The following is a 70,548-nucleotide window of genomic DNA, read 5'->3' as shown; positions in this document are numbered from 1 at the left end:
GGCATAAAAGGAGGCCTCCTGATCCCAGGAACCAGATCTGCTGCGGACCTTTGTAGCAGAAGAACCAAGGATGGAAGGGTTTCTCTGGAAGACTTTGCTGCTGGTTGGGGCTCTCTCAGCCTCTGGGCAGTCTGCACCGTCACCGAAACTGCTGACCTATGACGAGGCCGTGGTACAGGCAGTGGTCAACTACAACGGCAAAGCAAAGGAAGACTCCCTCTACCAGCTGTTGGAGGCTGCTCCTCAACCTGATTGGGTAGGTACCCTTCACTCCGGGTCCATGGTGGACTTGACTCTGCGTAGAGTAGACCCATCCCTTGTGGGGAGCGATTCCGAGACTTCAGGGGAGCTGAGATGAAAGGTTCTGCCCATCTTGTTCTCCTAGCTTCAATAGCCTCCATCTATGGTAGACCCAGGGAAGCGGCTCTGAGGCTGTTGTGGAGCTGGCTGGAAAGGGGGATCCATCGCTCCTGTTCTCCTGGCACAGAGAGAACTTCAACAGCCTCCATCTAGGGTCAATCTGGATGATGGGCCTTGTATGAAGAAGATCTAGAACCTCCATGGACTCTTCTCTGGCTCCATCCAGACTCATTTGAGAATCGATCCCAGCCTAAAATGGGTGGGGGGAGGTGTAGGGGGGCTTCAAAAAGTAACACCTCCACTTGGCCATATCTTCTTTCAGGATCCCAATTCTGAAGGGACCCAAGAGTTGAAGTTCACCATCAAGGAGACGGTCTGTCGAGCAGAGGAAGAAGTTTCCTTGGATAAATGCGACTTCAAAGAAGACGGGGTGAGTGATTGGTGCCAGTGATCCATTGTAGATGGAGAGAGGGCCAATGGGACCTCTGTGGGACCTTCCTGGCAGAGCTGAAGCTGGTTGTCCATCTCCACTGGGGTTTGGGTTGAAGAAAGAGCCTATCGAAGACTGCTTCTTTCCCTTCCACCTTTGTCTTGAGGGACAATATTCCTCTTGGTCCTCCAAGTCAATTCCTGGACCAAGATCCACAGATAGAGAAACGACTCAACAGTTGAACCTTACAATAGTTGTTTCCTTTACACCAAAATGTGCGTGGGGAGGTTGATCCAGCTCAGTTCGTTCAACATTGCCCTGGAAGGACTTGGTTGAAGCAACCCCAGTGGCTGATCCAAGATCTTTCCATCAAGATGATGATCTCCATGGAATCAATTCTGGGTGACGGCTTCATTCTCAGCATGTTTTTATTCCTCTGCAGGTGGTCAGAGATTGCACAGCCACCTATTTCCTTGGGGAGAAGACACCAGTGGCTTTTCTTGATTGCAAGGCGGTGGGGGAAACAGAGGAGGAGGAAGAAGAGGTGGAAGAGAAGGAAGAGGGGACGGAGGAGGAGGAGGTAAGAAGGTGTCTGGGACTTCTGGTGATGGGCCCCAAGCCTAGAAAGGGGTGTTGAACCATTTGCCAGATGGAGGAGACCCCCTCTCACTTGAGGTCCTCTGTTTCCCACATGTTTTGGAGAGGAAACTCCAGACAAAAATTGTATCTCCCAAGCTTTGGTTTCCCCCTTAACCAGTAACCTGCCTGCTGTTGAGATATGCTGGAAACATAATTTGGAAGCGGTAGGAATTTCTCCTCCTGCTTCTTTGGGGTTGTGCAGAGCCTCCCCTCAAAGGGGGTCAAATGCCTGAAAAGTCCATTTTGAGAGTTTCAACAGAGGTCTTCTCCAGAGGGGAGGGACAAGGAGGACATTAAGGGGAGAGAAATAATCACTCAATCCGAGATGCTACAGGGGTGGGATGGGAGAGGAAAGACAGTTTGATTTGCAAGGTTACGGCCAAGAATTTCCTCCTTGCTGCATTCCAGTTTCTGAAGCTGAAAGTTTAAGTGTTGAGTTAAAGTCACATCCGCCACTCCCCTCAGCTCCGAAATGGACAGAATCTCCTTTTCTGCTGCTCCCAACCCTTCTCAATCAATCAATCAATAAGAACAGAGCCGGAAAGGACCTTGGAGGTCTTCTAGTCCAAGGATAAGTCTTTAAGAAGATGTTTGATAGGCATTTGTCTGGAACGGTAGAGGGTTTCCTGCCTTGGACTAGAAGACCTCCGAGGTCCCTTCCGACTCTGCTATTCTATGTCCAGAAATGCCACAACTTCATCCTGAGTTTGACCCCGGAAGAGCATAGAAGGAGAAAGGGGAAGAGGCTGAAGGGCCCAAGGGGTGCTTTTTGGGGACGAGGCCTGCTCAGTCACAGATAGACCTTTTTTCCACTCTCTAGGAGTCAGCCGAGCGTTCGAGAAAACGAATTAAAATACGTCGGCCCATAAGGGTGCCGGGAAAGGTGTGGATAACATTCAAGGTCATCATCATCACTAGGAAATGATTTGGAAGGACCCAACCTCCGATGTCCGATCCGAGAAAAATCATTTCCGCAGAAGAAGATGTCGATTCTCCGGTTGTCCCGCTTGGATCAGATCCAGCCTTTCTAAACGGTGGGGCCAATCTGAATTTGAAATAGAACTTGAACTCAGAACCAAGGCGGAAAGGGGAATATTGTGGCATGCAGAAGAGATGCGTTAGGGGGAAAGGGGTTGAATGCAGTGGGAAAATGGGATATATATATATATTTGTAAGTCGCTTTAAAAAAAAGATAAATAAATGCTGAAAAGGGAACGAGTGAGTCTCTTCTTTGCAAAACACGGATCTTGTTGAAAAGGGGGGGGGGAAGTTTCTACATCCTTTTGGGAACTCCTTCCCTATTTTACTTGGCAAAATTCTTCTTCTTCTTCTTCTTCTTCTTCTTCTTCTTCTTCTTCTTCTTCTTCTTCTTCTTCTTCTTCTTCTCCTCCTCCTCCTCCTCCTTCTTCTTCTTCTTCTTTTTCAATATGTTTCAAACGGCTTTTCCTTCATCCTCAGTTGTGTTTATCGAAGCTGTAAGGTCATTTTTCTCATCCTTCCTCATTCTCTTTCTCCTTCTTTTCTGCCCGAACGGATTTTGCAAGGGGAACGCTTGGCCTCTTCTGTTCAAGTCTGGGCACACCCTGAACCTCCCCAGGTGGCTTAAATCGTTGGAAGAAAATGACTGATTGTCGAATTGTTTTATGTCCGAATCTGGAACTGCTGAAAAATTACCCGGGTGCCTAAGCCAACATGAGACCAGGAACAACCAGCTACCATCCACAATTTCTCTATCCGTGGCCTTTCCCAATTTCCTCTAATCAATCAATGGATGGATTGGTTGGTTTATCTGTCTTCTGCCTCCTTTTGCCTCCTGTTTTCTCTGATCTTTCTTCTCTCTCTTGTCTTCTACTTTTTCTTTTCTCTCCAGTCATCTCTCTTCTTTCTTTTCCCTTCTTTCTTTTCTCTTCTACTATCCTCCCTCTTTTTTCTTTTCCCTTCTTTCTTTTCTCTTCTTTCTTTTCTCTTCTATTATCTTCTCTCTCCTTTCCTTCTTCTTCTTTCTTTCCTCTTCTTTCTTTTCTCCTCTTGTTTCTTCTATCTTCTTTCTGCTGGCTTATTTTGTCTCTCTTCAGTCTCTTCTCTCGTCTTCCTAATTATGCTCCCTGAAGCCTTTGTGGTTTCCGAGTCACCACCTGAGTTTCTCCGTGCGGTTAGTTCACCCGAATGCATCTCTACAGCAATAATTGGCAGCTAACCAAGATAAACCTGATTAAAGCCACTAATCGGCATAACAATAAATATCAGGGCAGCTAAGGACAACATGCACCATAGTCCAGTAGCAAGTCATTAGAGGTTTCCATAAACCTTTATTATTGCTATTAATAACTCAAGGCAGCAAATGTGCCTCACGTTGTTTTCCCCACAACAATCCTGCGAGGTGGTGTAGGAAGTTAGCACCCACCACCCCTCTCCTAGACAAATGAAATATCCTGGGGAATATTGAAGAGGCAGAAATGGAGAAACGTGTTTTTAGGCAGGAAACAGACTCACTCTTAATAGCCGCCCCCCCTTGGTCAATCTGCCATTTAAAAAAGAAGAAGAAGAAGCCAGAGCTGGTCTACTCTACATAGCAAAGGTGGGATTAGCCTCCCACAGAAGCTGGGAAAATTATATCAGCCAAGCAAGGCAACCAAACCGGGACTCAAGAAATCCTAGAGAGTTGCCCCTGAATGGCCCCGTGGGAGTCTGACAGCCAATCAGAACACAAGCTCAAGACCAAAGGCCAGAGAGGGCATAAAACCAGGGACTTTCAGCCTCTCACGCTGTTTTCTCTTTCTTCACCCAACGTCTGATTCCCCCTTTTCTGTGCAGCAGCCGCGTGGTCCTGTCCACCATTAAAATAATATTTCCAAGCAGCCTCCATGTTTCCAGGGTCTTCTCCCCCAACTGGGAACCGAACCCAGGTGGCTGTTTCTTCCAACAGTGGGTTGGGCTGAGAGAGAGAGAGAGAGAGAGGAAGTAATCCAAAGTCACCCAGCCTGCTGAACTAGAACTCACCGCCGGGCAGAGCTGCCTCCTTCCAATCCCTAGGAGAGAAAAGGGGCTTTGTAAATTTAGAGAAAAGGTACTTTCACTGGGGAAAGAACTGGACGCAACTGGGGCCAGGAAAGACTTGGACCAAAAGTGCACACGAAGCGTCCTATGGAAACAAACCGCTAGGGCCGTGACGGCCACCTATGGCATGCGTGCAACAGGTGGAACACGGAGCCATTGGTTAGGGCACGCGAGCCCTTGCCCTGTCAGCTCCAGTATCCATGCATGCCAGGGGTGGGTTTCTCGCCCCGTTCCAACCGAACCGGTTGGAACGGGGCCGGCGGCGTCCTCGTGCACGCGCGCAGTGCACGCATGCGTACTAGCGCCTGTGCGATGCTCCAGCTGCTCCTGGAGGATCGCGCAGGCGCTGTATGCGTCCTGTGCATGCGTGGAAGCGCAGAACTCGTCAAAACCGGGTAAGAAAGGCGGGCGGGCGGGCGGACCCTTCGGCGTTCCCGGAAGTTATTTATTTCCGGGTTCGCCGACCAACCGGTTCACGGGGACCGCCGCGAACCGCCTGAAACCCACCCCTGATGCATGCGCTGGCCAGCTAACTTCAGCCTTCCTTTTCGGCTATTCCTTGCCCCCTGGAGGGTTCTGAAGCCTCCGGAGGGCCTCGGGGTGGGGTGGGGAGGCTGCTTCTGCCCTCCCCAGGCTCCTAGAAAGCCTCTGGAGCCTGGGGAGGCCGGAAAACAGGTCCACCACAGGCCAAAAGCAGGGGGGGGCTGTGTTGCATGCGCATAGGCGTGGGAGGTCACGCGCATAGCGTTATGGGTGTGGGCATGCCTGTGCATGACCCCCCCCCTGCACCCCACTTTTGGCACAGGGTGGAGAAAAGGTTAGCCATAGGACTACACCCCACCCCACGTGTAGCTAGGCAACCGGAGGGCAAGCACCGGCCAGGAAATGTTTTGAGGACAGACTCCTGGTGATTGGCCCACTCATCTGGCTCTTGTGCCTGAGGCGGGACTAGGACTCCCCGTCTCCTGGGGATTGGCCCACTCATCTGGCTCTTGTGCCTGAGGCGGAACTAGGACTCCCCGTCTTCTGGTGGTTGGTCCACTCATCTGGCTCTTGTGCCTGAGGCGGGACTAGGACTCCCCGTCTTCTGGGGATTGGCCCACTCAGCTGGCTCTTGTGCCTGAGGCGGAACTAGGACTCCCCGTCTTCTGGGGATTGGCCCACTCAGCTGGCTCTTGTGCCTGAGGCAGAACTAGGACTCCCCGTCTTCTGGTGGTTGGTCCACTCATCTGGCTCTTGTGCCTGAGGCGGGATTAGGACTCCCCGTCTTCTGGTGGTTGGTCCACTCAGCTGGCTCTTGTATCTGAGGTGGAACTAGGACTCCCCGTCTCCTGGTGATTGGCTCACTCAGCTGGCTCTTGTCCCTGAGGTGGAACTAGGACTCCCTGTCTTCTGGTGATTGGCCCACTCATCTGGCTCTTGTGCCTGAGGCGGGATTAGGACTCCCCGTCTTCTGGTGATTGGCCCACTCAGCTGGCTCTTTGCCTAAGGCGGGACTAGAATTCCCCATCTCCTAGTGATTTGCCCAAAGTCCGTCAGTCGGCATTCATACCTAACGCGGGACTAGAACTCCCAGCTTCCTAGTTTGTAGGATAGCATTTTTACCAATATATGTAGAGTAGTCCTCAACTTACAACCATTTGTTTAGATGCCTTTCAATACTACAACAGCCCTGAACCAAGTCACTTACAACGGGTCCTCAGACTTACAACCTTTCAGTAGCCCCCAATGTTCACATGATTAGAATGAAAGTGACCTATATTTATGGCGGGTTGCCGTGTCCCAGGGCCAGGCGCTCAGAAGAACAGAATAAAACAACTGGAAGGGATCTTAGACGTCTTCTGGTCCAAGGAGGAGGAAAATGGAAGAAAGAAGATGACAAAAGAAAGGAGGAAGACAGAATATATTTAATTAATTTATTTACTTACTGGTTTACTTATTTGTATATTTATTTATAGGGAATTTATATTGCCACCTATTCTCCCATGGCAAGTCAAGGCGGCTTATGGAATATAAAACCTCATTTAAAAGAACAAAGCTAATTAAAAAAAAGAATCAAATAAATTAATACAACAACGCCGGTCTTTAGCGGCTTCCGGACGCGTGTCAGAATGGGGGCCGTTCTAATCTCGGGGTGGGGGAGAATGTTCCAGGGAGAGGGAGCCACCACAGAGAAGGCCCTTCTTCTGGGTCCCACCAGATGTGTCTCCCTCGGGGATGGGAACCCGCAGCGTTCCCTGCCTCCCCGCTCTGATGGGGTTGGGTAGATATGACCCCCGCAAGGGACGGTCCCCCAGCCATGAAGGGGTTTATAGGTGACAACTGGCACCTTGAATTGCACCCAGAAGCAGATCAGCAGCTAATGCGGCTCCCGCAGGGGAGGTGACATACATACCCGCACATGGGCTCTTCACAAAACCATGCGGCCCATTGCATTTTGCACCCACTGGAGCTTCCGGATGCTCTTCAAAGGCAGCCCCATGTAGAGCACGTTGCAATAGTCAAGATGGGAAGTGCCTAGGGCCATGACGGGGAACCTCTTGGCATGCGTGGCACAGGTGACACGCAGAGCCATTTTTGAGGGCAAGCAAGGTGTTGCCCCGTCAGCTCCATCACACATGCATGCACTGACTAGCTAAGTCGTCACTTATAAAGCCCTTCATGGTATTGGACCTGGGTACTTGAGAGACCGCCTGCTGCCAATCACCTCCGCTAGACAGATTAGATCCCACAGATTAGGCCTCCTCCGAATTCCATCCGCCGGCCAGTGTCGACTGGCGACCACCCGGAGGAGGGCCTTCTCTGTGGCTGCTCCGACCCTCTGGAACGAACTCCCCGTGGAGATTCAAACCCTCACCACCCTCCAGGCCTTCCGCAAAGCCGTTAAAACCTGGCTGTTCTGACAGGCCTGGGGCTAAAGAGCTGTTGCCCCCGTCTTGAATGGTATGACTGTTGTGTGTTTTTAAATTATGTATTGTTATGTATCGTTTATTTTTTATTTTTTGTCTGTACCCCCCCCCCTTCCCTGATTTGATTTGTTAGCCGCCCTGAGTCCCCTTCGGGGGAAAACGACAGCATATAAATATAATAAAAGAAATGAATGAATGAAATGAAATTTTGGGCCGCGATTTTCAGCCATTTTACCTCCTCCGGAGGCTTTCCTGAAGACTCCAGAGGGCGAAAAACCGCCCAATGCATAAACCAGAAGTTCAGGAACGGACTCCCGGTTTGCATGTTGGGCTATTTTTCGCCCTCTCCAGGCTCCAAGAAAGCCTCCGGAGCCAGGGGAAGGCTAAAAACCGTGACCCGACAAAAGGGCAAACGACAAAACTGTGCTCGACTAAACTGTGTCGCTAAAACTGCGACATCATCAACGCGCTGACAACAGCACGGCGACAACAGCGCGGAGACAACAGCGCAGAGACAGAAGGGCGCTTTACAACAGCGCGGCGACAGCGATTTAACTTAAGGTAAGGTTTAGGTTCAGGGTTAGGTTTAGGGTTACGGTTACGGTTAGGGTTAGCGTTACGTTTAAGGTTAGGTTTAGGTTTAGGCTTAGATTTAGTTTTACAGCGCGCTTCTGTCGCCGCGCTGTTGTCGCCGCGATTCAGCGCTCATTCGTTGGAGCGCTTTAGAACACGCGGTTTTGACACCGTGGTTTAGTTGGGCGCAGTTTTGTCGTTCGCCCTTTTGTCGGTGAACCGCTAAAAACAGACCTACTGGTCTGAAAAGTCCAGTAACGGGCCGTTTCCGGTCTCCGGAGGGCCCCGGGGGGGGGAGGCTGTTTTCGCCCTCCCCAGTCTCCAAGAAAGCGGTGGGTGCATGCGTGGGGCAGCAGAGGTGGGTGGGGTGTCACACGTACATGTGCGGGGGGGCATTAAACTATGGGGGTGGGGACGTGGGTGAGTGTGATAGCGCGCCAGTGTGCTTTTGGCACCCCAGGCAAAAAAGGTTAGCCATCACTGGACTTAGGACCCCGCTGACTGTGAGTAGGGATTGTCGGTCCAGGAAGGTGCGTTACTGGTGCACAACCCGTGGTTAATTTCCATCCATTGCTTCCTGTCCTGCCTCCAGCTGCTTTGGGGAACAGGCGGAGAGCCCCTTCTTTCTTTGGGGGGGGGGCTGCTGCCCCTGAGACATCGGAACGCTGCTCCCAGATCCCTCCCAACTCTGAGATTCTGCAAACCAGCGGTTCATTATTTAATCGATGTTTCGATCCCTTTTCATCCTTTATTTAGAACAGTGTTTCTCAACCTTGGCCACTTGAAGATGTCTGGACTTCAACTCCCCAGAATTCCCCAGCCAGCGAAATTCGCTGGCTGGGGAATTCTGGGAGTTGAAGTCCAGACATCTTCAAGTGACCAAGGTTGAGAAACATTGATTTAGAACTATCGCTTATAGTTTTATCAGCATTGTGTCTTTAACAGCAACGCCGTATTTTATTTGTTTTTAATGTTCTGCGGAAGCCACCAAGCTGGCCTGTTATAATCCATGGGGTTACAGGTAGCGCTCAAGTTACAACAGTTCATTCAGTGACCTTTCAAAGTTACAACGGCACTGGGAAAAAATGGACATTTTTTTCACACTTAATGACTGTTGCAGCCTCGCTGTGGCCATGTGATCAAAATTCACACTCTTGGCCACTGACTCGTATTTATGACCGTCGCAGCATCCCAGGGTCACGTGACCCCCCTTTTGCAACCTTCTGTAGAGCAAACGTCACCGGGGAAGCTCAGATTCACTTAACAACCTCGTCACTAACCGGCAGTGGTTCACTTAGCAACGGTGGCGGGAAAGGTCGTAAAATGGGGCAAAATTCACGACCAACGTCTCACTTGGCAACAAGAATTGGGGGCTCAATACTGGTCGTTAAGCCAAGGGCTACCTGTACAGGTAGGTTTGGACAAGGTTGGATTAGAGGATCCCCAAGATCTCTTCCAGCCCTTGGATTATTTTTTTGACTTTTAATTTTGATCTTATTCGAAAGATTAAAATCCAAAGAGGGAAAAATATGAGGCAGAAGCAAAACAAAACTAGCACAAGCATGGGGAAAAAAAATACGAATTAAAAGGACAAGAAACAGAAACACACATTATCTCCCTTGGTTGAATATTGAATCAACAATAACAATATTATTTCAAAACGGGTTCAAAATGTATAAACTTCTAGATCGATTTGCAACCCGATTTGACCTGCCATCTATTGTGTATATGAAAAAAATAATAATAGTGACCTTGTTAAATATCAGCAGAGTTAAAAGTTCAAATGTTTTGAACTTTGTTAATAAATCTGTTATTGCATTTTATTCAGTTTTTTAACCTATCAAAAAAATCACCACAATCAGCTCATTATCTCTGACCCATCCATGTTCAAATACACGCAGTCCTCAACTTACAACCACAATTGACCCAACCTGTTGCTAAGTGAGGCCTTTGTTAAGTGAGTGTCACCCCATTAGATGGCCGTTCTTGCCACCGTTGTTAACTGAATCCTGGCAGTTGTTAACAACACATGGTTGTTAAGCAAATCAGACTTTCCCGTCTACCGGTTGGGAGGTCGCAAGAGGGGGTCGCGTGAAACCAGGAACACTGCGACCGTCATAAATACGAGTCGGTGGCCAAGCACCTGAGTTTTGATCACGTGTCAATGGGGATGCTGCATGGCTGGCTGGGGAATTCTGGGAGTTGAAGTCCACAAAGTGGCCCACTTTGCAGATTCTGCTCTACCCATTTCAGACAAGTGACTGTCTGTTTTTAAGACTGCCTTCTTAAAAACCATAATTAATATAATATTGCAAAACAATCACCCAGATAAACAGTTCACCTCGATCATAAAATCCGGCAGCCTTTTCTCTTCTTAGAGGAGCCAATGATAAGTGATGAATAGCAAATGTCATTTTGGAAGAAAAGAATATTTTAGAGTTCAGAGTTGAACTGTGGGGAAAGGCACTGGTCCTAGAGGGAGCGTTTGCTGCCCTCTGGTGGCAGCTCTATGTCATTACTACGACTTTGGTTGAAAAAGTTTATCGAAGTTCGAGATAAACACGTGTAGCGACTTTTCCGACAACTCTAGCCGTTTTCTTAAAGCTTATACCTAGCTTAAACATAGGCATTTTAACCAAGCTTACCAAGGAACATACCTGATTTATAGATTTTGAAAGGAAAAAAAAGGCAAACCGGCTTCCTTAAAACGCTAGTCCCTGTTGTTATAAGACTGGCGCCCATTTCTTTTTAAAATATTTTTTATTCAACATTTTTTAAAACATTAAAATCACAGTTATACTTTTACAGCTTCCCGTTATCGGTATTCCCCCCCACCCCGCTAATTTTGAATTTTCCATTCTAAGGCCTATTGTCTTATACGTATACCTCTTTATTTCATATTTAGTCATTTTTATAATATATACAACAATTACATCTCTGTTACTTTCTAAATATATACAATTTCCTTTTGTTATACTTTCATTATGCATTAATTTTACATCTCTTTTCTAGCCAGTTATATACCACCTATTCCATGTCTTATAATACTGTTTCCTCTCTATCCCTTATTTCCATTGTTAATTTATCCATTTCCACGCATTCTAGCACCTTTTTAATGATCTCTGCGCTTGAGGGGATGTTTTTTTTGTTTCCAGTTTTGGGCGAATGTAATTCTGGCTGCGATTGTTATGTGGAGCATAACATATTGAATTTCTTTACTTATATTTCCTTTTGTTATTCCCAGAAGGAAGAGCTCTGGTTTCGTATCAATTTTTGGTTCCGTTACTTCCCTCCAACCATTTCTGGATTTTTATCCACTACTCCCTAGCTTTGGGACATGCTCACCACATGTGGTAGAAGATCCCCGCGGCGTTGGATAAGTGTCTTTCAATCTTGCCGACTTTTAAGACTTCAACTCTCAGAATTCCCTGGACACGCATACATTATATTTCAGCTTTCCAAATCCTACATCCAGCCTGTGTGGACTTCAACTCCCAGAATTCCCCAGCCAAGGTAATGGACTTCAAGTCCTCCAGCTGATCGGATTCCTACTTGAGCAGAAACTTTCTGGTCTACAATTCCTTTCAATAATGAATAGGAATATAATCATAGGGTTGGAAGGGATCTTAAAAGGTCTTCTAGTCCACAGGTCACCAACCTTTCGGACCTCAGGGAGCACTAAATTCACAATTTTAAATCCCGCGGACCAATAATATGACCTGCCTAATAACCGGCTGGGTGGGCGTGCCCAACTCAATGTCACTCATGTTGAGGGGCTAGCCTCTACTCGCCACTCCTTGCCCGCCCTCTCCCCTCCCACCCCCCTACCCCACCCAGGCTTCTTAGGGCCCCAACAGGAAGCCATTGGTGGAGCTAAGCAGCCACCGTGAGAAAGGGTTGGCAAAACAGCTCAGTTCAAATTGGATCTGGCCGAGAAGGAGGCTCAGCAGAAGCACCTCACTGAGGACTAGGAGCATGGGCTTTCCAAGCAGAGGGAAGACCTGTAGGAGTTCAGGGCCAGGTGCTGGTGCCTGGAGGCTTAGTGGGCTAAGATGGTCAGCCAGTTCCAGGCCATGATGCAGTCCCACTGGAACGAGGCCCTCCAGCTCTTCACCCAAATCCCGGCACCAGGAGGCCGAAGCAGACCCCAAGTTGGGATTTCTGCCCCCCTCTGACCCACACAAAAAGACCCCAAAGGGGGAGACTCTCTGCAGCAACACAAGCGTTCATTGCACGTATCAGGCCCAGGGGCCATACTTTCAGGACTCCAGATTTAATGCAAAATAAAAATGCCCTTACTAAAAATGTCCACATCGTCTTTAAGAAAGTCCTTTTCGGCTTCTTGCAAAGCTGGGCTTTTGCTGATCCGGCAGCGGCCATCTTTGAAACTGGAATGTCGTTTCGAAATGCCTCCCGCTCAGAACCGAAGCCAATTAAAACGAGAACAGGATGGGGGTTAGGGGTCCCCTCTCATGCTGGCTGGGGAATTCTGGGAATTGAAGTCCAGCCTTCTAGATTAAAGAGTCCAAAGTTGAGAAGCACCATTGTAAGGGGTCAGGAATAAAATTCACTTTCCCCCAAATTTTAAACCTCCTTTCAGTCAAAGGACAAGAACTGATCCTTGTGTTATTAAACTCTCTGTTTGGAGCCCCAAAAGTTTCAAAGTTTAATAACATTTCTTTGCCACCCAATCCCTTAGGACTCCGGGCAGCTAACGATACAAATAAATCAAAAGAAGGGAAGGAAAGAAAAGATACATTTAAAAACACGCCATGCACTCCATTCTGGACCATATTTTGGGGTCAACAGCCCCAGGCCTGCCGGAACAGCCAAGTTTTAGTGGCTTTCCGGAAGGCCGAGAGTGGGAAGGGTCCAGATCTCTGCGGGGAGATCATTCCACGGGGCCAGAGCAGCTACAGAGAAATTGTCCGGTCGACGGTACCTGGAGGAGGCCCAGCCTGTGGGATCTTATGGGTCGTTGGGAGGTATGTGGCAGGAGGCGGTCCCGCAGATATCCAGGTCCCAAGCCATGTAGGGCTTTAAAGGTAATGACCAACACCTTGAAGCGCATTCGGAGACCGATGGGAAGCCAGTGCAGCTCGCGGAGGATAGGTGTAACATGGGTGTACCGAGGTACACCCGATTATCGCTCGCGCGGCTGCGTTCTGGACCAATTGTAGTCTCCAAACACTCTTCAGAGCCGAGGTGGCGCAGTGGTTAAATGCAGCACTGCAGGCTACTTCAGCTGACTGCAGTTCAGCAGTTCGGCTGTTCAAATCTCACCGGCTCAAGGTTGACTCAGCCTTCCATCCTTCCGAGGTGGGTAAAATGAGGACCCGGATTGTTGTTGGGGGCAATATGCTGACTCTGTAAACCGCTTAGAGAGGGCTGAAAGCCCTATGAAGAGGTATATAAGTCTAACTGCTATTCAGGGGCAGCCCCAAGTAAAGCGCATTGCAGTAATGAAGCCTAGAGGTGAGATTACTGGATTTATTAATATGGCGCCGACAGTGAACAATTCACTGAAACCATCCACTTTTTTTTACAGCTGACAGTTTCAAGGACAATCAAGCCCTTTCCACATCCTTACAATTTTATTTTATTTTTTTCCTCTGTTTCACCAGATTTTTTTTTTTAAATTAATTTAAACGCTTTTATTAATTCTGCGCTTCCATGGAAAATCACCGCGGATTTAGAAAAATAAAGGGGAACTTTTGCAAAGGTTCTGAATTCACTTTTTAAAGATTTTCTATGTTGTTTTCTCGAAAAAAAGCACCCCGGAATGGATAGGATGGATATATAGCCAAATAAAATGAAATGAAACTTAGCAAGGAAGGATTCTGCTCTTCTTTTCTCTTCTGCTTCCTTCTTTCGTTTCCTTTCCTCCTTCCTTCTCCATCCTCTGCTTTTCCTTCCTTCTCTTCTACTTTCTCTTCTCTTCCTTTTCTTTCCTCCCCTCCTTCTCTTATTTTCTATTCTCTTTTCATCTTTCCTCTTCCTTTCCCTTCTTTCAGTTTTCTCTCCTCTCTTCTCCCTTTTCTCTTTTCCTTTCTCTTCTCCTTCCCTTTTCTTTCTTTCTGTTCTACTTTCCTCCTCTATTTTTTTTCTTATCCTTTCTTCTTCCTTCTTTTCATTTATCTTCTTTCTTCCTGTCTCTTCCCCCTCTTTCTTTCCTCCCCTCTTTTCTTTCTCTTCTTCCTTCTCTCCAGCCACGAACCCACCCGCCCACCCGCCCACCCCCTCTGGACCAGAGTCTGAGCGCGGACACCCTTTTGTCGGAGTGCAAAAACTTGGGGAGAAAGTTGGGGGTTCTTGCAAAAACCCAGCTGAGTAGCCCACCCCGTGCACGGCCCTTGCAAGAGGCGCGCAGGAGCGCCACCCCCCCCGTGGGCTCCAGCAGACGGAGGGCAGGGCCGGGGGGCGGGTAGCCGGCTGGGGCCTCCTCTTCGTCGCCGGGCGGGACCCGCAGCCATTCAGCCCCCGTTGTTGCTGCCGACCCAGCCAGAGCGGGACTACCAGCCCAGCCTCAGCAGGTAAGGCGCGCTCGGACGCCAGGTATTCTTCTGGCCGGAAGGGTGGGGCAGATCTCCGCGCCCCCCACCCGCTTTGGGAGTGTGCGAAGGGGGCTCCCCTTCACCTTTGCAACCATCCCCGCGTTTTGCACGGAGGTGCGCGCTGCCCGGGCTGGGAGCGCCGCCGTCCTTGCTCCGGAGATCAGCGGGCGCATTTGCAACCCGCCCTTCCCCGTTTGCATGGCGAGGGTCCTTTGTCCTTGGGTGGGGGGCTTTGGGGGTCCCGAAGCGGAAGGTGGAGCGGGGCTGCAATGCACCCTTCGGCTAGCTTCGGGTTGCGTCCCAATTCACCCCATTCTTAATTTGGGGGGTGCAAGACGCCCCATCTTCCTCCGCAATGAGTTTTGCAATGAGGCCAGAGCCGGGAAATTCTCGCATCGCTCGAGGCAAAACCCGGTCGCTGTATTCCCGCGAGCGGGGCAGGCCGGAAACGGATCCGGCGCTTTCACACGTGCTACCCGCAGGCATGCGCCCGGAATGCGGGTCAGCGCGTGTGCAAGCGTGTGGAAGATTCCCTCCCCCTTTGGCGTTGGGAATCAGGCCGGAGATGGGTGTTTTTTTCGGATCCTGTGAAAAAGAGGGAGGGAATGGGGATCGTGGGGAAGGGTCCTGTGTCCCCAAGATGAGGAATTCGCGTGGAAATGCATCTTCCCGGTTCGTTTCGAATAGATTTCTCCTCGTTGTTTTTTTTTCCCTTTCATCGTTACCCTTGCAAAAAAAACCCGGATGGTTTGGGGAAAAGCGCTTAAAATAAAGCTTGAATTGCATTTAAAAAACTGTTATTTTATATATAATTTTATATTTGATGCTTTAAAGCTTCGAGGCATGCAATCTGGAATTTGCAATGAGAAGCCAAACAATTAAAATAATTTCATGATTTTGGGAGATTAAAAAAGAGCCAAAATGTTCCTAACGCAGTGTTTCTCCTCTTTGGGAGATGTGTGGACCACAACTCCCAGAATCCCCCCTGGCTGGGAGAGGATTCTGGGAGTTGAAGTCCACACATCTCCAACCTATGTAACCCAGCACTCTCCTAATAGCAAACAATGTCATTCGTTAAGCCAAGTGATAGCTAAGTTGGTCTTTGCCCAGTTTTATGACTTTCTGCCGTGGTTATTAAGTGGATCATGCAGCCGGCTGTTAAATGAATCCAGCATCCCCGCCATTGAGTTCACTTGTCAGAAGCCAGGTGGGAAGATTGCAAAGGCCAATCATGTGACCAAAGGATGCTGCCACAAGAACCAGCCATGAGCCACATTTTTTTCAGTGCTGTACCTTCGAACGGACACTAAATGAATAGTTGTAAGTCAAGAACTATCTGTGCATCGATTTTTAAGCTTATTACGCCCCAGCCCACCCCCATAACTGAGGTGAGCATCCCCTAACAGAGATTGTTCAGCTGCCTTAGACTATTGTTCTCAAGATCCCATCAATTAGAATTCTCTTTAGAGGGGGGACCCTAGAGGTCATCTAGGCTGACCCCCCTGCTTATTAGTTCTAGCCTTAACCCTTTTCCTTGGAGCTGTAACTTAAGACCTAAAATAATCAGGATTTATTTATTGTTTTTCCTAGGTTCCCCAGGTGAAAAAAAATTTTTTTAATAGTTACAGATAGTTCTCGACTTACGACCCCAATTGGACAGTAATTAATTCGTAATTTAATGATCTTATATGCTGCCCAATCCCGGAGGACTCCGGGCGGCTTACAAATGCGAGAAAAAACAAAAATAACAATTAGGGGAGAGAAACGAAAAACAGTTTAAAAACACAACATACATTCAGCTTAGCTGGGGGTTGGACCTAATTTATAGATCAACAAAACCAGGCCTGCCGGAACAGCCAGATTTTGGTGGCTTTTTGGAAGGCCGCGAGGGTGGGAAGGGTCCGGATCTCTGCGGGCAGATCGTTCCACGGAGCCGGAGCAGCTACAGAAAAGGCTCTCCCCCAAGTGGTCGCCAGCCGGCATTGTCCGGTCGACGGCACCTGGAGGAGGCCTAGCCTGTGAGTTCTTATCGGCCGTTGGGAGGTATGCAGCAGGAGGCGGTCTCTCAGATATCTCTGTGGAATGATCTCTGCGGGCAGATCATTTCACAGAGCCGGAGCCCCTACAGAGAAATTGTCCGGTCGACGGCACCGGGAGGAGGCCCAGCCTGTGAGATCTTACGGGTCGTTGGGAGGTATGTGGCAGGAGGCGGTCCCGCAAATATCCAGGTCCTAAGCCATGTAGGGCTTTAAAAGTAACGACCAGCACCTTGAAGCGCGTTCAGAGACCAATGGGGAGCCAGTGCAGCTCGCGGAGGATAGGTGTAACATGGGTGTACCGAGGTACACCCGATATCGCTCGCGCGGCTGCATTCTGGACCAACTGTAGTCTCCGAACACTCTTCAAGGGCAGCCCCATGTAGAGTGCAAGGAACTTCCATCCCTTCAGTGATGTGTACGTAATCCTTGACATAGGACTGCAATTCAGCCCGAAATTTCTGTGGCTAAGCAAGGCAGTTGTTAACCGAGATTTGCCCTGTTTTGCAACCATTTTTGCTACTGTTGTTAAGTGAATCAGAATCACCGGTTTTCCCCCATGCTAGTCGGAAGGCCACAAAAAAAGGATCCCATGACCCCCGTGGGACCTGAGTCTGGATCGTGTGACCCGGGGCTGCTACAACGTACGCACATCTGTTCGAAAATCACTTTTTTCAGGGCGGTTGTAACTTTGAACGGTCACTAAATGAGGGCTTGCAATGCAGACAACATCTTTTTGAAAGTTTGTCATTCTTTTTCCTCCCCCCCCCCCTCCGCGTTTTGCTAGACGTCCTCGAGATGACACTGCGCAACCTTGGGCCACAACTTTAGTCGGCCGCAAGTCAGAAAACACCGCACGGACCGCCGAATCCACATGGTCACCCAAGCCTTAAACCCCCACCCCACTCTTTCCTCCACCTGAATTTTCACGATCCTCCATGCAAACCGTTTCAGCCCAGGACTCCATGTTTCCCTCAGCCGTGGCGAGCGAGCAATGGGGCGTCCAGTTTGACCCTTCCCCGTCCACTTCGTCCGCGGCATCCCTGGACGCTGCCCCTGGACGCAAACGGAAAGCGAACTTCTCCAACGATGAAACGGAGGCCCTGGTCTGGAATGTGGTCCGGTATTTTGGTGCCTTGTACGGCACGGATACGTTCCGGGCGCACCCCATACGCCGCAAGCAGCTCTGGAGCCAAATTCAAAGCCACGTCAACTTTCTCGGCTACACTGAGCGCTCGGTTGACGACCTGAAGCACAAATGGCGGGATCTGCGGCTGGATGTCAAGAAGAAGATCACCACCAAGGAGCCCCTGGCCGGAACCCCCTACGGGCAACGGTTGACACCCCTGGAGAAGATGGTGGCTTCCACGTTCCTTCAGCCCACCCATGATCCGGAACCGGACATCGTCCTGGACCCCGGTGAGTGGGGAAGATTTGGGCCTTAAAAATTGAGAGCTCCATTTCAGAAAGGTCTCCCAGAATTCTCAGTCAGTATCTGGACTGGGGGATTCTGGGAATGGAAGTCCTGTTAAAGCATGCTGGTTGGGGATCCTGGGAATGGAAGTCCGTCCCTCTTAAAACATCCTGGCTGGTTGGGGATCCTGGGAGTTGAAGTCCACACCTCTCCAAGCTGCCAAACTTGAGATGCTAGGATCCAGATAGTTAAGGAATCAAATCGACTTTGAAGGGGCCCTTGAGGTCATCTAGTCTGACCCCTTCCTTGGCAGAGTTCAATGTCACTCTCTAGTGCCCATCCTCGTGCAGTGAATGCCTTCCGCATCCTGGATTAGCCATTCCACTAGCAACTGCTTTTGAGAATCCTAGAATGGGAAGTGTTCCCTGAGGTCATCTAGTCCACCCCCCCCCCAAGGGATTACAGCATCCGCAAGGGGTGACTGTCCAAGGCAGTTTCAGTGAGGGGGAACTGCTGGGCCTCGGGGGGGGGGGGAGAACCCCTGAGAAGTGTGTGGAAATATTGGGAGTCCTTTTTGTTTCAGTTTCAATTAAGAAAAGTGGGAGGAAATGTCATTTCCTTGATTTTAGCTGAGGCAGAAAGCTGTGAAAAAGGGAACGAAGAGGGATAAGCAGATAGTTGTCCTCAACTTACAACCGCAATTGAGCCCAACAATTGTTGCTAAATGAGACCGGTGGTTAAGTGAGTTTTGTCCCCTTCCGGAACCTTTCTTGCCACCGTTGTTAAATGAATCCCTGCAGTTATTCAGTTAGTTGTTAATTGTCCAGTGATCGTTGTGAAGTGAATCTGGCTTCCCCACTGACTTGGCGTGTCTGATGGTCACAAAAGGGATCACGTGACCCCAGGACACAGCAACCGTCTTTAAGTACATGCCAGTTGCCAAGCATCTGAATTTTGATCACCTGACTCTGGGGATGCTGCAACAGTCGTTAAATGCGAATAACACTAGATGAGAGGGAGGGAGGGAGGGAGGGAGAGAGATGATAGATGGATGGATGGATAGAGAGATAGATGGAGAGAAGGATGGATGGATGGATGGATGGATAGATAGATAGATGATAGAGAGAGAGAGATGGATAGATAGATAGATAGATAGATAGATAGATAGAGAGATAGAGAGATAGAGAGATGGATAGATAGATGATAGAGAGAGAGAGATACAGAGAGGTAGGTAGGTAGGTAGGTAGATAGATAGATAGAGAGATAGAGAGATGGATAGATAGATGATAGAGAGAGAGAGATACAGAGAGGTAGGTAGGTAGGTAGGTAGATACAGACAGATAGATAGATAGAGAGAGAGAGAGAGAGAGAGAGAGAGAGAGAGAGAGATACAGACAGATACAGACAGATACAGACAGATACAGACAGACAGATAGATATAGAGAGATAGAGAGATAGATAGATAGATAGATAGATAGATAGATAGATAGATAGATGATAGATAGATAGATAGATAGATACATAGATAGATAGATATAGATAGATGATAGATGATAGAGAGAGAGAGAGAGAGAGAGAGAGAGAGATACAGACAGATACAGACAGATACAGACAGATACAGACAGATAGATAGATAGATAGAGAGATAGATAGAAGATAGATAGATAGATAGATAGATAGATAGATAGATAGATAGATAGATAGATAGATAGATAGATAGATAGATATAGATAGATAGATAGATAGATGGATATAGATAGATGGATAGATAGGCAGTCAGGCAGGCAGGCAGGCAGACAGACAGATAGATAGACGAGAGATGGATGGATAATAGGAGGGAAGGGATGATAGAGAGAGGGAGAGAGAGAGACCATATTTTTTGGAGTATAAGATGCACATTTTTCCCTTAAAAAAAAGGCTGAAAATCTGGGTGCGTGTCAGCTGCAACTTAATTTAATAATCGGGAAAGAAACCACTCCATTTGTTTGAAATCAAGTGTACTTTTACTAATTATAAACGGTAGCAAAGCTAAGCCGATTCTGGTTAATTAGGCGCGAAAAGCGAATAATATCATGTATAGTTCAACCCCCTCCCCTTGGCACCCCAGTCCATAGTCCAATTACAATGCACCCAACTGTCAGGTGGGAGATAACTTCAAAAGTCATCACCAGGATGGAATGCCGGACAGTTAACCTTGGCAGGAAACTCCCTTCCTCCACACATGCGCAGTAAGGTGGTTAGGTCAGCGTCTAGAATCTTCCTCCTGCACATCATGATTCCCCTCCCAAATACCATGCCCCCCCTCCCCGTTTCAATGGCAGCCGAAGCAGCAGCAAAGCAGAGGCTGACAGTGCATCTTATACACTGAATGCAGCATTTTTTTGCCTCCTGAAACCCCCTCCCCTTTGCTAAAATGGCTGTGCATAGCTTGTAGGAGGCTTTCAGATAGCTCCTGGGGGCTGGGGAGGGCAGAATTGAGCAAAAAATGGGCTTGTTTTTTTCTCAATTTTGCTCCCCCCCCCCCAGCACCTAGGAGCACTCTAAGCTTCCTAATGCACTTTTTTTGACAAAAAAACATTTTTTGCTCGTTTTTGCCCCCCCCCCCCCCCCAGGAACACTCTACAAGCCTCCTAAGGGCTATTCATGCCCTGTTTTTTTTTTTTGTTTGTTTGTTTTTTAAATGGGCCCGTTTTTGTGAAAAACAGGCTGTTTTCGGGAGGTTTGCAGAGTGCAAAAACTTTTTTTTTTTAATTTGCCTCTTCAAAACCTTGGTGCATCTTATACTCTGAAATATACGGTAGATAGATAGATGATAGATAGATAGATAGATAGATAGATAGATAGATAGATAGATAGATAGATAGATAGATAGATAGATAGATAGATAGATACATACATAGATACATAGATAGATACATAGATAGATACATAGATAGATACATAGATAGATATAGAAGATAGATGATAGGTAGGTAGGTAGGTAGGTAGGTAGGTAGATAGATAGATAGATAGATAGATAGATAGATAGATAGATAGATAGATAGATACATAGATACATAGATAGATACATAGATAGATACATAGATAGATACATAGATAGATATAGAAGATAGATGATAGGTAGGTAGGTAGGTAGGTAGATAGATAGATGATAGATAGATAGATAGATAGATAGATAGATAGATAGATGATAGATAGATAGATAGATAGATAGATACATAGATAGATACATAGATAGATACATAGATAGATACATAGATAGATACATAGATAGATACATAGATAGATATAGAAGATAGATGATAGGTAGGTAGGTAGGTAGGTAGGTAGGTAGGTAGGTAGGTAGGTAGGTAGGTAGATAGATAGATAGATAGATAGATAGATAGATAGATAGATAGATAGATAGATAGATACAGATAGATACAGATAGATACAGATAGATAGGTAGGTAGGTAGATAGATACAGAGAGATATAGATAGATAGATAGATAGATAGATAGATAGATAGATAGATAGATAGATAGATAGATATACAGAGAGATACAGATAGATAGATGATAGATAGATAGATAGATGATAGATAGATAGATAGAGATATAGATAGATAGATAGATAGATAGATAGATAGATAGATAGATAGATAGATAGATAGATAGATAGATAGATACAGAGAGATATACAGAGAGATATAGATAGATAGATAGATAGATAGATAGATAGATAGATAGATAGATAGATAGATAGATAGATATAGTAGATAGAGAGATGATAGATAGAGATAGATAGATGATAGATAGATAGATAGATAGATAGATAGATAGATAGATAGATATAGTACATAGATAGATGAGAGAGAGAGAGATGATAGATAGATATAGTAGATAGATAGAGAGATGATAGATAGATAGATGATAGATAGATGATAGATAGATAGATAGATAGATAGATAGATAGATAGATAGATAGATAGATAGATGTAGATGAATAGAGAGAGAGAGATAGGTGATAGGTAGATGTGAGAGAGTGAAAACTGTCACTAAACAAATCGTCATAACATTGGTGGGCCTGCCCCTTGTTGCATCATCCAGGAGTCACGTGATCCCCATTTTCGACCTTCCCAGCCGGCCTCCACCCAGCAAACCCTAATAGAGGAAGCTGGATTCCCTTAACGGCCGCACAATTCGCTTTAACACATGCAGCGATCCACTTTACGACCACGGACAAAGAAAGAGGCGTGTAATGTTGGGCGCGCCTCCCTCAATGACTGCCTTGCTTAACCGTGGAGATTCTGCTGGCGATGACGGTCGAGGTCTCCCTGCGTTGCAAGACGCTCAGATTGTAGGCGGATGAGAAGTTCGCAAGAGATAAATAATGTGGCGGTTGTTGCAAAATAACAGTGGTGGTGGGGAAACCGGGGGGGGGGGGGGGGGCCGAGAAATGGTGGATACCCCTAAAATCACAAACACGGGGTGCCAAGGTGGCACAGTGGTTAAATGCAGCACTGCAGGCTACTGCTAGATCAGCAGTTCAGCGGTTCAAATCTCACCGGCTCAGGGTTGACTCAGCCTTCCATCCTTCCGAGGTGGGTAAAATGAGGACCCGGATTGTTGGGGGCAATATGCTGACTCTCTGTAAACCGCTTAGAGAGGGCTGAAAGCCCTATGAAGCGGTATATAAGTCTACTGCTATTGCTATTGCTATCTTGTTTCACAGAGATTTACTTCCCGGTAACCTCCCAACGAAAGCTTGGGCCCATGGAGCCGGCATCCAGCCACTCCGGTATTTATATCAACTCCAGCGGGGAGCCGTCCACTCAGCCAGAAATGGAGGGGTTTGGCGGACCCCACCTGAGCCTCCACAGTCCGGAGCCGTCACTAATTGGAGACTACAGCAGAGGTGAAGAGCAGGGGAGCTCTGGTAAGTCCTCCAAGGCAACTGGATGCTGCCTAGACTGTCCCACCAGCGAAAGTGAGGCTACTGTTCTAGGATCATGTTTATGTTTAATTTATTTGTATGCCGCCCTTTTCATAGTGTTTGAAGGGGATCTCAGAGGTCATCTAGCCCGGCGGGCCCCAATCTTTGTGGCTTGGCGATCTGACTGGGGGAGGGGGGGGGAGAGATGGAAACTGGGCCACATAAGTGTTAGTCTGGTGGGCCTCTGCATGCAGATCAACTCGCATGAACGGTGGGCAGGTATATGCATGTATGCGCCTTGCCCACACGTGCGCATGCAGCTGCACAAATGCAGGTGGCCCAGTTCCTGATAGGCCGCAGCCCGCTAATGGCGTGAGGCTTGGGTTAGGGTTAGAGTTTTAGTCCGGTCCTCTGCTTATTACAGGCCCTTTGCTGGGATCCAGCCCAGTGGTGAAATTCATTTTTTTTTTTAACTATTGTTTCTGTGGGCGTGGTTTGATGGGCATGGTGTGGCTTGGTGGGTGTGGCTTGGTGGGCGTGGCAGGGGAAGGATACTGCAAAATCCCCATTCCCTCCCCACTACTGCGGCCAGCCAGAGGTGGTATTTGCCGGTTCTCCGAACTACTCAACATTTCTGCTACCGGTTCTCCAGAACCAGTAGCAGAACCTGCTGAATTTCACCCCGATCCAGCCCTCTTTTCTTGGCCTCCCCCTCCCCACTGTATCTGACACAGAGACATCGGTGAAAGTGATGATAATGACATACTTAGAGGCAGTCCTCAACTTACAACGGTTTGTTTAGCAATCGTTGAAGGTTACACTCAGAGAACATGAGGCCAAAGTAGAGACATTTGGTTTTTTTATTCCTGTATCGCCTTCATTATTTTCACAATGACCTTTGGTGAACAAATCCAACACAACTTACCCCTCTGATTTCCCCCACAACAACAGCCCTGTGGGGCAGGTTGGCTGAGATAGAGTGATTGGCCCAAAGTCACCCAGCCAGTTTTCATGCTTAAGGTGGGACTAGAACTCACCGTCTCCTGGGATGGGAGCTGCCGATCAACCTTGTTTCCTTCTCTCCTCTAGCTGACTCTGGTCCAGAGGTCCAGATTCCCGAAACATCGACTATGTCTCCCCCAGTGAGAAATTACTCCCTGGTTTCCTATAGTTCCGAAGAGGAGGAGGAGGAAGGCCCAGACGGGGATGATGGTCTCGATCTACGGTTCTCGGCCGAGGAAAACCAGGAGTTCTCCAACCAGCAGGCGATGCTTCTCGATCACTGCAATTTGCAAGGATCGCTCACATCTGAGCCAGAGGACACACTTACTCAGGCGGGTGGTCACTCTGAGTGGGGTCATGGTGGGTGTGCTGTCCAGGGACCCCAGGCAGAGGAAGAAGAGTCAAGGCCCCCCAATACTGATCTCGGCTCCTTCCCACAGGGACTGATGGGTCCGGCGTGGGAGAAGCAGCCGTACGAGGATCAGCAAGGGCAGCCACCCATATCTCCGCTCGGCACAGGAGAAGTAACGGAGGAGTCTCCACCTCCTTTATCGCCTTGCGGAGATGAGGTATCTCCTTCACACTCCTTGCCGTGGGGAATCGGGGGCTCCCACCCGCGGGAAAACCACCGAGAACCTTACAGGAGCACTCTCCATCGCTTAATGGAGATGGAAGACCAGTGGGACCAGCTCTACCACCAGGAGTTAGCCATGTGGCAAGGGGAACGAGAACAACAACGGCAAGAGCAGTCTAGAGACAGGGACCTCCAGCTGCAGCTCCTGTCTGTCCTCACCGAGATCCGCGATGAGTTGCGGTGTTTGCGGCAGGAACGGGCAGCTTCTCGCCAGGAGCTTGCTTCACAAACCTGCCCGGAGTTCACCTCACCTTGTCTGTGTCTGAATCCTGAGATGCCGCTTCCCAAGCCGTCATCCGAATATGTCCCACTGTTCTACCCTGGCAAACCCGAATCGTGCCTCGCGGAAGCATCTTTCCTGAATGGTGGATGGGGAGAGAGGGGTATTGGGCTCAGAGGTCCTCAGGGTATCTTCCGGCGGGGCAGAGGGCGTCCCCGAGGGTCCGCATCTCGTCACAAAAGGTTGTTGATGAGCAACAGATAGGTGGGGCAAGTGCTTGCAAAGCCCAGGATTAACAGACATTTAACAACGGTGGAAAGGTCGCAAAATGGGGCAAAGCACATTTAACACTCTTGCGTAGCTGTCGAAGTTTGGGAAAATTGTGGCCGTAAGTTGAGGACTATGCCGAGGGAGAATAAGGTCAGTTGTACCCCAAAAGTATGCCGATTTCAAAGATTGCCAAAGTGTGACATATTTTGCACATCTAGTAATTTTGTCTTCGAGAGTCCGTGAAGACACCGTGAATATCACCTCGGTCAAATAAAACAGGGGAAGAGATGGCATAGGTGGGCACACATGGATAGGCGTGTCAGTGGATAAAGGTGTCCCTTCAAACAGATCTGCCGTTCCGTGTCTCTCCACAGCAGGATAAATTCTTAATGGGTGTTTTGAGAAAAACTTGGCGCTACAGAGGTTCATTCTTCCCCTCATAATTCTTCATTTAGTGAACTTTTTTCCTCCATTGGAAAAAAAGTGGGTTACAACCGGTCCTCACACTTATGACTGCTGTACCATCCACACGGTCGGTCACATGATCAAAATTCAGAAGCTTGACCAATAGCATGTATTTATGACAGGGGCGGCTTTCTGGGGTATTTTGATCGCCATTTTGTGATCTTCCCAGCCACCTTTGTACAAGCGAACTCAATGGGGGAAATCTCGATTTTCTCAGTGACCTGAAATTCACTTAACAACTATGGCCAAAAAAAAGATAAAATCAAACAGGGATCATTTAATTAACAAATTTTGATTATGTGACCACGAGGATGTCAACGTGAGAAACAGTTCCAAGTCACTCTTTTCAGTGCTGCTGTAACTGAACCGTCATTAAATGGATGGTCGTAAGTCGAGGACTGCCTGCACCTGGAATGAGAAGTATGAATGCCGTTTCTCTAGTTATCCATTCCATAGTGATAGCTAGTTCTTAGCTCAGCCTGTCAACTAACAAAAAAACGCTTGATTTCTGAGCTGGGTGGGGTCAGACTAAATGATCTCAAGGATTCTAGGGCATTACTATCATTTGTAGGTTAAAAAATAAATTATTGTAAGAAAAGTCATGGAGCCAGCAAATACAGATAGTCCTCGACATACAAACATTTCACTTAGTGACCATTTAAAATTTGGACGCTTGGCAACTGGTTCATATTTATGACGGTTGCAGTGACCCAGAGTCACCGCAGTGATTCACTTAACAACAGTGACACCCACCCACCCCTTTTTCCATTTCCGGACCTAAAAGAGGGAGAGGGACTGTGGAACTCTCCCTCCATTTCATCATCATTGGTTTCCGACCGCCATTTCTGCACGAATCCACTTGAGTGGTGTTTTTTTTTTTTTTTTAAAGATCTGCGCAATTCCTTTGTGTGTGGAGTGTGTATAGTGTGATTGTTTGATAAATGAACCCACCTAATTTTAACTATCTTTTTTTATTATACTATTGTATTTTTATATGTTTTAATGGACTACAGTGTGGTATGTGACTGAGAGTGCATCTGAGAGGACTGAGAGGGCGCGGCCTGGTGCCTCCCCCACTGAGTGCATAAGCAGAAGTGGTAGGGGGGCCCAGGCCTACCCCTCATCCTAGAATGAGTGGTAGATGCGGCCTGCCAGGAAGAGCGTGGGCCATGGGAGAGGGAGAGGGGCCTTCGGGGATGGGGGTGGGCCGGAGCATCCCGGTCACGCGGGGGAGGGGCAGGTACGACGGGGGCTACTGGGCTAGCCATTACCGGGGAAGGAGGGCTCGCTACGTCACAGGTCCTGTAAGCTCAACTCAAGGACCAGGTGGCAAGACAAAATCGCTCAGATTCGGACAGACCTGGACTCCCATTTGGACAGAACCAGCAGAGATGCCGAGGGAGGGTCTTGTTCAGACTTTCTGGAATGAGTCCCAGCTTGTCACTCCTGATGAAGTGGACAAGGCCATGGGAGCGATGAGTGCCTCCACCTGTTTACTGGATCATGCCCCTCCTGGCTGGTTTTGACCAGCAGGGAGGTAACACGAGGCTGGCTCCAGAGAATTACAAACGCCTCCTTGCGGGAGGGATCTTTTCCACAACCTCTGAAGGAGGCAGTGGTGAGACCCCTCCTCAAGAAGCCTTCTCTGGACCCAGCTATTTTTAAAAACTATCGCCCGGTCTCCAACCTCCCTTTTTTAGGGAAGGTTGTTGAGAAGGTGGTGATCCTCCAACTCCGACGGACCTTGGATGAAGCAGATTATCTAGACCCTTTTCAGTCTGGTTTCAGGCCTGGTTACTCCACCGAAACCGCTTTAGTCGCACTGACCGATGATCTCTGGGGGGCCAGGGACAGAGGGCATTCCTCTGTCCTTGTGCTCCTTGACCTCTCAGCGGCCTTCGATATCATCGACCATGGTATCCTTCTGCGACGGCTGGAAGAGGTGGGAGTGGGAGGCACAGTTTTACAGTGGTTCTCCTCTTGCCTCTCCGACAGGTCGCAGTTGGTGTTGGTGGGAGGACTCCTAGGCCCCTCAGGGGTCGGTCTTGTCCCCCCTCCTATTTAATATCTACATGAAGCCACTGGGTGAGATCATTCGCCGGCACGGGATTAAATACCACCAGTACGCGGACGACATTCAGTTGTATCTGTCCGCCCCGTGCCAACTCAGCGTAGCGGTGGAAGTGATGTGCCAGTGCCTGGAAGCTGTTAGGGTCTGGATGGGAGGGAACAAACTCGCACTCAATCCTGACAAGTCTGAATGGCTGTGGATGTTGCCTCCTAAGGACAGTCCAGCTAGTCCATCCTTAAGCCTGGGAGGAGAAAATTTGCTCCCCTCAGAGATGGTCCGCAACTTGGGGGTCCTCCTGGACCCACAGCTGACTTTGGAACATCACCTGTCGGCTGTGACCAGGGGGGGGGGCTTTGCCCAGGTTCGCCTGATGCACCAGTTGCGGCCCTATTTGGACCGGGAGGCACTTCAAACAGTCACTCAGACCCTCGTCATTTCAAGACTGGATTACTGTAATGCGCTCTACTTGGGGCTGCCCCTGAAAAGTGTTCGGAGACTACAATTAGTCGAGAATGCAGCCGCATGAGCGATATTGGGTGTACCAAGGTACACCCATGTTACACCTATCCTCCGCGAGCTGCACTGGCTTCCCATTGGTCTCCGAACACGCTTCAAGGTGCTGGTTATCACCTGTAAAGCCTTACATGGCCTAGGACCCAGATCCCTGCGAGACCGTATTCTGCCACATACCTCCCTAAGACCAATAAGATCGCACAGGATAGGCCTTCTCCGGGTGCCTTCAGCGGGACAATGCCGGCTGGCGACACCTCGGAGTAGGGCCTTCTCTGTTGCTGCTCCGGCCCTATGGAATGAGCTACCCCTAGAGAGCCGGGCCCTACCCACTCTCATGGCCTCCCGTAAAGCTATTAAAACCTGGCTTTTCCGGCAGGCCTGGGGGCTGTTGACCTCTTGATTGAGGTCCAGCCCCCCTTTGATTGGGTGCATGTTGTGTTTTCTTCTTAATTTTGTTGTGTCTTATTGTTTTAATTCTTTTTTAATATTTTTCATTTCTGTAAGAAATGTCCTCTGGGATTGGGCGGCCTATAAATTCAATAAATGAAATGAATGAACAAAGCGAAGTTCACAAAATAGGGCAAAACTCAAACCGTCTGGCTTAGCAATTAAAATTTTGGGCTCCGTCTTGGTTGCAGGTCGAGGACTTCCTGTACTAACATTGCTAGAATTTGGAATTCATACACGCAGAGGGCTTCCAGCTATGCTTTTATTGACAATTACATCTACGTTACAATTAGTTGGCATTTCAAATTCATCCACAACTGTGAACAAACATACGTTCTTCTCTTCGCTTGCAATTCATCCAAAATAAAGAACATTATTTTGAAGTCTGCCATGAAAATGCCTTTTTATTTTTACAACTTTTTTACGCACTGTACTACAGTAATCAGTCGAAATTAGCTACAAAATGTTGAGTACCTTAAAGTAGGCCTGTCCTATAGGTTTTGGGGAGGGGATAGGAGGAGGATTCTGGTGGGCTGGGGTTAAAAAGAAAGAGGTCATTTTGTCCACTTGTGCTGGAGTCCAGTCCCAGACCCCCTTGGTGCCCCTGATTTTGGATTTCTTAGAGCAACATTTCTCAACTGGATCACTGGAAGATAGGTGGACGTCAACTCCCAGGATTCATAGCTGGCAGGGGAATTCTGGGAGTTGAAGTCCACCCATCTTACAGCTACCCGGGTTGAAAAACTCAGTCTTAAGACGTTTGTGAAATAGATCCGTCCATCGTTCTTTATATCGTACCAGATTTGTCACAGAATTTTTGAAGATCCAGCTAAGGCACAAAAGTAAAATTGCTGGTGGACATTATTATGGCTATTATCCATCCTCAAGCCGGTGCCCCCGCAGGCAGAACATATCAAGCTACGTGGGGGTCCCGAGTGCAAGTGAGACACAAACAAAAGACAACCTCATTCCATCCGCACAAAAGAGGCCTGGCCCACAACAGTGTCTTCCTGGTGTACAGCGGTCTATACAATTCACGTGGTTTTTTCCCCCCAGTGTGTGTGTCAAGGGGCTGACAAAAAAAGGCGTTTCTCGGAACATCTGGAGCAAGCGTATTTTGCATAGGGCTCCCGATGTGCAGTCAGCCGAGCCAGGCGCCCTCTGACGCAGGCGTTGCGTTCGAAACCCCCCCCGTTGCCGTATCACTTGAATTCGCACCAGTCGTTTGTAGCACCTCGATTTCTAAACCCCTATTTACAAATACTAAAACTGCCTGCCTTTTGCAAACAGCTACTTGGGTCCCTCCGGCTCGGATTCTTCCCCACTATCTGAATCGGAAGCGACGATGATTTTTTTGATCATGCAGAAACATTCTGGGTCGCCAGCTCTCTTCCCGCATTTCGGACAGTTGATGTCTTCGTCGTTCGTGTAGTGTTGTTTCTTGTGCCTCACTGCCCCACTCCGGAAGTTGAAGATCTTCCCGCACCAGAGGCACTTGTATCGTTGTCCCTCGTGGAACGCCTGATGCGTGGATATGTAACACTTGCTTAAATTCTTGCCGCATTTCTCGCACGGATATAGCGCCTTGTCTTTAGAAGTGCTCGGAAGCACAGCCGGTTCAGCGCGAGGCTCTGGCGTTTTGGCACAGCAGGCGAGCCCCTTTGCGGCAACATTCTGGGGCTTTGGTGGCAGCTGTTTCTTCCCATCCATGTTCTTCCTGCAATATTGCAGGTGAGCCGAGAGTTGCCACTTGTACACAAATTTTTCCCCACATTGCAGACAGGGGCACAGCTTCTTCATCGCACAGTTTGTCGGTGCCAAACTGCGTGGAGTCTCGGCGGCATTCCGGGTGGCATCAGAAATGTCTTTGCTTTTTACCATTCTCTGTTGGGCTTGAGGTTGCCATGGTCTGAAATGAAACGCCCCCCTGCCATCATTGGACGGCGGGAACGGGGCAGGTTTTTGTGGGAGGGGGAGAGGCGCCGCCGAGGCCCCAGTGCTGCTTGACCCGCCCATGAACTGCCCAAGGGGAGCTTTGAGGGCTTTCAAGAGAAGGCTGGGGTACTGCGTTTGCTTCTGACGACAATACCTATAATGCACTCCCAAATTAATCTGCAGTTTGAATGGTTCTTTGCACCAAGCACAGAAGTAGCGTTTTTTATCCTGGGTGGGGACTCCCAGGGGAGGCGGCTGAGTGTCCTGCATCCTCCTTGTGCTCTGTGACAGAGTTGGCGCCGCAACCTGCCAGCGCACGTCCGCGCAGTTCTCGTCACAAGTGGCCTTTGCAAACCGCATTTCCTCCACAGGGCGTTCCGCACCCATGGCAAAATTACGCTGGAGCGGGATTGTCGTCCCGCGAGGCGGCAGCTCGGCAGAGTTTCCTGGCGCCACAGCAGGCACGGAGGTGGTTAGAAACTCCATCCACACGCGGCACAGTTGTGGGGCGTCCTCTGTGCGGGCGTCACCTGGATCCTGCTCCATCGCTTCTCCCCGTAGCTGTCCGCCAGAATTGGGTACGCTTCCCTGTTCGGCTGCCGATTCACAAGGTTGTTCAGGATGCCCCTCGACCTTGCTACAGTAGGTGGCCTCTTCTACACAGATGCTCTCAAGAGGGCCCACCTGCTCAGGAGAGCAGTCTATGTCCATTTGGGATTGCTGGTCATCTGGAGGAAAAAGAGAATGTATAATTGTGACAGAGGAAAAGGGGAGTGTGTCCAGTCTTGGTAAAAAATAAATAAATACCCGGCCTATTCCCGCTGATTTTATAAGAAGCAAAGTATGACCAAAGATATTAGATTCAGGGAGAAGTGACCACCAGGAGATCACACTGCCGTAGGTTAAGTTGAGGAAGCAAAACCGTGCTGAAAAAAGACAACAGCAAATGATATTCTTTCTTTAAAAACTATAGAAATCTCCGTGGAGGGGTCTCCAGGAGCTGAGAAGGGAGAGGTTCAAAAGAAACACGGTGTGTGTGTGTATGTGTGAGTGTGATGATTAACCTCTTTGGATGTTTAATTAAATTTTGCCACTCCAGTAAAAAAAGAGCGTTTCTCAAAGCAGGCAGATTGCCACGAGGGCGTTGAAGGATGGCTCAACCACAAACATTTTCCATATGTGCCGGGCACTGAAACTCCACCCCCCCTTTCCACTGAGATGATGGGAGTTGTAGTTCAGGACTCCAGAAGGCAGTCAATTGGAAAAGATGGAATTAGGGAAGCAGCAATGACTGCTAATATAAGAACATCCCTGGGGTTGTCTGACCTTTTGTCCGGCCCCCCCATAGGCTTCACTTACCTATAGGAAGGACATTGGGAGGAGAGTCCTCTAGGCGTCTCGACGATATCCGGATATTCAGACGTTCGTTATATTCAATCCAGGCGAAGACTTCTGGGGAGGTAATTGGGCATCCTTGTTGAAGGGAAACGCGCTAATCAGAGAAGATGCTCCAGGGCTCCCCCCGCCCCCCGTCTCTGCAATGTCTCAACTTAAATTCCCAGAATCCCCCCCACCAGCATGTCTGAGTTTCAGCTCCCAGAATTCTCCAGCCAACATGCCTGGATTTCAATTCCTAGAAATCTCTAACCAGCATGCTTAGACTTCAACTCCCAGAATCCCGCAGCTCTGGATTTCAATTCCCAGAAATCCTCAGCATGCTTAGACTTCAACTCCCAGAATTCCCCCTCTCTGGACTTCAGTTTCAGTTTAATAAAATTTGTATGCCGCCCACTCCCTTTGGGACTCTGGGCGGCTCACAAGCAAGATGAAAGCATTTAAAAAATTTAAGAAAAGATACAATTATTAAAATAATACAACATCCATTCAGTCTAAGTGGGGCTGGATATAATCAACAGCCCCAGGCCTGCCGAAACAGCCAGGTCTTGGCGGCTTTACGGAAGGCCGGGAGAGTAGTAAGGGTCCGGATCTCTACGGGTAGATCGCTCCACAGAGCCGGTGCATCTACAGAGAAGGCCCTCCCTCGGGGGGCCGCCAGCCGGCATTGTCCGGTCGACGGCACCTGGAGGAGGCCCAACCTGTGCGATCTTATTGGTCGTTGGGAGGTGAATGGCAGGAGGTGGTCTCTCAGGTAGCCAATTCAATTCCCAGAATTCCTCAGTTAGCATTCCTGGACCTCAACTCCCAGAATCCCCCCTCTCTGGACTTCAATTCCCAGAATTCCTCAGTTAGAATGCCTGGACTTCAACTCCCAGAATCCCGCTGCTCTGGATTTCAATTCCCAGAAATCCTCAGCATGCTTAGACTCCAACTCCCAGAATTCCCCCTCTCTGGACTTCAATTCCCAGAATTCCTCAGTTAGCATGCCTGGACTTCAACTCCCAGAATCCCACTGCTCTGGAATTCCCAGAATTCCTCATTTAGCATGCCTGGACCTCAATTCCCAGAATTCCCCCTCTCTGGACTTCAATTCCCAGAATTCCTCAGTTATCATGCCTACACTTCAACTCCCAGAATACTCCTGCCAGTGTGCATGAGACTTTAACTCCCATTGCCTCCCACCCAACGTCCCTTATTCCCAGTTAGGAAAGCAGAAATGCTGGGGATGAGGGAGTGTTATAGTTTAAGCTCTCAAAAATCGCACCTCGACAGACAACGGGCCCTTTAAATAATTTGTTGGTTACTCCTCTGTGGCCGAGCAGGAATTGAACTCAGCTCTCATGCTTCTATAGGCCAGCCTGTCCTCGGTTCACCCCTGCAGTCCGGCCACCCCGAGCCCCATATCACCAATGAGAAGGCCCCTACTCACCAATGAGAAGGAGAGACTGGTAGGTTTCCTGCAGGGTCTCCCAATACAGCTGCTGCTGTTCTTCGGTTAGCAAACGCCATTCATCCGGCGAGAAGTATACGACGACGTCGTTGAAAGTGATCGGCACCGACCCCTCCAAGGAGAAAAATTGCATGGGAGAGAAAAACAAGCAAGTCGGTTCCCCCCCCCCAAATTTTTTTTGGCGGGTGTGTGTGTGTGTGTCAGCCTCTGCTTTGCTGCTACTTCGGCTGCCATTGAAACGGGGAGGGGGAGCATGGTATTTGGGAGGGGACTAACTGTTGTGCTGGAGGAAGATTCTGGAGTTTGAACCGTCCACCTTACTGCGCCTGCGGAGGAGAGTTCCCGCCAAGGCCAATGGCACCGGCATTCCATCCTGGTGATGCCTTTCAAAATTATCTCACACCTGACACTTGGGAGAATTATGATTGGACTGTGCATGGGATGCCAAGGGGAGGGGAATGAATTATACATTATTCGCTTCCGCGCCTAAATAATCAGACTTCGCTTTGCTTCGCTTCTGTTCATTTATAATTAGTAAAAGTACACTTGATTTCTATCAACGGAGTCTCGTGGTTTTCTTTCCTGATTATCCAATGAAGAAGTGCTGACAATTAAGCGAAGTCTCACACACCCCCACCAGGAGCTACAACCTACCGAGGGGGGGTGTACTCACAAGAAGAACAAGAATGTCTTTGCACGCGAGCGATGAAGAGGAGACTGAAGGGGAAACTGCAGAGCCATCTTTAACTGAAAGGCTGGCTGGCCTAAGAGTGGAAGAGCCTACGGTTCGCCCCCCCCCCCCCCCGATGGATGGGACGAGGATGGGGAGGGGGCAAGGAAAAGAGGATCAGGGTCTGGTCTTCAAATCTAAGTTTAAGTCAGCTGGGCTTAAACGTCATCAGCTGTGGGACGACTCTTGGGGGGGGGTGTCTCTTCACACATGCAAAAGTTGGGACCCACGTTGAGGGCACAGAACAAATCACTCACTCTTACTTCTTTGCAAAGCGGCCCGAAGGAGGGTTCACAGCACACACCCTAAAAGTTGGGTTCATTGACGGCAAACTCAAGTCTCATTCTTCTATGCCGGCTGGAGAATTCTGGGAGTTGAAGTCCACAAGTCTCATAGTGGCCAAGTTTGGGGACCCCTGTTCTAACTGGTTGCGTGAATGCGGCTTAAAAGGGTGTGCAAGTTTCCATAGAAACGAAGCAGATGCCTAACAGTCACTCAGTGAAGATTTGTAAGTGGAGGACTAAAGTAACTGCATTTTGAAGAGGTGGGGACTTCAACTCCCAGAATGCCCCGGCCCGATTATGCTTGGCATTACAAAATTTTAAGAGTCCCTGACTTACCACCATTCGATTAGACACGATTCGAAGTTTCGGCGGCCGAAAAGTGACTTAGGACTAGTCCTCGCACTTATGACCATCAAAGCATCTCCACAGCATGAACAAAACTAAGGAGTTCAGTCGGATTCGCTTAAGGTCCAAGAGATTCACTTAAACAACAGTCGCAAAATAGGCAGTGAAATTGAGCTTGTTTACTTCGCAAGGGAAATTCAACTCTCAATTATGGCCGTAAATTGAGGACTAGCTGTATTTCTACTTGACCCCCCCCCCCCCCACGCAAATTGATCCGATGCATTGAGAGAAGTACTTAAAATAAGAAATTGTTTTGAGGGTGGAAAAGCTACCAGTTCTTCAGATTGCTTGCGTTTTACCCAACTAACCAAGGGTGCAAATTTTTCTGGGGGCTGAAAAACTTTCGATTTACCCAGCCAGAATTGTTGACATCCTGTCAATGTCAGATGCAAAAAACCCGACCTTCCTCCCAGGTCACAACCACTTTTACACCCGCCTCTTCTTCTGAAAACAAAAGAAAAGGAACTAAACCCCGGAAAGGAGAAAAATCAGCAAATCAGCTTAATCTGACGTTCAGCCTTGCAAGGTTAATTTACAAAACCGCACAATTTTCTATGGAAACCTTGGAACGCAGCGCCTGGTCCCAATTTATTACAATTTACAAGATTACGGGTTTTCAAAACTGGCGTGTTTCAAACTGCAAAAGCCAAAGGAGACTCTTCGAATCACAGCCATTCGCTTAGAGACTGTTTCGAGTTACGACGACGCCACTAAAAAAAAAACAGTGATTTGTGACTGTTTTATCATTCCCGTCCTTGGCTTACAACAGTTTGTTGAAAGTTACAACAGCACTGGAAGGGGACTTGTGACCGCTTTCCCCCACTTAACAACCGCTGCGGCATCCTACTGTCACGTGATCCAAATTCGGGACGTTTGGCACCTGACTCATATTTATGACGGTGGCAGTGCGTCCTGGGATCACACGATCCTCTTTTGCAAAATTGTCAATGGAGGAAACAGATTAACAATCCTATCAAGTAACTTAACGACTGCATTATTTCATTTAACAACCCTGGCCAGAAAGGTTGTAAAATGAGGCAAGACTCACTTAACCAACATCTTGTTGGCAAGAGAAATAAATGTTGGGCTTCTTTGAGGTCTTAAGTGGGGGAAAATATGGTATATTGCCCAGAGTCACTTAAGGCAACATGGGTGGGATAGAAATTTAATTCAATAATTTATTTTAGTAAAGCCAAATGTAGAATGTAAAAGTAATAATCAGTCAGCTGTACAGAAAAACTTGTAGTGAGACAAGGATGGCATAAAATTACTTTAAATAAAGAAAGTGAAACTAAGAGTAAAAATAAGTTACACTGAAAATAAAAAGCATAACGGTTGACTTGACTTACAACATTAAGCGAGTGTTCGAACTAATAACAGCACTGAAAAAAGGAACTCAGGTTTTTCACACTTTCGACTACGAGTCCCCAAAATTGGCCACATTAAGACTTGTGGACTTCAACTCCCAGAATTCTCCAGCCAGCTGGAGAATTCTGGGAGTTGAAGTCTATAAGAACACGGCCACATTTGGGGACCTCTGCTTAGGACTATTGTAACATCCCTCAAGGTCACTCTTGGCAATTCAAGACTCTTGGCAACTGACTCACATTTATGACGGTCGCAACGTCCCTGGGTCAGGTGATCCCCTTTTGCGACCTTCCGATGAGCCAGCTCAACGCAGAAGCCGGATTCACTTAACAACCATGGGTCTAACTTAACAACTACAGGAGTTCACGTAAGACCTGGGTGGTTATAATGAGACTTGCAAAGATCCAATTCATAACCGCCTCCTTTAGCAACGTTAATAATGTTGGGCTTACAGCTCCATTGTGGCCATAAATCAAGGACTGACAGGAATTCGAACCCACCCAGAGTCACTTTATAGGAGACAGGCAGCCTAAGAACTTAGTAAAGTAAAAATTAAAAGGTGGGAAAAGTGTAGAAATTTAATTTAATAACTTATTTGAATTGTGAGATGCCCAGAATCATTTGCTGATAGAAATCAAATAAATACATTTTTTTTTAAAAAAATCAAGTAATAATTGTAAACTGCCCACAGATAGATTGATAAATGGATGGATGCATGGATGGATGGATGGATAGATAGATCTATCAGATAGATAGATAGATAGATAGATAGATAGATAGATAGATAGATAGATAGATAGATAGATAGATAGATAGATAGATCTATCAGATAGATACATAGATAGAAAGAAAGATAAATAGAAAGAAAGAAAGATAGACAGACAGACAGACAGAGAGAATAGATCAATAGATCTATCAGATAGATAGATAGATAGATAGATAGATAGATAGATAGATAGATAGATCTATCAGATAGATACATAGATAGAAAGAAAGATAAATAGAAAGAAAGAAAGATAGATAGACAGAATAGATATAGACAGAATAGATAGATTGATCTATCAGATAGATAGATTAAATAGATAGATATTTTAAAAAGTAAAATATGTAACAAAAAAATCATTTTTAAAAATTAGAATAAAATTAAATACAAGTTCAGCCCCGCATTTGCTAGTTGCTAAGAGTAGATCTTGAATAAGGCTCAAGATTTTGGCTCAGACTCAAGACCATGACATTTTGACAGGCTAAGACATCGCCTGGTGGTCTCCCATCCCGGCTGTCCAGACCGTTCCAAGCTGCGGAGCCCCGGGGATGCGGAATGGCCAAAAGGGGGTGGGGGGTGGGCTCAGAAGTCGAGGATTCCCCTTTCCCCCGGGGGGGATGCTCCATGCATTGCACCGCCGAGAACCGCAGCGTTTGCAACTGCCCGCCGGTCCATTTGCAAGCGGAGCCCCGTTGACCCCGGGAAGTCGCCCACCTACCTCTCCCTGGGATCTCCCGGGTGGGCTGCCGGCCATCCCGATGGCTCTTGGGCGCCCCGAGCTGGACTTCTAGCGGCGAGAAGGCAGGAAGGACGGACGGGCAGAGGGCGGGTGGCTCTGCTGGCTGACGTCGAGGGGGAAGGAAGGATCCCGAGTAAGTTGCGCCGCAATTTATATTGCCCAGCCCGGAGGCGGAAAGAGCGGATGCCCCAAAGACCGCCCCAAATAAACACGCGCCCAGGGTCCCACTTCTCCCCAGGCTGCAAACACGCGTCCGCCTTCCGACGTGCAGATAGCTCGCTTGGCAACAAGGGTTCCCCGGGTCGAGGGAATCTGGGGGCTTGGCTAGGCACGCCTAATAAATATCATTTATGTATCCAATAGTTATTAAACGTATCTACTCAATATTATTAATAACATTTATGCATTACACATAATGCATTCAATATTATTAATGAACTAAATGTACACACACACACACACACACACACATAATGTACATGTGCATGTATAATGCATATACATACAAACATACATTATATAGACGTACATATATATAGGTGTATATTTATTTATTTATTTATTTGACATATATACCGCTTCATAGGGCTTTCAGCCCTCTCTAAGCGGTTTACTAAAAAAATTTTTTAGCAAATTGAGTCAGCAACTTGGCCCCACAGTCTGGGTCCTCATTTCACCCACCTCGGAAGGATGGAAGGCTGAGTCAACCCTGAGCCGGTGAGATTTGAACCGCTGAACTGCAGATCACAGTCAGCTAAAGTGGCCTGCAGTACTGCACCCTAACCACTGCGCCACCTCGGCTCCTGTATATATATGCATAATAATGTGTAATATGCACGTATATGTATAATGCAGTGTTTCTCAACCTTGGCAACTTGAAGATGTCTGGACTTCAACTCCCAGAATTCCCCATTCGCTGGCTGGGGAATTCTGGGAGTTGAAGTCCGGACATCTTCAAGTTGCCAAGGTTGAGAAACACTGGTATAATGTATATAGAATAGAAAATAGAATAGAATTCAGGATAGAATAGAATTGCAAATAGAGTAGCGAATAGAATAGAATAGAAAATAGAATAGAATAAAAAATAGAATAAAATAGAATTGAAGAGATTAGAACAATATGGAATATGGAAGAATACAGTGGTGGGATTCAGCCGGTTCGCATCATTCCGGGAGAACCAGTTGTTAACCTTCTGAGCAATTTGGTGAACTGGTTGCTGGAAGAAATTGTTAGGGCAGAGAACCAGTTGTTTAATTATTTGAATCCCACCACTGAAAGAATAGAATGAACGGAACAGGAATAGGATAGAAGTTTTGGAAGGGGCCTTGGAGATCTTCTAGTTCAACCCTCTGCTCAAGCAAGTGACCCTATGCAGTTTCAGACAAACGATTCTCCAATCTCTTCTTGAAACCTCCAGTGATGGAAGCCCCCACAACTTCCGGTGGCAAGCCGTTCCACTGGTTAATTGTCCTCACTTTTAGGAAATTTCTCCTTAGTTCTAGGTTGCTTCTCTTCTGGATTAGTTTCCACCCGTCGCTTCTTGTCCTGCCTGAAGGAGAATAGGTTGACTCCCTCTTCTTTATGGCAACCCCCAAGATACTGGAAAGCTGCTATCATGTCTCCCCTCGTCCTTCCTTTCTCTCGACCAGCCAGACCCAAATCCTGCCTAAGTGTAAAAGTTTGGCTTCCTCCACAATTCAACGTTTCTCGATGGGGTCCATTGTTCAAGAGCTTTTTGGATCCTGGGCTTGTCTTCTGGGGGGGGTTGCTTATTCCTGCCAGTTTATGCATGTATAAAATATATATGTATACAATACTATACATGTGTACATTATGTGTAATATATAGCGTATATCATGTATATAGTTAACATTCAAGCTAACGGCTGTCTTTGTTGTCACCCAGAAAGGAAGAAAAGCACCTCAGGAACTTCATGAGGTAAATTAAAGAGGATTACAGAACAGACAGAAGGAAAAAAGGCGGGAAAAAAGGGGAACACCCCCTTTACACTGAGGGCAGCCAATCACAGCGCAGATTGCCTCACAGATGAGTCAGCCCTCTCTAACCGACCACAACTGTGTGTGTTCTGCCCTGTTGTGCCCTTTACCAAGAATAGGAACCGTTTGGAAAATCCGGGGGACCAAAATGATATCCTAATTTAATTATGAAATAAATATTTTTAAGGAAGAAAAGGAAATGGTTGAAATCAAAATTAAAGTATGAATTTATATATCAAATTCATGGCGACCAGAAGAACAACGGGTCATTGGAATTGGCAATGAATCTATCCACGTGAGGGACAATTTATACCACAGCCAGCTGGTAATGCTGGCGACCTGTCACTGTTCCAAGCTTGGACAGCAAAAAAAGTGGACTCGCTGTGAGGTCCAATAAATGGTTTTACTGGTCTCTTGGCTCAGCATGTGATGAACACAACATAAGCTTCTCCAGCCAATATTACCGGCTTCCGACAGCCAGCTGGCTATGAGGTCGTGCGACCGGCCTGCTCCAGCAATCTCTCTCCAGGCCTAGCTTCATGGTCTCTGATCCGGTTGCAGCTGTCTCTCCTTAACCCTCCATCTGTGTATGTTAATGCCAACACCCAGTATCTGACAACCAACTGTGCACCCCATCTATGATTTGTGGTAACTCTGTCTTGGATGTTGACGCCGGCTTTCAGGATCAACCATCAGCACTGATGACGTTCGCTAGTGGATCATGAAACGTCTGTCGGAATAACACCAAGTCAAGAGAGCACTAAGGATCCCACAACCCTCCTCCTCCTCCCTGTTCTAGCACTGATGATGTTGCCTAGTGGAGTCATGAAATGGCTGTAAAAAAAACCACCCAACTCAAGAGAGCCGAGGTGGCGCAGTGGTTAAATGCAGCACTGCAGGCTACTTCAGCTGACTGCAGTTCAGCAGTTCAAATCTCACCGGCTCAGGATTGACTCAGCCTTCCATCCTTCCAAGGTGGGTAAAATGAGGACCCGGATTGTTGTTGGGGGCGATATGCTGACTCTGTAAACCGCTTAGAGAGGGCTGAAAGCCCTATGAAGCGGTATATAAGTCTAACTGCTATTTCTAGAGAGCATCGAGGGCCCCACAATTCAACATCATTCATCAATGCAAAAATTCTCCTCCACGCCCCCCTCTTCATCCTCCCTTCAACGCCGTCCCCTTGTAGCATTGATTATGTTCCTTAGTGATAAATACAGGTAATCCTCGACTTCCAACTATAATTGAGCCCAAAATTTATGTTGCCAAGAGATGTTGGTTCAATGAGTTTTGCCCCATTTTACGATCTTTCTTGCCAGGGTTGTTAAGTGAAGCATTGCAATTATTAAGTGAGTCACACGGCTGTTAAGCGAATCTGGCTTCCCCATTACCTTTATAGCAATATAGCAATAGCAGTTAGACTTATATACCGCTTCATAGGCGGTATATAAGCGGTTTACAGAGTCAGCATGTTGCCCCCAACAATCTGGGTCCTCATTTCACCCACCTCGGAAGGATGGAAGGCTGAGTCAACCCTGAGCCGGTGAGATTTGAACCGCCGAACTGCTGAACTAGCAGTCAGCTGAAGTGGCCTGCAGTACTGCACTCTAACCACTGCGCCACCTCGGCTCTAACTTGTCAGAAGGTCGCAAAAGCGGATCATGTGACTCCGAGACGCTGCAATGGTCATAAATACGAACCTGAATTTTGATCACATGACCATGGGGATGCTACAAGGGTCAGACGTATGAAAAATGGTCGTAAGTCACTTTTTTTCAGTGCTGTTGTAACTTTGAGGGGATCACTAAATAAACTGCCGTAAGTCTAGGAGTACCAGTAACTGCATTATTTCCCAGCCTTGGTGCTCATTTCTATCTGCAAACATCCCTGAAGTGGATGAACAAAAAAAATGCAAGTGACTCTCTTTCTTTTTTTTGGTAATTTGTCTTTATTTGCAATGCACCTTCAATACAAAACTACATCCTGAACAGAACGTCTCTCTGTGTGGGTAATTAATATATTGTTCGTTAAAAAACAAAACGAGGCGGCCCACATTTTATGAGATAAAAAGGGAGTTTTAAAATCCTAAAAGCAGCAGAGGAGAGAGAGAGAGAGAGCCCAGGGGGAACAAATTAATACGGCTGCTGCAGGTCAGACCCACAAGATTTCTTTTCGAAAATTCAAAAAGTTTTTCCCCCGCACTCGCAATAAAACTGGGAACCGGGAAAAGGAAGTGAAGAGGAAAAGAAAAGAGAAAGGAATCGACTGGTGGCTTGAACAAGAAGTCCCACGGAGTGGCGAGCTACGCAACGTAAAGGGATTTCTGCGTAAATGGTTCCATCCGTACATCTGGAAAAACATTATTTTATTTTTTTTAAAAAAAGCAAAGGATCCATCTGGAGCGTGGTTCTGCCGCTATACGTTTTGAGTCACTCTGTCAGAAAATGACGGGAAAAGTATAACTGTGCAGCCGGTGGCATCCAACAGAAGCCCGAAAGACACACGATGTCCTTGAGCATCCAGCAAAATGAGACCGCTTGTTGTGCAAGGAATAGCATCCTGCACATGTGCAAGTACCATGCAGGCGCGCCAGTACTGAAGAGGGAAGGAAGGAGGGAATTGGGGGTCAGAAAACCTTTCAGACCCATCTGTCCTCTCCCCACATTCTAAATTCCCCCCAAAGGGCCGGGATCCTTCTGTACTAAGGGGGGTGGCCATGATTCTTCACCATTAGCATCCTCAGCTGAAAAGGAGTCAGACTTGGACAGCCCATCTGTCCAGCTGTTTTTCCACATCAGGTAGAATTAAGGCATGGGACTGGGGGGGGCTGCAGAGGGAGTGCTGGGGAGGGGGGAGGTTTCGATTGGACGGGCTGAGAGACTGGGCTCTTTCCCGCTGCTGTGAGGCGCTAAGGGAGACCGTCACCCCCCAACCCAGGAAGGAGTCGCTGGGCCGAGGCCTCGCTGCTGTGAGTCCTCAGGTGGTCCTTGAGCGACTCCTTGTAGCGGAAGCTGCGCCCGCACTCTGCGCATTGGTAGGGGCGTTCGCCCGTGTGAATGCGCTGGTGCTTGAGCAGATTTTGCTTCCGGATGAACCGTTTCCCACAGATGGGGCACTGGAAGGGGCGCTCACCCGTGTGCAGCCGCTGGTGGTTCTGCAGGTGCTCCTTGCGGCTGTAACACTTGCCGCACTCGGCGCACTTGTAAGGGCGCTCGCCCCGGTGGGTCATCTGGTGCCGCACCAAGCCCGAGTGGCAATTGAAGCTCTTGCGGCACTCGGCGCACTCGTACGGCCGGGCTTGGCCATGGTGGCTGCGCTGGTGGACTTTGAGACTCTTTTTTACCCCAAACATCTTGCCGCACTCACTGCAGCCGTGGGGCCTTTCAGCCGAGCCTTGTGGAGGGCCCAGGATGCTTTGCAGCTCACTGTCTAACTCCAGAGATTTACCCGCTCTACATTTGGTGGGGCTGACGGGCGGCCCACGAGGAGCCTCATAGCCTTCCGCTGCTGGAGGAACAGCGAGAACGGCTGCTGCAGGAGATTCTCCCTGGAACAGCATCTCCCGAGGTCTCGCCGACTCTTCCGGGCACAGGCGTGGCTGCTCGGCTTTGATGGTGGTCATTGCGTCTCCAGCTGGAATAGAAAGCGAAAGAAAACTGAAATATTTTACAGTGGTACCTCAACACGCAACGTTAATTGGTTCAGGAAGGCATGGTGAGTACCAGAAACTATGAGTCCCCAAATTTCCCCCCCCCATAACGAATAGTGGAGAGAATTGCACGATAGCCAACAATACCTCCCTAAGACCCTACATGGCCTAGGACCCGGATACCTACAAGACCGTCTTCTGCCGCACACCTCCCTAAGACCAATAAGATCGGACAGGATGGGCCTTCTCCGGGTGCCTTCAGCTGGACAATGCCGGCTGGCGACACCTCGGAGCAGGGCCTTCTCTGTTGCCGCTCCGGCCCTAAGGAATGAGCTACCCCCCGAGATCCGGACCCTACCCACTCTCGTGGCCTTCCATAAAGCTATTAAAACCTGGCTTTTCCGGCAGGCCTGGGGCTGTTGACCTCTTGATTGAGGTCCAGCCCCCCTTTGATTGGGTGCACGTTGTGTTTTCTTTTTAATCTTGTTGTATCTTATTGTTTTAATCCTTTTTTTAACATTTTTCATTTCTGTAAGCCGCCCGGAGTCCTCCAGGAATTGGGCGGCCTATAAATTCAATAAATGAAATGAAATGAGTTGAGTTGAGTTTATTATATTTCTATGCCGCCCTATTCCCCGGAGGGACTCAGGGCGGCTCACAACCAAGTTGGGGTGGGGGGGGGGTACAAATAAGAAAAAAAGAACACGAACAAAACAATACTACAATTTAAAACACTCAACAACCATACCATTCGAGCGGGGGACAAGAACTCATCAGCCCCAGGCCTGTCGGAACAGCCAGGTTTTAAGGGCTTTGCGGAAGGCCTGGAGGGTGGTGAGGGTCCGAATCTCCATGGGGAGCTCGTTCCAAGAGGGCCGGAGCAGCCACAGAGAAGGCCCTCCTCCGGGTGGTCACCAGTCGGCATTGGCCAGTGAATGGAATTCGGAGGAGGCCTAATCTGTGGGATCTAATCGGTCTATTGGAGGTAATTGGCAGCAGGCGGTCTCTCAAGTACCCAGGTCCAATACCATGAAGGGCTTGAATGAAACAGAAATGAAACAAGTTCTCGCTTGTGTGCTGAGTACCAAACAAAATATGTGTCAAGATTGAAAAGACACTTAAGCTTCCTGTGACTATTATTGCTAAGTCAGATTCACAGAGTTGGAAGGGACCTTGTAGGGTCATCTAGTCCAACACTCCCACCCAAGCAGGGGACCCTCCACCATTTCTGACAGATGGCAGTCCAGTCTCTTCTTGAAAGCCTCCAGGGATGAAGCTCCCACAACTTCCGGAGGCAACATCTGTTCCATTCTGTTGATGCTTCTCATTGCCAGAAAATTTCTCCTTATTTCTAGGTCGAATCTCGCCGGCCTTCGGGTGTTTTGGAAAACAGGTTGACCTCCTCCTCAGACCCTCAAATATTGGAACACTGATATCATATCTCCCCTGGGCCTTCATTAGACTAGCCATGACCAGTTCCTGTAACCGTCCTTCATGTGTTTTAGCCTTTTCAACTTGCCAAAGAACTGGGGGGGCGGGGGGGGGAAGGGTGAGATGGAATGTGGAAGCTACAATTTTCAACCGTGGGAACCAAGGACACTCCTGTAGGGTATCTGCCAAGATGTGCATAGTTATCAAAACAAAAAGGACGATTCCCAACTGGACAATGGGACCTGTTCCATGGGAGGAGGGGGATGAAGCTCATCTTTAACTACACAGGGCTTACGAGGGAAAATTTAAGAGTTTTTGCTTTTCTTCATGATAATAATGATAAAAGCTTTGCTTTTGGGATTTTAAAGTTCCTGAAGATGCCTACTTATAGCAATAGCAGTAGACTTATATACCGCTTCATAGGGCTTTCAGCCCTCTCTAAGCGGTTTACAGAGAGTCAGCATATTGCCCCCAACAATCTGGGTCCTCATTTTACCCACCTCGGAAGGATGGAAGGCTGAGTCAACCCTGAGCCGGTGAGATTTGAACCGCTGAACTGCTGATCTAGCAGTAGCCTGCAGTGCTGCATTTAACTACTGCGCCACCTTGGCTCTTACTTCTTATAAATATAAATATAAATAATATAAATATAAATAATATAAATATAAATAATATAAATATAAATAATATAAATATAAATAATATAAATATAAATAATATAAATATAAATCTAAATATAAATATGTTGTATTTTGTGCTGATAAATAAATAAAGGGAGACTAGTATAGATCTATTTCAAGCTATTTAGCTCTCATCAGCTAGCCATACCCTTACTGGGATTAGAACCTGTGCTGTATTACATCTTAGGCAGACATCTTAGCCATTAAGCCACAGGTCCTCCTCCTTATCAGCTGAAGCCCGGGAAGAAGGTATATATTTAATGTCACAACCCCTGGTATGCCCCAATTATGGGAGGAAGATATATATATATATATATATATATATATATATATATATATATATATGTATGTATGTATGTATGTATGTATGTATGTATGTATGTATGTACGTACGTACGTACGTACGTACGTATGTAGGTACATACGTACGTACATACACATACACACACATACATATATATATATATATACATACACACACACACACACACACATATATATATATATATATACACACACACACACACACACACACACACATACATACACACACACATACATATACATACACACACACATACATACACACACACACACACACACACATAAACTCAGGATCCAAAAAGATCTCGACAAACTTGGAACAATGGGACCTATCCCACAAAATGGATTTTAATGTGGAGAAAAGTGAAGCTTTGCATGTGGGCAGGAAAAAACCAAATGCATAAGTACAGATTAGGGCAAGTCATAAGTCAGATTATTGACTCGAAAACAGTAACTGCGAGAGGGAACTTGGGAATCCTAGTGGATGATCGTTTGAATATGAGCCAGCATTGTGCAGCAGCAGCCAAAAAAATAATAATAATCCTGGGTTGCATATACAGAGGCACAGAATCAAGTATGAAGTATGAAGTGCCACTTTACAAAACCCTAGTTTTAGACTGTGTTTGTTAAAAATCTATACCGTGTACGGGTTCTGGGAAGTCGGGGGGGGGGAGGTTGTGGGGGGCTGGGGGGGAGGGATATATATCAGATTTGACGAGACGTGTTAGATTTTGATGTAATTGGACCCCACATGTATACTGTTTTTTTTCCTTATATTTTCATTACTATTATTATTACTATTTTTTCTTTAAAACTAGGACATGTTAAGCATATTGACACGTAGTGGAAATACACCAAGGAGAGGAGGAGTGGGAAATAGAAGGGAGAAGAAAGATGGGAAGAGAAGGATAGGAGAGAGGGTAAGGGGGGAGGATGAGAAGGATAAGGAGGAGTGGAATGAAGAGAGAGGAGAAGGAGAAAGGAAGGGGAAGTAGAGTAGAAAAGGATGATGGAGGGAAGATAGAAAGTTGGAGGGTGGTAGAAGAAAGAGGTGTATGGAGAGCAGAAGAACTATAATGGGTTTCTATTTTTCTGGGCATTGTTGACAAGAGAAACTGATGTAATTATTATTTAATACTATATGATATGGACTATGTATAGTATACATGTGAGTGAGTGTTATGAAAATGAAAATAAAAAATATTCTTTAAAAAAAAAAACCCTAGTAAGGCCACACCTGCAATACTGCAACCAATTTTGGTCCCCATACTACAAAAAGAGAGCCGAGATGGCGCAGTGGTTAGAGTGCAGTACTGCAGGCTACTTTATCTGACTGCTAGTTCGGCAGTTCAAATCTCACCGGGGAGAGTCAGGGTTGACTCAGCCTTCCATCCTTCCGAGGTGGGTGAAATGAGGACCCGGATTGCAATATGCTGACTCTGTAAACCGCTTAGAGAGGGTTGAAAGCCCTATGAAGCGGTATATAAGTCTAACTGCTATTGCTAAAAAGGATTAGGAATGATATAAACTGTTTAAAGTTAGCCTAACAAGGAGGAGCTAAGTTCAATTTAAAGATGTTATCAATTTTCTATTCTTTTTTCCCAATATATTTTAGACTGTTTTTGTTAAAGATTTATATGGTGTATGGGTTCTGGGAAGTCGGGGGAGGGAAGGCTTGGGGGGGATTGGGGGGGAGGGAGGGATGTATATTAGGCTTGACGAGGGGTGTTAGATTTTAAAGTAATATGATTGCACATGTATACTGTCTTCTCTTATTTTTTCTTTAAAACTAAGATATGTTAAGTGTATTGATATGGAAACATAAATACCATCAACACAGAATGGAGTTTGCTCAGAAGTGGAAATACACCAATGAGAGGAAGAGTGGGAAACAGAAGGGAGAAGAAAGATGGGAAGAGAGGGATAGGAGAGAGGAAGAGTGGGAAACAGAGGAGAGAAGAAAGATAGGGATAGGAGAGAGGGTAAGGGAGGAAGATGAGGAGGATAAGGAGGAATGGAATGAAGAGAGAGGAGAAGGAGAAAGGAAGGGGAAGTAGAGTAGAAAAGGGTGATGGAGGGAAGAAAGGAGGTAGGAGAGAGGTAGAAGAAAGAGGTGTATGGAGAGCAGAAGAGCCAATAATGGGTTTTTATCTTTCTGGGCGTTGATGGCAAGAGGAACTGATGTAATTACTACTTAATGCAATAGGATATGGGCTATGTAATAGTACACATGTGATTGTATGTTATGAAAGTGGAAAATAAAAAAAGTACATTTAAAAAAAAATGGAAAAAAAGAAATCAAATAAAAAAAGATGCTGAGACTTTGGAAAACGTTCAGAGAACAGCAACTAAGATGATCAAAGGCCCAGAGGCTAAACCATATGAAGAACAGCTGCAGATTTTGGATCTGTTAGTCTAAAGCAGTGTTTCTTAACCTTGGCGACTCTAAGTCATGTGGACTTCAACTCCCAGAATCCCCCAGCCAGCATAGCTGGCTGGGGAATTCTGGGAGTTGAAGTCCACCGGACTTAAAGTCGCCAAGGTTGAGAAACACTGCTCTAAAGAAAAGAAGAATTCGGGGTGACATGATAGCAGTCTTCCGGTATTTGAGGGACTGCCCCAGAGGGGGGTCAAATTTTTCTCCAGAGCATCAGAGGCAGTGGTGGGTTCCGGATCCCGTTGCAACCGATACGGTACAACGGGCCCCAGCATCTCCCACCTGCACGCATGCAGCACGCACACATGCGTCCTTACCTCTGCACATCACTGTCGACGCTCCAGCTACTCGGCGGAGCGTCACACAGGTGCTGAACGCTCCGTGCGGGGAAGCGCCGAAGAGCTCAAATACAGTTAAGGAGCTCGGGCAGACGGTTGGGCCCTCCGGAGTACCGTACCATACCGGTACCTGGTGCTCCCGGCATACCAGGACGGTACCGCCTGCAACCCACCACTGACCAGAGGCCACGACAAAAAATAACGGTTAGAAACTGAGATCAAGGAGAGAAGCAATCTGTAATTAAGGAGAAACTTCCTAACAGTGAGAACGATTAACCAATGGAACAGAAGTTGCCTCCAGAAATCGTGGGTGCTTCACTTAAAGAAGAAGCTGGTCCGTCACTTGTCTGAGATTGTATCCTGTTTGAGTAGAGGGCTGGACTAGAAGACCTCCAAGGTCCCATTCCATTCTACCCATTAGTTGACACGATGAGCCCTGGGACAAAAGCTAAGGCTCACAATGAAGAAAGGCTTGCGAGAAAAGAGCCGAGGTGGTGCAGTGGTTAAATGCAGCACTGCAGGCTACTTCAGCTGACTGCAGTTCTGCAGTTCGGCGGTTCAAATCTCACCGGCTCAAAGGTTGACTCAGCCTTCCATCCTTCCGAGGTGGGTAAAATGAGGACCCGGATTGTTGTTGGGGGCGATATATTCTGACTCTGTAAACCGCTTAGAGAGGGCTGAAAGCCCTATGAAGTGGTATATAAGTCTAACTGCTATAAAAGTAAAAAAATAATAATAATAATTCTTTCAAAAAAAAGTTAAAGAAACAATTGGTCCATTGCTGGGAGAAAGTGGCAAGAAGATGACAAGCAATGGGGAGAAAGCAGAACTACTTAACTTGTTTTTTTGCATCTTATTTATTTATTTATTTATTTATTTGGTTTGTATGCCGCCCACTCTCGGGAGACTCAGGGCGGAAGCAGTTAAAAATTAATAAAGTTTACGCTAAGAAACAGCATGCCGCAATCAATTCATCTAAACCCATATTAATCAGGGGATATTTGTTGCCTCTCTGTCCCGCGTTCTCACTTATTTGGAAGTCCTATTGAACATAACGGGGATTATAAGTGTACACACACACACACACACACACACACACAAACACGTAAGAATCTACTCATAATGTACTTCCAGATAATTATTATACATTAGGATTTTGCTTCTGAATTTAGACCATGCAGTATTATTTTTAAAATAATATGTCCTTGCTGGTTAAATAATATTTTAACCATCTTCCGACATACTCCCTGATACATTGGAAGTCTTAAGTCATTTCCGGTTTTGTCCTGTCCTACACAAACAGAAAATCAATCTTCATATTTAAACCTTTATTAAAGAATCTCAGCCCAAAATTATATGTAATTATACCGAATCTGTTTGGTATATGGTGCAGAAACATTTCCTCTATTATCACTGTTGTTGCTGATCATTAAAAGCCCCCAATGACCATTCAAGGGACATCTTCCCCAACATGGGCTCTCCGGTTCCACCACAAAACCACGTTCGACTAAAGCGCGCTCGACGAAACCGCATAGCTGACATCATCACAGGGCGACAACAGCGCGGAGACAGAAGCACGCTGTAAATGCTAAACCTAAAATTAACCCCTAAACCTAAAGCTAACCCCCCTAAACCTAATCCTAAACCTAACCCTTAACCTAACCCTAAAGCTAACCCTTACCCTTAACCTAACCCTAACCTTTAACCTAACCCTAAACCTAACCCTTACCTTAAGTTGAATCGGCTTGCTTTCAAAGCACTATTTAAAGCGCCCTTCTTTCTCCGCGCTGGCTGTTGTCGCCCTGTTGATGACGTCAGCGATGCGGTTTAATCGGGCGCGGCTTAGTCGAGCGCGGTTTTGTAGTGCCACGGGGCTCTCCAACCATCCTCAGAAACCTTCACCCAATTGTCCTTTCCAAGCGAAGCTAGAAGACCTTTTCCAGGAATAGAAGCTTCCAGACCTTCCCGGTTCACATTGCCCTTCCCATTTAACATATTTTCCTGCCCCAAACTGAGACATTTGGTGTTTTCCAAGGCATTTTTTTAATTAACCGCCGCTGTGATTCTTGTATCTTTGTCGCATATTCTTTTATTTTTCCCCCTACCGTTTTTTGTAAGCGGTCTTTGGAGGGTATCTAAGATAAATAATAAGCGCGCACTTTTTACACACTCAACTAAGGGCAAACCATCCACTCCAACGTTTCAAGCTCGGTCTTAGTAGAGTTCCGTGGCCGATACACCCAGACGAAAACCAGGCAGAGCACAACAAGCGTTGCTGTCACGTCATTAAGTGCGAGACGAAAACATTGCCCGAGAGGGGGAAACGCGAAGGGGAAAGGGAGAGAAAGGGAGTGGGGGCGGTCACCCAGGTTCCAGACCACACCGGCTCAGAAACACGAGTGGAAATAACCCAACGACACGGAAAGGGATGTCCTCGCAGATACAACCCTCCCCGCCTCTCCGACCCTCAGATCTTTTTGGGACAGCAGCCGCAGGCTGCAACGGCTCAAGTCTCCAAGCCGGTCATCGGTTGGAGATCAAAAGCATCTGTCTTTACCCAAAGGGAAAAAAACAGCCCAATCTATCAAAAACAGCGCCACAAAAATCAGATTAGGAACACAAGTTAAAAAAGGGAAGAAAACAGTAAGTGAGCACCTGTCTACCCTAGACGAGTTCAAATCACCAGGACCGGATGGATTACACCCCAGGGTTCTGAAGGAACTGGCAGACGAGATCTCAGAACCACTGAACTTTTATCTTTCAGAGATCCTGGAGCCCCGGGGAACTGCCAGAGGACTGGAAAAGAGCTGATGTGGTTCCCATCTTTAAAAAAGGGGAAAAAACAGATCCAGGAAATTACAGACCTATCAGCCTGACCTCAATACCAGGGAAGATCCTGGAAAAGATAATCAAGCAATGAATTAGCGAACACCAAAAAGTAAACAAAGTAATAGCCAAAAGCCAACATGGGTTTGTCAAAAACAGATCATGCCAGACTAATCTTATTGCGTCACAAAGTGACAAAATTAGTGGACCAGAGGAATGACGTCGATATAGTTTACTTGGACTTCAGTCAGGCTTTTGATAAAGTAGACCATAACCTACTACTAGATAAAGTAGAAGAATGTGGGTTGGACAGCATCACCACCAGATGGATTTGTAACTGGCTGACCAACCGCACTCAACATGAAGTCCTCAATGGAACTGCATCTACATGGAGGGAAGTATGCAGTGGGGGACCCCAAGGCTCTGTTTTAGGCCCACTACTCTTCAACATCTTCATCAATGATCTGGATGAGGAGATAAATGGGGAACTCATCAAATTTGCAGATGACACCAAGCTGGCAGGAATAGCCAACACTCCAGAAGACAAGCTTAAGATACAGAAGGATCTTGACAAACTTGAACATTGGGTGCTATCTAATAAAGTGAAATTCAATGGTGAAAAGAGTAAAAGGTTCTACATTTAGGCAAGAAAAACGAAATGCACAGGTACAGTATAAATCAGTGGTAGTCAACCTGGTCCCTACCGCCCACTAGTGGGCGTTCAAGCTTTCATGGTGGGCGGTAGGGGTTTGCTGTAACTCTGCTTTATAAATTTTATAAAGTAAAGTTACTTCCCTACTTTATAAATCATCCTTACTGTGCAACTGGTGGGCAGTTAGAAAATTTTAATACTACCAGAAATACAAAAGTGGGTGGTAGGTATAAAAAGGTTGACTACCCCTGGTATAGATGGTACCTTGCTCAATAGTAGTAACTGTGAGAGGGATCTTGGGAGTCCTAGTGGACAACCATTTAAATAGGAGCCAGCCGTGGGCAGCAGCTGCCAAAAAAGCCAACACAGTTTTAGGCTGCATTAATAGAGGGATAGAATTAATACCAGAATAATACTTTATAAGGCCCTGATAAGGCCACACTTGGAATATTGCATCCATTTTTGGTAGCCACGATGTAGAAAAGATGTGGAGACTCTAGAAAGAGTGCAGAGAAGAGCAACAAAGAGGATTAGGGGACTGGAGGCTAAAACATATGAGGAACGGTTGCAGGAACTGGGTATGTCTAGTTTAATGAAAAGAAGGGCTAGGGGTGACATGACAGAAGTCTTCCAATATCTCAGGGGTTGCCACAAAGAAGAGGGAGTCAAGCTATTCTCCAAGGCACCTGAGGGCAGAACAAGAAGCAATGGGTGGAAACTAATCAAGGAGAGAAGCAACTTAGAACTAAGGAGAAATTTCCTGATAGTTAGAACAATTAATCAGTGGAACAGAATTTGCCTCCAGAAGTTGTGAATGCTCCAACACTGGAAGTTTTTAAGAAGATGCTGGATAGCCATCTGTCTGAAACGGTATAGGGTTTCCTGCTTAAGCAGGAGGTTGGACTAGAAGACCTCCAAGGTCCCTTCCAACTCTGTTATTCTATTCTAAAAATTTCCGGGTCAAAATGCACTGTGTACCAAATCCAATGAATTTCAAAGCAGTTGCGTATCAAAGTACTGGTAATCCTCAACCTATGACCAAAAGGGAGCCCCAAATTTCTCTTGCTAATTGAGACATTTGTTAAGTGAATTCTGCCCATTTTATTGCCAGAGTTATTAAGTGAATCACCGCAGTTGATAAATTACTAACACGGTTGTTAAGTGAATCACTGTCGTTAAGTTGTTAAAGGTAGGAACACGGTCGTTAAGTGAATCTGGCTTCCCCATTGGTTTTGCTTGTCAGAAGGTTGCAAAAGGAGATCACGTGACCCCCCTGAACACTGCAATGGTCGTAAGTATGAGACAGTTTGCCAAGCATCCAAATTTTGATCACATGTCCATGGAGATGGCTGCAATGGCCATTAAGTGTGGAAAACAGTCACAAGTCATTTTTTCAATGCTGCTGTAAATTTGAATGGTCTCTAAAATGGACGGTTGTAAGTCAATAGCAATAGCAATAGTAGTTAGACTTATATACCGCTTCATAGGGCTTTCAGCCCTCTCTAAGCGGTTTACAGAGTCAGCATATCGCCCCCAAAAACAATCCGGCTCCTCATTTTACCCACCTCGGAAGGATGGAAGGCTGAGTCAACCCTGAGCCGGTGAGATTAGAACCGCTGAACTGCAGATAACAGTCAGCTGAAGTGGCCTGCAGTACAGCACTCTAACCACTGCGCCACCTTGGCTCTTAGGACTACCTAAGAGGTAGGACTACCTCTACCATTATAATCCAGTAGACAGGAGGAACGTGTTTCCCAAACTCAGTTACTGTAAGACGTGCGGACTTCAACTCCCAGAGTTCCCCAACCAGGGGTAATGAGCAGGGGATTCTGGGAAACAAAGTCCATACATGGCCAAGTTTGAGAAACATTTGCATTATAAGGAATTTTTGAATGAGCCGAGGTGGCGCAGTGGTTAGGGTGCAGTACTGAAGGCCACTTCAGCTGACTGTTATCTGCAGTTCAGCAGTTCAAATCTCACCGGCTCAAGGTTGACTCAGCCTTCCATCCTTCCGAGGTGGGTAAAATGAGGACCTGGATTGTTGGGGGCGATATGCTGACTCTATGAAGCGGTATATAAGTCTAACTGCTATTGTCTTACAACCAAAACATAGATCAAAATTTCCATCACCCGTGACTGCGGTTGGACAGTCAAGTCAGACCTGATTTTATGACCATTTTTACTATGGCCGTTAAGCGAACACCACAGTCCTAAACACAATCTCATTCTTTCAAAACGGGCGGGATTTTCACAGCAAACTATCAAAAAACATGAATTGTGACCACGTAATGTTAGATCATTGCAACAGGTCGTAAATGTGCTCAGATTGTGATCACGTGGCGGTATGATAGTGTGAGGACTCAGCTTTTTTCAGAACAACGGCGGCAGGAAGGGTTGCCATTAGGGACTGGATGAGGGCTAACAAGCTTGTACTCAACCCGGAGAAGACCGAGTGGCTGTTGTGTTTTCCTCCCAATAATTTGGCTAGTGCTCCATCACTCAGGCTGGGGGGCCAAACTTTATACCCCTCAGACAGGGTCCGCAACTTGGGAGTCCTCCTGGACCCACAGCTGACCTTCGACCACCATCTGACGGCTGTGACCAGGGGGGCATTTGCCCAGGTTCGCCTGGTGCGCCAGTTGCGACCCTACCTGAACCGGGAGGCTCTCACAACAGTCATTCGTGCCCTTGTGACCTCTAGGCTGGAATACTGCAACGTGCTCTACATGGGGCTGCCCTTGAAGAGCATCCGGCGACTTCAGCTAGTCCAGAATGCAGCCGCGCGAGTGATTGTGGGTGCACCTCGGTTCGCCCACATAACACCGATCCTCCGCGAGCTGCGCTGGCTACCTGTTGATCTCCGGGTGCGCTTCAAGGTGCTACTTACCACCCATAAAGCCCCCCATGGTAGTGGGCCTGGGTACTTGAGAGACCACCTTCTGCCAATTACCTCCCTAAGACCTATCAGATCGCACAGATTAGGCCTCCTCCGAGTTCCATCTGCCAGTCAGTGTCGACTGGCAACTACGCGGAGGAGAGCCTTTTCAGTAGTAGCTCCGACCCTTTGGAACGATCTCCCCGTGGAGATTCGTACCCTCACCACCCTCCAGACCTTCCGCACGGCCCTCAAGACCTGGCTATCCCGTCAGGCCTGGGGATAAAGATCGTAATCCGTCCCCACCCGAATGATGAATGTTGTGTACTATTTTTACTTATGTATTGTTTTATGTCTTACTGTCTTGTACTCCCCTCCCTATATATTGTAAGCCGCCCTGAGTCCCCTCAGGGAAAAGGGCGGCCTATAAATAATAAAACCATAAAACCATAAACCATAAAACAGAGCAAAACTCACTTAACAAACGTCCCACAGAAACATAAATTTTGGGGCTCAATTCCAGTCAAGGACTACCTGTATGTAGCGTCCTGGGGGGGGGGGTGTCACATGATCTCCATTCAAGACCTTGCTAGCCAGTGTCCAACCAACCAAATCAATGGGGGAGGGGAGCCGGATTTGCTTAAAGACCGAGCGATTCACTTAACGACCACAGTGACTCACTTAACAACAGTCGCAAAATAGGTGGTAAAATTGAGGACCACGTATTTAGCAGCCTTGCTTCGCAAAAGAAATTCAACTCTCTACTGTAACTGTAAATCAAAGACTAGTAATAACCAAAAGCCTATATAGGTTTGTTAAAAACAGATCATGCCAGAGAAATCTTCATTTCCGAGGTGGCGCAGTGGTTAAATGCAGCACTGCAGGCTACTTCAGCTGACTGCAGTTCTGCAGTTCGGCTGTTCAAATCTCACCGGCTCAGGGTTGACTCAGCCTTCCATCCTTCCGAGGTGGGTAAAATGAGGACCCGGATTGTTGTTGGGGGCAATGTGCTGACTCTGTAAACCGCTTAGAGAGGGCTGAAAGCCCTAGGAAGCGGTATATAAGTCTAACTGCTATTTAACTAGGAGCAGCCAACACAGTTCTAGGCTGCATAAACAGAGGGATAGAATCAAAATCATGTGAAATGTTAATACCACTTTACAAAGCCTTGACAAGGCCACACTTGGAATTCTGCATCCAGTTTTGGTGGCCATGATGTAGAAAAGATGTGGAGACTCTAGAAAGAGTGCAGAGAAGAGCAGCAAAGAGGATTAGGGGACTGGAGGCTAAAACATAGGAAGAACAGCTGCAGGAACTGGGAATGTCTACTTTAATGAAAAGAAGGACAAGGGGAGACATGATAGCAGTCTTCCAATATCTCAGGGGTTTCCCCAAAGAAGAGGGAGTCAAACTATTCTCCAAGGGACCTGAGGGTAGGACAAGAAGCAATGGGTGGAAACTAATCAAGGAGAGAAGCAACTTAGAACTGAGGAGAAATTTCCTGACAGTTAGAACAATCAACCAGTGGAACAGATGTTGCCTCCAGAAGTTGTGAATGCCCCAACACTGGAAGTCTTTAAGAAGATGTTGGATAGCCATTTGTCTGGAACGATATAGGATTCCTGCCTAAGCAGGGGGTTGGACTAGAAGACCTCCAAGGTCCCTTCCAATTCTGTGATTCTAATTCTATTCTGATGCGTTGAGAGAACCATTTAAAACAAAAAATTATTTTTTGGGGAAAAAACAAAGTTTTGTTTACCAGTTCTTCAGATTGCTTGAATTTATCTCATGGGGGGCTACTAACCGAGACCATCAATTTTTTCTGGGACTCAAAAAAACTGAATTTTCCCAGCCAGAATTGTTGACATCCTGTTGGTGCCAGGTGCAAAAACCCAACCTTCTTCCCAGGTCACAATAACTTTTATACCCACCTCTTCTTTTGAAAACAACAAAAAAAGGAACTAAGCACCAAGAAAGAAAAATCAGCAAATTGCTGGTATTTTATCTGACACTCAGCCTTACAAGGTCGAAGAGCCGAAAAGCAAACTTAAATTTACAAAACATCTTTGGAAAGATTGCAACACAGCGCCTGATCCCAATTAATCACAATTTAAGCCATAATAAAATTGAGATAGTCAGGAAAATATTAGATTGTGCAGAAATGAATAACTTGACATTGAAATTTAAACAGGAAGCAGATGTAGAATATTATCAAGGCATGGATTTTATTTTATCAAAGGGTTAGAAAAAAGGAGTGAAGAACAAGAATGTAAATTTATGCTGTTAAGCAAATTAAATACTCAGAGAACGTGATGTTTATTAATCACTAAAAATGTACTTGAATGGGAGACTTCCAGGGCTCTAGGCTTTGCAAAACTGGCATATTTCAAATTGCAAAAAAAACAACAAAACAATCTCACCCCAAATAAAGGTTAGAGCCACTCAAAGGTAAGAGTATAAAGTAGAATAGCAGAGTTGGAAGGGACCTGGGAGGTCTTCTAGTCCAACCCCCTGCCTAGGCAGGAAACCCTACACCGTTTCAGACAAATGGCTATCCAACATCTTCTCAAAGACTTCCAGTGTTGGAGAATTAACAACTTCTGGAGGCAACTTCTGTTCCACTGATTAATTGTTCTGTCATTCCTCCTTAGTTCTAAGTTGCTTCTCTCCTTGATTAGTTTCCACCCATTGCTTCTTGTTCTGCCCTCAGGTGCCTTGGAGAATAGCTTGACTCCCTCTTCTTTGTGGCAACCCCTGAGATATTGGAAGACTGCTATCCTCTCTCCCCTGGTCCTTCTTTTCATTAAACTAGCCATGCCCAGTTCCTGCAACAGTTCTTCATATGTTTTAGCCTCCAGTCCCCTCATCCTCTTTGTTGCTCTTCTCTGCACTCTTTCTAGAGTCTCCACATCTTTTCTACATCGTGGTGACCAAAACTGAATGCAAATATTCCAAGTGTGGCCTTCCCAAGGCCTTGTAAAATGGTATTAACCCTTCATGTAATCTTGATTCTCTCCCTCTGTTGATGCAGCCTAGAACTGTGTTGGCTTTTTTGGCAGCTGCTGCACACGGCTGGCTCCTATTTAAACGGTTCTCCACTAGGACTCCAAGATCCCCCTCACAGTTCCTACTATTGAGGAAGGTGCCACCTATACTGTACCTGTGCATTTCGTTTTTCTTGCCTAAATGTAGAACCTTATTCTTTTCACCATTGAATTTCATTTTATTAGATAGTGCCCAATGTTCAAGTTTGTCAAGATCCTTCTGTATCTTAAGCTTGTCTTCTGGAGTGTTGGCTATTCCTGCCAGCTTGGTGTCATCTGCAAATTTGATGAGTTCCCCATTTATCCCCTCATCCAAATCATTGATGAAGACGTTGAAGAGAACTGGGCCCAAAACAGAGCCTTGGGGTCCCCCACTGCATACTTCCCTCCATGAAGATGCAGTTCCATTGAGGTCTACACGTTGAGTGCGGTTGGCCAACCAGTTATGAGTCCACTAGTAACTAACCTTAGTAGTAGCTCAGGAATTCCTGGAATCAAAATCTGTACCTAAGTAAGGTTGGGAAAGACCTGCTTTATAAGTATTCCTTGACTTACGACTGCTGCTGACATCGGAATGTCCATCACACGTTATTGCAGCGGTAAAGTCAAGTCAGACCTGATTTTACGACCGTTATTACTACGGCCATTCAACAAATACCCCGATCGTTAAACACAATCTCGTTCTTCCAAACAGGCATGTTTTTTGTGTGGGAAACTATAGAAAAAAGCCACGAATTGTGATCACGTAACAATAGATCGTAGTGACAGGTCGTAAGGGTGCCCGGATTGTGATTGTGTGATCGTGAGGTGGTGTGCTAGTCATAAGCATGAGGACCGGGCTTTTTCCCCGTACTTTGAAGTAGAAATGGACGTAAACTGAGGACACAATAAGAAGCTGCATGTCTCCATCTCAAAAAGAGAGTCAACAAGATTACCTCAAGGCAGATCTCCTAAGTACAGGATCTGTTTTCTCCTGGCCAAAGAGGATCTTAAACAAACCAGAAATTCTTTGCAATCATTCATTTAACAACTGTTCAAAATTCCAACAACACCGGGGGGAAAATAGTGGCTTAATAACAGGTCCTCAAACTTACGACTATTTCGGCATCCTTACGGCCAACGTAATCAAAATTAGGGCACGTTGCAACCTGTGTAATAGTTACAACGGCCCCAATGAATCACGAGATCCCCATTTGGGATCTTCCCAGATGGCTCCCCACAAGCCAACTCAAAGCCGGCTTCTCTTAATGACGGCACAATTCACTTAACGATTGAGTGCTTTGCCTAACCACTGTGGTCAAAAATAGCCATGTCCAGCACGAGTCACTCGGCCCCTGCCTTGCTTAATGACAGAAACTGTTGTCCCCAATGTGGGCGTTAAGTCGAGGATCAATTGTAAGGTTTTATTTTTCACCCTCCGGTCAATTTCAGCAAAATCTGTCAATTTCGGCATTCATTCCTCTCTCATTTTTTTTTTGAATAATGGGTAATCCTCGACTTATAACAGTTTGTTTAGTGAACATTCGAAGTTACAACGGCCCTGAAAAAAGGCGACCGAGGGCCGTTTTTCATAATTACGACATGGCAGTGCCCCCCCCCCCCCCGGGAGTCACAGGATGAAAACTCGGACGCTCGGCCATTAACTTGTATTCATGATGGTGGCAGTGTTCGTGGGGTTACGTGATCCCCTTTTATTTATTTATTTATTAGACTTATATACCGCTTCCTAGGGCTTTCAGCCCTCTCTAAGCGGTTTACAGAGTCAGCATATCGCCCCCAACAACAATCTGGGTCCTCATTTCACCCACCTCGGAAGGATGGAAGGCTGAGTCAACCTTGAGCCGGTGAGATTAGAACCGCCGAACTGCAGATAACAGTCAGCTGAAGTGGCCTGCAGTGCTGCACCCTAACCACTGCACCTCGGCTCTCTTTTGCAACCTTCTGACCAGAAAAGTCCAAGGGGAAGCTGCAATCACTTAAAGACCCTGTTCCTAACTTAAATGGCGGCAGTGATTCACTGAACAATAGGGGGAAAGGAAGGTCATAAAGTGGGGCGAAACGCCCCTTAACGGATGTCTGTGACTTTAGCAACGGGACTCCTGGGCTCAACTGCAGTGTTAAGTCGAGGATGTACAGCACCCCACTGACGGGGCGAGTCGGTGTGGGACTTACCCGGGCCCCCATGCACAGGTAGGGTCTCCCTTTCCGACGGGTCCCACTGATGTCGGACACAAGAACTCTCCTCTTGCTTAATCCAGGATAAGAAGTCGTGGGCAGACATGAGGCCCTGGGCACCTGCGGGAGAACAGAGGGGATATGCTGGATTCACACGGAGGATTTCTGGGGTCCTCCCCCCTGCTCCCCAAAAAGGCAGAAGGGGACAAAGCCCAGAGAAACACACCACAGCCCCAAGCCCACCCAAGTAGGACCCCCCCCCCCCGAAGTGTCAGCACATGGAGCCATTGGCCTTCTGCATTCAATTCACACAGGTAAACTGAGCAATCCTCTCCCTTGGCAACTTTAAGAGGGGTGGGCTCCAACTCCCATAATCCCCCAGCCAGCATCCTTAAAGAGAGACTCCAACTCCCATAATCCCCCAGCCAGCATCCTTGAGACTCCAATTCCCATAATCCCCCAGCCAGCATCCTTGAGACTCCAACTCCCATAATCCCCCAGCCAGCATCCTTAAAGAGAGACTCCAACTCCCATAATCCCCCAGCCAGCATCCTTGAGACTCCAATTCCCATAATCCCCCAGCCAGCATCCTTGAGACTCCAACTCCCATAATCCCCCAGACAGCATCCTTGAAGAGAGACTCCAATTCCCATAATCCCCCAGCCAGCATCCTTGAAGAGAGACTCCAACTCCCATAATCCCCCAGTCAGCATCCTTGAGACTCCAACTCCCATAATCCCCCAGCCAGCATCCTTGAAGAGAGACTCCAACTCCCATAATCCCCCAGCCAGCATCCTTGAAGACTCCAACTCCCATAATCCCCCGGCCAGCATCCTTGAAGAGAGACTCCGATTCCCATAATCTCCCAGCCCCCTCCCTCGCCCATCACCTGCGCACGGATCCGCCACCAGGCCTCTGTCCTCGGAGAAGGGGCCTCCCCCGCTGAACGCCCCCTCCTGCTTGATGCGTGTCAGGATATCCGGCGTGGAGGCCAAGGGTCCTGGGTTCGAGGGAGAGAAGGGGAAGAGAGACGGGGGCGCAACTTGGAAAAACGCAGCCTTGGACCCACCACCATCACCCGCCACGGGGCGGAGGGCACCAGCCAGCCCCAAACCCTCCTCGGCTCAGAAATGCACCCCGTTTGAGGGGGGGGAGAAGGAGGACTGGGAAGGGGGTGGGGGTCCTTCCCGCGATGGTGGAGCTAGAATGGGTGGGTGCAGGAGGGGTGCGCATTTGGGGATGGGCAAGGCTGAATGTGGGCAGAGGGAGCTGCATGAAGCAATTGTGGTTTTATTCGATGGCTGGTTGGAAAGGGGGGGGGCAGGTCCTGGGGAGGGAAGGAAGGAAGAAAGAAAGGAAGGAAGGAAGGAGGGAGGGAGGGAGGGAGGCAGGCAGGCAGGCAGGCAGGCAGGCAGGCAGGAAGGAAGGAAGGAAGGAAGGGAGAGGTAAAGCAATGAAAGAATAAAGGACAGAGGAAGGGAGGGAGGAAGGAAGGAAGGAGGGGTAAGGCATGAAAGAATGAAGGAGGGACAGAAGAGAGGAAAGGAGGAAGGAAGGAAGGAAGGAAGGAAGGAGAGGTAAGACATGAAAGAATAAAGGACAGAGAAAGGGAGGGAGGAGAGAGGAAGGAAGGGAAGAAAGATGGAAGGGAGAGGTAAAGCAATGAAAGAATAAAGGACAGAGGAAGGAAGGAAGGAAGGAAGGAAGGAAGGAAGGAAGGAAGGAGAGGTAAGGCATGAAAGAATAAAGGAGGGAAGGAGGGAGGTAGGGGAGAGGAAGGAAAGAGAGTTAAGGCGTGAAAGAATAAATGAGACACGGAGAAAGGAGGGGAAGGGGAAGGAGGGAGGGAGAGTGGGGGAAGCAGTAATGCATGAAAGAATGAGGGAGGGAGGGGAAAAACAAAAACAAAAGGAATGAAGCCAGGTGGAAAGGGAGGGAGGCAGGCAGGCAAAGATAAACCAGGAAGAAGAAAGGAAGATAAGGAGGAGGAGAGATAAAAGCGGAATCGGAGAAAGAGGAGTAACCGGCAGAGAAGGAACGAAGACGCAACAAAAGTTTTGTTTTTGGCTAAGCCGTGAGAATCTCATCTCCAGCACTCGGTAAACAATCTGTGTGTTTGGGTTGCCTTCTGCACCTGCGAATGTGGGACCCAAATCTCACAATTTAGAATCAGAGTAGAGTTGGAAGGGACCCTGGAGGTCATTTAGCCCAACCCCCTGCTCAACCAGGAGGCCCTATATACCACCTCAGACAATACACCCTCTCCAAACGAGACCACCTCCCCCACCCCAGATACCCTTCCCCCCCCCCCACTCCCACCTGTGCAAGGCTCAGAGATGACTTCGCGCTCCTTCGCACTCGGCTCCGGGACGCTGGGTTCGGGGGCCACCCGCTCGGCCCTGGGGTGCCCCTCCGGTTTGGCGACGTTGACGTTGGCACCTGGAAAACGGGGGGGAGGCGATCAAAAAGGCTTCCTGAAAAGGGGTCTCAGCTCCCCCCATTGGCTTTCCCTACCTCACAGGGTCGGCGTTGTGACCCGAAAAAACCCTCCGGTCCAGCAGTACAGTCAATCCTCGACTTACGACCATGACAGGTGCTCCCGTTGATAAGCGAGACAGGTGCTAAGGGAGTTCCGCCCCATTTACGACCTGTTTTAAACTTACCAGCATGACGGAGCACAAACTTTCTCTCACTAAGTAAGACGGTTGTTAAGGGAGTTTTGCCCCATTTTACGGCCTTTCTGGCCACGGTCGTTAAGTGAATCCCTGCAATTACTGAAGTAATCACACAGTCGTTCAGCAAATCTGACTTCCGCCGTGACTTTGCTCCTCAGAAGTTCGCAAAAGAGGAACAAGCGACACAGAAACCGTCATAAATATGAGTCAACGGCCAACTGTGTGACTGTTGGGGATGCCACAAGTGAGAAAAACAAGTGAAAAATTCCCTTTTTTTGTGACCTTCAAACGGTCACTAAATGAACAGTTGTAAGTCGAGGACTACCTGGAATATGGCAAATATTCCCAAAGTGCACCTTCAGGTAGTCCTTGATTTACGACCATTCGTTTAAGTATCCCGCTGATCTTCCTTTGGTGAAAAAAAAATGACTTGGAACTGGTCCTCGTACTTACGACCGTCGCAGCATTCTTGGAGTCACCAATTGCCATTTAGGCATTTAGGCTCCTATTTACAACAGAGTCACACGATCATCATTTGCGACCTTAAAATCGAATGAGGGCAGCCAAACTCACTTAACGGCCGTGTGCTTCACTTAACGATGGTAGTGATTCACTTAACAACCGTGGGGAAAAAAGCGACACAATCGAACTGCAATGTTTAACAATGGACGTCCCGATCCCAATCGGGGTTGTAAGTCGAGGACTAGCTGTAAAGACAGATAAAAGACCGGGCAGGCTGCCGATTAACCTGGTTTATACCGAGTGCTAGCAAGGATTCGTAGTTCTCCTTCAGAAGGTTGTTGTAGAGGTCTTTCTGCCAATCAGCCAAATTCTTCCACTCTTCAGCGGAGAAATAAACCGCAATGTCCACAAACGTAACCGGCATCTGCAAATAAAATTAAAGTGAAAACAACAAGGGCTAAAAGGAGACTTTCGCACCCAGACCCAGAATTTGTTGCACCTTCCCCCATCACGAAGTCACGTTTCCGAATGGCCACTGCTCTTGGCTCCTCCCTGAAAAACTTGGCAAAAAAAGATGAAGGAAAAAACCCAGACGTTCTTTCGAAGTTTATTTTTTTAATTTACATTTTTTTAAAATTCTACTTTAATATTTTTTAATCTGTTTTTAATTTTACTAAGTCCTTTTTAAAAAAAAAAAATTAAAGGTGGTTTCCTTGCTAAAAATAATTACCCAAAGTGAAATTAATTGCCAATCCAACTGATTCAACATTCACTTCTGTTCCACTGAGAACAATTAATCCAGAAGTTGTGAATATCTTTAAGAAGATGGACAGCCATTTGTCTGAAACGGTATCGGGTTTCCTGCCTAGGCAGGGGGTTGGACTAGAAGACCTCCAAGGTCCCTTCCGACTCTGCTATTATATTGTATTGTATTGATAAGGAGAAAAACATATGTTTTGGTCTTTTTTTCTTTTCAGCTTCCATTTTAATTTTTAAAGTTCCTTTATAAAATTATTATTTTTTTTGCTCTTTTTAAGATGATTGTTTTGCTCCCTAAAAGGTTTGCTAAAAGTAAATTCATCAGAAATCCAGAGTTGGAACGATAAAGTCTTCCTCTTCCTAGTTTGTAGTTTTAATTTTTCTAAGTCCCTTTTTTTAAAGGTGATTCTTCTTATTTAAAAATTACCAAATGTGAATTCAGTTGTAAATCCTGTCACAATTTGGAAATAGAAAAATAGAAGACATTTTAAATCTCTCTCTCTCTCTCTCTCTCTCTCTCTCTCTCTCTATCTATCTATCTATCTATCTATCTATCTATCTATCTCCTTTCCTAATTTTGGATCTTTCGTTTTGAAAAAATATTATCTCCCGACACAACCACCTTGTGAGGTGGGTTGATCTAAGGTTTGAGAAGGAAGGATTGGTCTCAAGGGAGCTTCACACTTGGGAGGCCACCAATGATGGGTTTGTGTCCCATCAAAAAGTTGAAGGACATGAACCCGTAAAGTCTCCAGATGTTTCGGGGAGGACAATTCCCATTGGAGCCATCTGAGACACAATTATGGGACCTCCGGTCTCAACCCAACATCTGGAAACCACCACAGGGGAGGAGATGCCCAGATCTAGGCCATTTGTGGTTCCTTCAGCAGAACCACCACCCATCCTTCTGAGGAACCAGCCTCTTCCCTTCCCAGGGCTCCTTTCCCCCACACAAGACCCGCTCCCCGTTCCTCTTAGAGGACCCTTGACCTTGGGGATTTCTCCCTTGGATCCCGGGGGCAGCCGGAGGACCCAGAAATTGCGGTTCTTGAGAAGGTTCTCCATGTTCTCCAGCCTTCTCTGCAGGAGGCCGTATTCTTGGATGAGGGTGCCCAAGACAGCCCACTTGTTCTCCAGCTGGTTGCCGAACTCCATAGCTGTCTTCTCACAATCCAAGAGTTTCTTCTCGGCCGTCCCGGATCGGCCTTCCAAGCTGAGCAGACGGGTGGCCAACAGGTCGATCTTCCTCTCCATGGCCTGGACGGTGGCCACCACGCTCCAGAGGGAGGCCTCGGCGGTGTGCAGCTGCGCTTCTCGCATGTGGCTCAGCTCGGGGACCAGAGGAGGCTGGAGGGGCATCAAATGTTGGGCTTCCACGTTCCATTCCTGGAGCTGGAGAAGACCAAGGAGGAAGATGAGAAGTTGAGTGACCTTCACCAAGGAACTGTCCCTTCCGCCGAAGGGACAATTGCCGACTGCAGGAAGTCCTCAGCTTACAACGCCTCTTTCAGAGTCACAGCGGCACTGTAAAAAGAGCCCTAGGAGACCCATTCTCACACTTACTACTCGTTGATGCCTCCCCAAGTCACGTCATCGAAATTCACACAACCGACTCACATTTACGACGGTCGTGGCGACCTTCCGATGAGCAAAGCCACAACCGTGTCCCTAAGTTAAGAACTACAGGGATTCACTTCACGACGGCGGGAAGAAAAGTGGTCAAAGGGGGACAAGAACTCACTTAACAACTGTCTCGCTTAGCGACAGTAATGTTGGGCTCGATTGTGGTTGTAAGTCGAGGATTAGCTGTTTCAGCACATGCTACTCCCTCGCGGCCCAATGCTCCGGCAGCAAGACTTCAACGGGATCAGAACGAAATCGCAGCGTTTCATGAGGACTAGAAAGCTGCGTTAAACGGTGGAGCCATATATTTATTAAAAGAAGGGGAATATGCATGGGATTGAGAAGCGTAATATCTGGAATAGAACACACTTCTACACAACTCACGTGGCTTTTTCAGCCCGGTAAATCTCTGTTCGTAAAAGGGAGGCTATTATATCATCTACAAAACGGCTAAAATTGAATTTGCAAAAGACATAGTCCTCAACTTACAACCATTCATTGTTGGAAGTTGCAATGCCACAAAGAAAGAGGGAGTCAAACTATTTTCCAAGGCACCTGAGGGTAGAACAAGAAGCAATGGGTGGAAACTAATCAAGGAGAGAAGCAACTTAGAACTGAGGAGAAATTTCCTGACGGTGAGAACAATGAATCAGTGGAACAGAAGTTTCCTCCCGAAGTTGTGAATGCCCCAACACTGGAAGTCTTTAAGAAGATGCTGGATAGCCATTTGTCTGGAACGGTCCAGGGTTTCCTGCCTAGGCAGGGGGTTGGTCTAGAAGACCTCCAAGGTCCCTTCCAACTCTGCTATTGTATTATTATTATTATTGTATTAAAAAAAAAGTGACATATGACCAATTTTTGATATCTGCAGCATCCCCTGTAGTCACGTGATCCAAATTCAGCCGCTTGGCAACCAATTCATATTTATGACGGTCGCGGTGTCCGTGGGTCACGTGATTTCCCCCCTTTTTGCGACCTTCGGACCAGCGAACTCAAGGGGGAAGCCCAGATTCGCTTAACAACCAAGTAACTAAGGAGTAACCGAGTAGCTAACTTAACAACCGCAGGGATTCACAACAGATGGGGCCGCGGAGGTCGTAAAAATGGGGACAAAACTCAACACAATTGTCTCGCTTAGCGATGGTAATCTGGGGTTCAGTTGTGGTCGTAGATCGAGGACTACCTGCATAGGGAATTCACCAGCCACCGTGCGGATGACCAGGAGGGCCTGGGGACTACAACTCCCAGAATTCCCCAGTCGATGTATGCAGGATGGCTGGGGATTCTGGGAAATGGAGTCCCCAGGCCCGGAGATGAGAGGCGGCAGACCGAAAGACAAAAGGTGTGTGTGTGTGTGTGTGTTTCTCTCTCTCTTCAGGCCGTCTCTTCTTTTGAGCCTGGCCTGCTCTGCAAGGTGGTTGTGATGAGTCACCCAGGTTTCCTCGGAGGAGGAGGAGGAAGGGAGGGGCCCTTACAGAGCCTGCCTTGCAAGGGGAGGGGGAGGGCTGGCCAGGAACAGGGGGGGGGGCTGTTTCAAAGGAGGAGGAGAGGGATCTACTGGGTTCCCTGGGGTGGGGGCAATCAGGGAGGAGGGAATCTCCTAGAGTCACTGGAATCTACTGGATCCCTTGGCGGGTGGGGGTGAGAACCCCTGAATCGCCTGGGGCAGGGGCCAATCCTGGGGACGAGGATCTACCTGATCCCTTGGGGAGGGCGGCTAGGGGTCTCCTGGATTCCTTGGGGTGAGGAGGAGGCAGGCGAGGGGGAAGTGGGATCCCCTCAGGCAGTGGAGAAGAGGGGGGGTCCCCTGAGGGAGAGGGGCACAAGGGGTCTCTTGGAGTGGGGAATCAAGGGGCTGGGATCTCCTGGGGATGAGGGAGGGGGGAAGTCAGGGGATCTCCTAGATTCCTGGGAGGGATGGAGTCAGGAGAGGAAAGGGAGAGGGGATCGCCTCTGATCCCTTGGGAGTGAGGGGTACTCAGGGGGTCTTCCTGGAGTGGGGCAGCCAAGGGAGGGTGATCTCCTGGTCCCCCTGGGGGCTACTCAGGTGATCCACCGGACTCCAGAACGGGATGAAGTCGTGGGGGGGGATCTCCTGGATCCGATGGGACTGGGGGGGCAGAGTAGAGGGGGGGGTCTCCGGGATCACTGAGGGGGGAGGTGGGGGATAGCCAGGGGATCGCGTGGAATGGGGGCAGCCAGGAGAGGGGATCCAAAGGTGAGGGGGGGAGGGGACTGGGATCTCTTAGGGGGGGAATCTACCGGGTCCCCTGGGGGCGGGGGGGAGGGGAGATGTGCCCTAAAGGGGGTGGGGGTGGAGAAGGAGAATCAGGGACGAGCAGAAGGAGGGAGAGCAGGGACCCCCTCCCCCTCCAGCCCCCTCCCCAAAAACTTGCTCCGGAGCGGCATCCCCCTCCCCCTCCCTCCCCATCTCCCCCCTCCCATCCCAACGGGGCAGAGCGCGGGGCTGGTGGGGCGGGGGGTCGATGGGTGGGTGGGCTAAGGAAGCCCCCCGTCCTTCCCCCTCCCTTCGCGGAGCCCCCTCCCCCCGAGGCAGCCCGATGCCCCCTCCCCCCCTCCCCACCACTCCGACGGGATCCAGCTGCCGGGCCTGCGGGGAGACCCCTGCCCGGGCGGGTGGGGCGGGGGTCTCACCTGGGCGGGGGCCCACTCCGCCATGGCGGGCGGGCGGGCGGCGCTGGAGCGGGGGCGGCGCTGGGGAGGGGGCTGCGAGGCCGGGCGGCGTCGTCGTCTGATCGGCCAGGAAGCCTCGGGCGGTGCTGGATCCTTGCCGGGAGGCGCCCCCTGCAGGGCTCGAGAGGTACAGCCCCGCCCTCCGCCCCGCCCCGTCCCGGGACCTTCGCAGACCCCTCCCACCCGCCCCCCAACTCCCCCACCCCACCTCCAAGCCCCACCCGCAGGTGCTCTGGGCGGACGGGCAGCCTGAGCCGCTGGGGACCCCCCATCCCGGCCCCCCAGGAGGCTGCTTCACACGTGCTTTGGAAGGACACGTGTCCTGGAAGACCCGGGACCCCTGCGCTGCAACCCAGCTCCATGCCCCCCACCCCCCGTTTTGCCTGGCTGAGTTCTGCCTTCCCCCATCCCAGTCCCGACGATGCCGCTTCACGCGTGTCCCGGTGGCCCAATGCAACCCAAGGAGGTGGAGATCCGCCTTCCCAACCAAACGGACCCCAGGGTGAGGATCTCCTCTTGGCCCCCCATCCCAACCTCCCCCCCCCCCCAGATGCTTTGGACAATCCAGGTATATTGGAAACCCTGGCCCAGATGCAGCCCAGTGCTAGTCCTCGACTTACAACAGTTCATTTAGTGACCGAAGTGACAGCCGTGAAAAAAGGGACTTAGGATCGTGTTTCACCCTTACGACCGCTGCAGCATACCCAGGGCCACACGCTCAAAATTCAGACGCTTGACCAGTGACTCATACTGACGACGGAGGCAGAGTCCCTGGGGGGGTGATGTGATTCCCTTTTGCGACCTTCCGACACCAAAAGCAAACGGACAAGCCAGATTCACTTAATGGCCGTGGAACTAACTTCACAGACGCAGTGATTCGCTTAACGACTGTGGCAAGAAAAGCCACGCAATGGGACAAAGCTCACCACAGATGTCTCACTTAGCAACAGAGATGTGGGGCTCATGTGTGTTTTGTAAGTTGAGGACCTACCTATAGCTGTGGATTTTGCCTTCCCAGCCAAACAGGTTGTTTTCCTCCTCCCTTCCCTCCGGGGGCCGCTTTCGAATCCGACCTCCTAGCCTCTACCCTGTGAATTCCTGGTGGTTCCCCATCCGATTCCCCAGGTGCATCTTTGCATCTCCTTCCAGCCAAGTAGATTTTTTTGGAGAGGATCTCCTCTTGGTCCCCCATCCCATCTTTTTCTCTCACCCATTTGCTCAGCCGGGTGATGCCAATGGGTTTCCTGCTTCCCACCGCCCCCCCACTAACCTGCCTCCCTGGGATACCCTGGTGGTGCCCCATCCGATTCCCAGCCATGTCCTTGTGTGAAATCCACACATCCGTAGAGCCCCCTGCTTTCCATATTTTTTTTTTGGGGGGGGGAAGCAAAGCTGGTTCAGCTCAGCTTGATTTAACCTCATCGTGGTCTTCCCAGCCCCTGGCGAGGATCTCCTCTTGGTCCCCCCATCTCGGCTTAAAGCTTTTCCTTTGTTCTTCCAGCCAGGAGATGCAGGTGAGTTTCCTCCTGCCTCTTTCCAGGCTGGGAAAAGAGGGTGGGCTTAACTCCCCCTCTGAACCGTGTGCCTTGAGATTTCCTGGTGGTCCCCCGTCTCTGATTCCCAATCAAATCCTTGTATGAAATCAAACCCTAACCTTGTGCCCCGAGACACTTCGCATATGCTTTGGCTGGAAGCACGTGTGAAGGGGGGCAAAATGACCCCACCACAGCCCACTGAAGTCAACCCTTTTTTCCAGGGTGGGTTCCCCCTTCCCAGCCAAATCTAACATCCCATGGATTTCCTGGTGGTGCCCCATCTCATCTTGCTCGCTTTTCTTCTCCAACTTATTTGATCAATTTTCTTTCTTCTTCCCATTTTGGAACCAGCCTCGCCCTCAAAGAGACACCAGGGGGGGCATCCTCCTGTCTCTTTCTTCCTCCTGCTTTTGAGCTCCCACTCCTTGTCTTCAGCCCTCGGATTTCCTGGTGGTGCCCTATCCAATATCCAACCAGCTGGTGTGAAATCAATTCCTCCACTGAGAGATTCACAGGGAGGTTTCTTCTGTTTTGAGGGGCAGTGGGGAGGGGGCATGGATGGGATTTCCCTGCCTCTGTTGGGACCCTGATCTTGACCAGATATTTAGGCATATCGATAAATATTAAAAAAAAAACATGTGTATTTTTTTTTCAAGGATTGTCTAGGAAAGAAAAATTAGTAAAATTAGATTTTCCCCTGCAAGCTGAGTGGCTGAACTTCACGGATGCGGCAAAAATAGTTTCCATGATCTGCATCCTTCTTAAGACCACTAACTCTAATTCAGACCCGGA

The 70,548-nt window shown here is 47.9% G+C and overlaps 3 protein-coding genes across 5 annotated transcripts; 1 reads left to right on the top strand and 2 right to left on the bottom strand.

The window, feature by feature from the left end:
* Positions 1 to 54: 54 nt before the first annotated feature.
* On the top strand, positions 55 to 2,578 carry LOC116522849 (cathelicidin-related peptide Oh-Cath-like). The gene is made up of 4 exons (XM_032237907.1): positions 55 to 256; positions 683 to 790; positions 1,233 to 1,370; positions 2,250 to 2,578. Exons 1-4 carry the CDS (start codon positions 71 to 73, stop codon positions 2,352 to 2,354), a joined length of 537 nt encoding a protein of 178 aa, XP_032093798.1. The 5' UTR covers positions 55 to 70; the 3' UTR covers positions 2,355 to 2,578.
* Positions 2,579 to 28,768: 26,190 nt separating this feature from the next.
* Positions 28,769 to 37,686, bottom strand: LOC116520380 (zinc finger protein 786-like). 2 transcript variants are annotated; one of them, XM_032234546.1, is made up of 4 exons: positions 37,560 to 37,686; positions 33,271 to 33,403; positions 31,803 to 31,916; positions 28,769 to 31,171 (listed from the first exon to the last, which is right to left on the bottom strand). In XM_032234546.1, the coding sequence occupies exons 1-4, from the start codon at positions 37,593 to 37,595 to the stop codon at positions 29,799 to 29,801; spliced, it is 1,656 nt and encodes a 551-aa protein (XP_032090437.1). In that variant the 5' UTR covers positions 37,596 to 37,686; the 3' UTR covers positions 28,769 to 29,798. The 2 variants fall into 2 exon arrangements, with proteins under 2 accessions (XP_032090437.1, XP_032090438.1); XM_032234547.1 differs by having other exon boundaries at positions 31,803 to 31,895.
* Positions 37,687 to 41,512: 3,826 nt separating this feature from the next.
* On the bottom strand, positions 41,513 to 68,353 carry ZNF282 (zinc finger protein 282). Of its 2 annotated transcripts, XM_032237291.1 has the most exons (8): positions 68,183 to 68,353; positions 64,895 to 65,296; positions 63,443 to 63,569; positions 62,328 to 62,447; positions 60,898 to 61,008; positions 60,006 to 60,128; positions 42,710 to 43,210; positions 41,513 to 42,172 (listed from the first exon to the last, which is right to left on the bottom strand). In XM_032237291.1, exons 1-8 carry the CDS (start codon positions 68,204 to 68,206, stop codon positions 42,015 to 42,017), a joined length of 1,566 nt encoding a protein of 521 aa, XP_032093182.1. In that variant the 5' UTR covers positions 68,207 to 68,353; the 3' UTR covers positions 41,513 to 42,014. The 2 variants fall into 2 exon arrangements, with proteins under 2 accessions (XP_032093182.1, XP_032093181.1); XM_032237290.1 differs by having other exon boundaries at positions 42,080 to 43,210.
* Positions 68,354 to 70,548: the final 2,195 nt, after the last annotated feature.

The sequence above is a fragment of the Thamnophis elegans genome, chromosome Z (assembly GCF_009769535.1).
Source record: "Thamnophis elegans isolate rThaEle1 chromosome Z, rThaEle1.pri, whole genome shotgun sequence".
In the NCBI taxonomy this organism is placed as follows: Eukaryota; Metazoa; Chordata; class Lepidosauria; order Squamata; family Colubridae; genus Thamnophis; species Thamnophis elegans.
This window is presented reverse-complemented; position numbering and strand designations above follow the sequence as displayed.

Coding starts and splice junctions, on each gene's coding strand:
- LOC116520380 (XM_032234546.1), bottom strand. CDS start 37,595: ATGGCCGGCAGCCCACCCGGGAGATCCCAGGGAGAG. Junction 33,404..37,559: donor CCGGGAGATCCCAGGGAGAG/GTAGGTGGGCGA, acceptor TTCTCCTTGGAG/GGGTCGGTGCCGATCACTTT. Junction 31,917..33,270: donor CCAGTCTCTCCTTCTCATTG/GTGAGTAGGGGC, acceptor CCCTTCAACAAG/GATGCCCAATTACCTCCCCA.
- LOC116522849 (XM_032237907.1), top strand. CDS start 71: ATGGAAGGGTTTCTCTGGAAGACTTTGCTGCTGGTTGGGGCTCTCTCA. Junction 257..682: donor CTGCTCCTCAACCTGATTGG/GTAGGTACCCTT, acceptor ATCTTCTTTCAG/GATCCCAATTCTGAAGGGAC. Junction 1,371..2,249: donor AGGGGACGGAGGAGGAGGAG/GTAAGAAGGTGT, acceptor TCCACTCTCTAG/GAGTCAGCCGAGCGTTCGAG.
- ZNF282 (XM_032237290.1), bottom strand. CDS start 68,206: ATGGCGGAGTGGGCCCCCGCCCAG. Junction 63,570..64,894: donor CCAAGGGAGAAATCCCCAAG/GTCAAGGGTCCT, acceptor TTTTATTTGCAG/ATGCCGGTTACGTTTGTGGA. Junction 62,448..63,442: donor CGAATCCTTGCTAGCACTCG/GTATAAACCAGG, acceptor CCCGTTTTCCAG/GTGCCAACGTCAACGTCGCC.